General features: G+C 40.6%; 1 protein-coding gene and 1 long non-coding RNA gene across 2 annotated transcripts; one reads left to right on the forward strand and one right to left on the reverse strand.

Moving 5' to 3' along the window:
• Positions 1 to 1,725: 1,725 nt before the first annotated feature.
• Col1a2 (collagen type I alpha 2 chain) lies at positions 1,726 to 37,265 on the forward strand. Its single transcript, XM_052173205.1, has 52 exons — positions 1,726 to 2,035; positions 4,441 to 4,451; positions 5,032 to 5,046; positions 5,692 to 5,727; positions 6,762 to 6,863; positions 8,124 to 8,177; positions 10,893 to 10,937; positions 11,109 to 11,162; positions 11,309 to 11,362; positions 11,642 to 11,695; positions 12,085 to 12,138; positions 12,656 to 12,709; positions 14,269 to 14,313; positions 14,585 to 14,638; positions 14,742 to 14,786; positions 15,127 to 15,180; positions 15,640 to 15,738; positions 15,841 to 15,885; positions 15,996 to 16,094; positions 16,469 to 16,522; positions 16,640 to 16,747; positions 17,097 to 17,150; positions 17,262 to 17,360; positions 18,320 to 18,373; positions 18,838 to 18,936; positions 19,508 to 19,561; positions 20,028 to 20,081; positions 20,490 to 20,543; positions 20,906 to 20,959; positions 21,912 to 21,956; positions 23,090 to 23,188; positions 24,339 to 24,446; positions 25,108 to 25,161; positions 26,320 to 26,373; positions 27,085 to 27,138; positions 27,232 to 27,285; positions 27,364 to 27,471; positions 28,009 to 28,062; positions 28,895 to 28,948; positions 29,896 to 30,057; positions 30,724 to 30,831; positions 31,514 to 31,621; positions 31,986 to 32,039; positions 32,127 to 32,234; positions 32,359 to 32,412; positions 32,751 to 32,858; positions 33,338 to 33,391; positions 33,515 to 33,622; positions 33,940 to 34,198; positions 34,794 to 34,978; positions 35,650 to 35,892; positions 36,772 to 37,265. The coding sequence occupies exons 1-52, from the start codon at positions 1,966 to 1,968 to the stop codon at positions 36,916 to 36,918; spliced, it is 4,110 nt and encodes a 1,369-aa protein (XP_052029165.1). The 5' UTR covers positions 1,726 to 1,965; the 3' UTR covers positions 36,919 to 37,265.
• LOC127678337 (uncharacterized) lies at positions 11,690 to 27,137 on the reverse strand. The gene is made up of 3 exons (XR_007976552.1): positions 27,061 to 27,137; positions 12,063 to 12,155; positions 11,690 to 11,796 (listed from the first exon to the last, which is right to left on the reverse strand). It is a non-coding gene; the product is annotated as an uncharacterized LOC127678337 (long non-coding RNA).
• Positions 37,266 to 72,089: the final 34,824 nt, after the last annotated feature.

Below are 72,089 nucleotides of genomic sequence, written 5' to 3' on the forward strand. Positions count from 1 at the left end.
GAAGGAGAAGGAGAAGGAGAAGGAGAAGGAGAAGGAGAAGGAGAAGGAGAAATCAAATGTGTAGTCTTGAAATATTTTCTTTGCTCAGAACGTTCTCAAAAAAAAAGTTCCCTTTTCTTCCACATTATTTCAAAAAAAAAAAAACAACAACAACAACAAACAACAACAAAAAAAAGAACCACTTTTTCATCTAGCCTTGAAGAGATGTGAACAGCCAGGGTAGGAAGAATACCAAGAAGGTCACCCACCGGCTCAAAAGAGAAAGGGAGGAGGGGGAAGGTTGTGGGAGGGGTGATCAGAAGGGAGATAGTGAGTAGGATTCAAAGTGAAGAAGTAAAAACATAAATAAATAAAATTAAATTTTAAAAATGTTTCTTAACTTGTCTCTCAAATCAGTGTTTTTAATAGGATTAAACAACTTTATTGAAATGTTTATACTCTTGTACTTCTAGAATTCTTTTTTTTTTTTTAATTTAGAAAGAGAAGCCAGCTAGCAATAGTCCCTCTGGCTTCCAGCAGCTGCTGATGGAACTAACTACTTAGACAGAAATTCTTCCTCACCAGGAAGCAGAAGGGGGAGGAGGAAAGAAAGGAAAAGATTGCCAAGGAGTTCACCCATGCCTGCTTCACGAACATAAAATTGGCCTAAAGATGTTGTTTTTGCTGTGACTTTGGGGACAGAATGAGACTCTGAATAGGTCTCTCCAGCCTCATGTTGGATGCTTGACAGGCCAAAAGGATCCAGGTGCTCCCCCACCCCCACCCCCACCCAGCCACCCCCCTCCCCCGGGAATTTGGAAGACATTCCAAGAAGCTTTGGGAAGGAGCACTCAGTATGTCTCTGCCATCATCCTGGACAGCCAAAGTCTCCTACTCCAGTGCTTCAGAGTCAAAGTCTCATCCCAAGGTGTGGGGGAGGGGAGCGTGGGGAGAGGTTGCATCCCTTCAAGAGGGAACAGCTTGGGATGTTAAGGAAGAGGTTGTGTATTCCCTAGGGATGATGGAGTGTGAGACTGAAGGCAGAGATGCTTGGTGCTCTGGGTTAGGCAGCAAGGCCAAGAAGGCTGGGTGTTCACTGATCTGTTATCTGCTGCAGGCTCAGCGTCTGGGTCTGGCTGGTAATCCTTCAGGGGGTCTGCGCATGGGGCTGGAAATAGTGCTTAACCAAAGTAAATATAACAATGCAAAGTTTATTTCTTGGTGCCTGCTCCCCTCCTCAAGGAGAGAGAGAAAAAGAGAGGGGAGGGGAGATTGTGGGCACACAGGCCCCAAAGATGGAGAAATTAGGGGGGCAGGGTGGAGCCGTCCAGAGAGGCCAGCTGTAGGGCTTGCCACGCTGTCACCCTCCACCTCTCCTACCCCAGCCCCCTCGGCCCTGCAGATGGCCCGCAGGGCACAAAACGAAGCGAAGCAGGACTGGACAGCTCCTGCCGTTTGGCCTCCAGGTCCCTCAACACCTGCCCCGCTGCTGCCCGGAGATCTGTAAAGTGCCCACGTAGGTGTCCTAAAGTGGTTCCAAACTTGGCAAGGGCGAGAGAGGGCGGGTGGCTGGGGAGGGCGGAGGTATGCAGACAGGGAGTCAGAGTTTCCCCCTCGAAAGCCTCAAAAGTGTCCACGTCCTCAAAAAGAATGGAACCAATTTAAGAAGCCCTGTAGCCACGTCCCTCCCCCGTCGGCTCCCTCCCCTGCGCCCCCGCAGTCTCCTCCCAGCACTGAGGCCCGGGCCCCTGGCCCCAGCCCGCCCATTGGTGGAGACGTTTTTGGAGGCACCCTCCGGCTGGGGAAACTTTTCCCATATAAATAGAGCAGGTCTGGGCTTTATTATTTTAGCACCACGGCAGCGGGAGGTTTCGACTAAGTTGGAGGGAACGGTCACGACTGCATGCCTGCGCCCGCCAGGTGATACCTCCGCTGGTGACCCAGGGGCTCTGCGACACAAGGAGTCTGCATGTCTAAGTGGTAGACATGCTCAGCTTTGTGGATACGCGGACTCTGTTGCTGCTTGCAGTAACTTCGTGCCTAGCAACATGTCAATGTAAGTGTCTTCTGCTTGTTTGGGGGAGATGAAGGAGAAAGACTGGATAGGTGGGCACCCTGACCTCAAGAGAGGGGACCTTCACCCTTCATTCCACATACAGCTTGTGAGGTCGCCCTCTGTTCTGTGGGGAAAACACTCGGGTTCATGAGATACAAGGGAAATACTTAAAAAGAATGGAAATATGGGAGGCTTGACTGTTGCCAAGAGTTGGGAAAGTTTTCTCTTAAAACTAGACTGTTAGTCTGGCTCTCCAGGTTGGTGAAGCTCACAAGGAGGCAAAGAAGGTTGCCTCAAGATATAAACCCGACTGACAGGATGACCGGCTCAGAGGGTTCCACTCTTCAATCCCCAGAATTATGCTTGTAGTCACCTTGTGAAACTTGAGGCCTAGTTTAGAAAGCCCCTTAATAGAACAATACAAAACTCACAGGACTCCATTTTCTTGTGGGCGGCAGAGTTGGTGTCGATGACGTTGATGAAGATGATGAAAATGCGCCCCCTGGAGGGGGTAAAATGCAAGAACAGGGACTAGGCCTTAAGCTCAAGGAATTCCGGTTAAAGACTTTCCAGATCTGTAGAGTAACTCGCATTTCTGGGCCTTATGTAAAGAACCCCAGTCGATGTATGTAAGCGGGCTGCTTGGCCTGAGCTTTTATCTTCTCAATAGTTAAAGTAGCGTCCCAATCCATTACCCGGTCATGGAAAAGGTAACGTTTTACTAAAATACCCTCTGTGCACTTACACTTCAGCATGTTCCTACCTGTAATCAGACTCAAAAACAGCAGATGTTAGAAATATCAACTTTGTACGGAGATTCGAGATCCTGGAATTCTTCCCATGAGTCTCTGACTCAATTGCCATGTGGCTTCAAATTAATCAGTTGAGCCTTCTTTTTCTAAAATATGGGATGTAAACTTAATGTGCCAACTTCAAGGCCATTTTCCATTTCTAGGTTGTATAACTAATTAGAATTTCCCGACAAAAGAATGAAGAAAACAAATTGGGATTCATCTTTAAAAAAAAAATGGCTGCCTAAATTAACTAGACAAAGATGTTGGCTTGATGAGGGTTCAGGAGGGCGTGGCCATACCCAGTCCTTCAAAAGCTATCCCCAGCCCCATGTCCCACGTCTACCACATCCTAATTTCTAATGTGTACATGTTCCCTTCATCTACTTTATATACCCCCGCCCCCGAGGACACTAAGAAGTAATTGCATTGTACAAATTAATGTTACAAGTTAATTTTATATGAAATCAGAGTGCAAGAGTGGACCCCCACAGACGTAGGGAAGTAGAGATTTGAAGGTCAACATACATTCTATTCAACCTCCAACCACCGTGAAGAATAAAGGTTATCCAGCACACATTGTTCAAAATGGCTCACAAACTGAGTAATTAAAAGGCAAATTTCCAAAGCCTGTAAGGCTTACAGACTTCTCTTAATTCAGGCAAACTGTTCTTCCTCCAATGGACACAATAAACTAAACATACCATTTATCTAATTTAACAGTGATTCTCATCAATTGCCCTTAAATGTGAATGCAGGATGTGGCCCACTCTTCTGAGTGGTAACCAGTTCAACAGATGTTCTCGTTCCAAATGACACACTTCATGACCACCAAATCCAAGCAGTTTTTAGGGGTGAATCATCCTGGAGCAAATCTGACCGCAATTATATACCACATTATCCTATAATTATTATACTGTAGGAATGAAACTCAGTCTTTAAAGTCAGAGTAATTGTGACAAAGAAGTGGGTATTTATTTTTCTCATCATTTTTCAAGATGTTAACTCATGCTTTTTGCTTTATACAGAGCAGTACTTCTTAGGAAACAAATGGGATGCTGGTTAGTCAAATGACCTTTCCTAATTTAAATGAACTATTTATAGCAAAAATCAGAATCCTGAATCAATTTTCTTTCATGTATGTAAATTATACTTTTGGGGAAAAGGGCTAAGTCACTTAAATGTTTTATAAAAAACAAGATCTGCTATAGGGCGTAGGCTCTCCTAAATATTCTCAGATTCTTATGCATTATTTCCTCGTCAATCAATCTATGCCACTCCTCCATAATTGCTGAGCACTCGAGATGTCCTCCAGACACAGAAATCGTTCATGGCATTTTAAAAATAGTAAACAATTGCTTAATTAAAAAATTTATTTATGTATTAAGACTTTAAGCAAGTCACCCTGCTGATCTCTGCTATATTTTTTTTACCTGAATAATTTGGAAGATATTACAATATTCTGAAGGACAAAGAGAAGGGGTCTTTTAATCGGGTAAATCAACTATATAGACCTGAGTATCATTTGTTAATCACTGTTGGTGATCTATGGAATGATACCAATTGATGTAATGATACCAATAACTATTTCCTATTCTCTTCTTTCCTCAACAGATTTACAATCGGTGAGTAAAACTTCTTTTAGAAGAAATAAGATGCTTGCACTTTGCCTTGACCGCAGCGGTGTCAGTTCTGGGGAGGGAAGATGGCCAGTTTGGCTTCCCAAGGGGACTGTGAAGGAGATCAGTAGTAGTCCAAAGCTTTCTGGCTTCCACTGAAAGGACCTGCCCCATTTTCTGAAGTGGGCGGTGCTAAGTGAGGCTGGACTCAAAAAAACACCCATAGGAAGAGAGAGGAAATGGGTCAGTTGAAGTTTGGGTTTTAGCACCAGCTACTCCAAAGCACAAGAGCTTGCTGGGCTTGAGAGATTTGCAATTTCCTAGGATTCATTTGCAATGAATTATGAATAAATTCTTAGCTCATGGATTGAAATCACAACATAGTTTCAGATAAGTAGATACAATTGGTTTTGTAGATAACATTTTGTTTATTGGTAAAATTTTACATTTTGTTTCAAAATATTAGATTAAGATAATAGGAAAAGAACAATGCAGTTATAACTGCACGTAATATCAAAATAAAGCAATTTTAATACATAGATGTATATATAATTCTAACAACTATCATTTATCTTTTCTTTCCTAGGAATCTGTAAAAAAGGTAAGAGGCTATGTTTCTCCATAAATATCTGAAAATGTTAGAATAATTTCAGTTTGACAAAATTTAATGTGAGCTACAGAAAGAAAATACTTTGACAAGATTTTATCTATATGAACAGGTACTCAACAAACTATAAAACAGAATACTGATAATGCTTGATGTTACAAAGGTTTATTATCTTCCAGAAGCATCTCTAATTGCATTTATGTCATATGAGTTAATGATTTGCACACTAAAAGACTGTAAATATTTGTTTGTATTCTTATAAGGGATTATATTAGTTATAGACAGTAAATCAAAGCTTATTTTAGAGCACTGACTCTATGAATGTGCTGTGAAGGTATAATAAACAACCTTCATCTATAGCTATTATCTTATTAAAAGTACAATGGATAATATTAGTTTGACCACTACAAATTATAGCTTCGTCTAGTCCTCCGACTTGAGAAAAAATAATGTATAGTTTCAACAGAAACAATTCTTTGTCATCTATCGTTTTGTGCCAGGTCTTCTAGCTGCTGTTTTATAATATTGTAGTCAGATCAGTCTTAACAACTAATTATTTTCAAAATTGGCTTGCTTGTTCACTTCTTCAGCCTCAATTACTTAGACATGTGGCCCTTTCCCATTTTTGTCTTCTTTTAGGGCCCCACTGGAGAAAGAGGACCACGTGGACAAAGGGTATGTCATTTTTAAACCATTAAAGGGCTTTGGCCCATATTCGAATAAGTACATATTAGAAGCTACAGAAGACTGACAATGTGTAAGATTATTTTGTATCCAGATAATTATACCTTTTAAGTAGATAATGCCCTGCAGAAGAAGTAAATGAACATTATTATATATAATCAATATCCCCTTTCAGTCATGATTACTCTTTCATAAAAAGAAACACTATTACAGGCAGCTACATTCTTTGCCGGCCCTATTCTTTGTTTAGTTTGGCCTGCCCAACACAGGTGTAAGGGGAATGTATCCTTTACCACAGAATCCTCTTTGTATCATGTTTTGTTTCTTTTGGAAAAAAAATCTCTGTATAGATTGGAAATATTTGTGAAGCAGTAACATCTTCCTCTGTCTTCAGTCAGACATATACAGCCAGGCTGCCAGACTATTTGCTACATTCTTGCTACATTTTGTTAATATGTGTCATTAAACTGCTTTTGCTTGATTAGCATTCTATAATAGATAACTGCATGGTGTATCTGTCATGATACCTAGACTTATATGTGTTCTGCTCAATGTATTAGTTGTATAATTTTACTGGTTAGTTATCCTAACAATGTAGATAGTGTTAAAGCAGTCTTCCCAGCTCCGTAATAAAATGATCTAATGAGTTAGCCTGCTCTTTATGTGTCACTACCAAAGCAATCGGATACCTTTGCAAAAGGCAGATACCAGCTTCAACTACACAGTGTCCTATTCTAGAGCTCGAAACAGATGAAGTTCACAGAATCAGCTACACTCAGGGTCTACATTGGCTTGGCTGCCATTTGTTAACTTTACACATCAGGCCTTAAATGTCCTCCTAAATGAAACCTGTGTCATAGGCGCATATCCATCAGTGACAGATATAGCATCTTATTCTACCCTTTCACATCAAGAAGTCTAACAAACTGACCTTAGCATGCCTGTTCTTAGGTCTCTTTCTACATGCTATACAGGGTTCCACAAGGTTGCTCTAATCCTGTTCTAATCCCCTCTTTTTATAACAGGGCCCAGCAGGTCCCCAAGGCAGAGATGGTGTTGATGGTCCCGTTGGCCCTCCTGGTCCCCCTGGTCCCCCTGGACTCCCTGGGCCCCCTGGTCTTGGTGGGGTAAGATGTCTTACACATTCTTAACTTAGATCTGACTTTAGTGTTTTTGCTTTGTTGGAAAAAATACTGTGAAAATTTATTTTTAGCAGTTAAGGAAAAAAACCTTCTCTTTAGAAATTAGTATATTTTATTTCATTTCTTTGGTTTCTTCCTTTAAGGTTCTGCTTTGCCCATCTTCTTTGAGGCCTTGTCAATTACAGGCCTGATCTTTGTGTTCACTGAAGGTAGCTGCAGCCTTCTGCACCATTATTTAATTTGGGGATTTAATATCTTTTATCAGTATGGCACAAATAAGAGGTGTTGCATTATTAAAGAGTTTGATTAGATTGAATTACATAAGTGAAGCCCCTGGTCTTAAGCAATTTCACAAACATCCGACCCTCTCTATTCTCCTTGGCTTGGAGACTGCTGAACCAACATTCAAAGCAGTTTTAGGTTTAATTTGCTTGAAACTAAATTGAGAAAAGTACATTTCCCTTTTTCATTAATATCTTCTTTTAGCTTTATGTCTTTACAATGGTATGAGTGCCAAATGGCCTCACTGCAGGAAGAAAAACATATTTGCTTAATTGGTTAGCACTATGAATCAGATTCCTGATTCTAATACCCAACTCTATGCCAGTAAAATAAGACCTTTCTCTCCCAAAGATCTTATTATGATTGCTTATCTACTGAGTGCATTAAAAGCACCTTTTTTAATACAGCTTTAGAGATCTTTAACAGGGAAGTTATTACTGTGAACTATTTTTTAAAAGTTTAATCTTCTAAGGGGCATTTTAATTTTCCTGTAACTTGAAAACTCTTTATATCCCTTTTTGAAACTCCAGCCAGAAGAAAGAAGCATCGTAGTGACTTGTGGCCTAGGATAGCAGCTGCCAATACAGCATGTTTCCCTGAACTCTGTTTCACTTGTAAGGGTTCTGAGTGACTGTTAAGGTTTAGGAAGCCACCTTTCCTCAGTCTAGAGCTAGGTGATGAGTGCATAGGAACAGATTTCTCAAGGCAGATGAGTCTGAAGAATAAGAAAGGGAAGGTTCTCTGTTTCAGTCTAGGTGGGGGACTCAGCACTGAATTCTAAGTCATTTCTATTGAAACATGGCTCTCTTTTAACTAGTATCAGGGGAATAATTAATTAATTAAAGTATTAATCAGGAAATCGATTGATTGATTGATGATTGATTGATTGATTGATTGATTGAAAGAAGAATGAAAGATATAAGTGTATGACCTATATACTCATGTGTGTTTTCTTCCCTCCAGAACTTTGGTGCTCAGTATTCTGACAAAGGAGTTTCATCTGGCCCTGGACCAATGGTAGGCTTGTCTCCTTTATCCTAGAGGGGAAAAAAAGCAGCTTGCGTAAGAGAATTCATGTCAAGCCTCACAATACCAATTAAGGTTAGATCAAATGGAAACAACTCCTTTTTCTAAGTTTAAATATCAAAACTGAAGTCCAGCTTAGGAGTTTCAATTTTCTCTACCAACATGCCTCATAAAAAAAGGTTTGATGTCTATGTCTGAAAAGTAATCTTTGGAAATACAGACCATAGCTCAAGCAAATGAATTTAACTCAAAATATCAACATCTATACATTTTTCTGTATCTTTTCACATTCCTTAAAATATGAAGCAGCACTAAAAAACAGAAAGATTTACTGTGCTCCCTGAACCTGAAGAAAAGGACCAGGAAGTTTTACCTCAGTCCCTTTCTTCTTATGTAATGGGAGAGTCTGGGGATTTACTTTTGCCCCCACCCCAAAATCACACAGGTAGTTGAGAGAAAGCATATGGTTCATGTATTTAGTCCTTGAATAGAACACCTTCTTAGTCATAAGATTTTACCTGGTGCCCCCAACAGATTCAGAACTACACTGTGGATTTACTCAGCTAGCAGCAAATGACAGCAGGTCTGAATCACCTTCAGGGACTTGATATAAGGAATGTTTCCTTTGTCTCTGTTCTGATGAAAATTTCTTGTCTTGCCTATTTATTAAAAGCCACTATAGAGGAGAGTGTTTCAGATTTAGCATTTGTGTCACTCCACACACATCCCATCACTTATGTAACCATTTATAAAGCTTTCCTGTGTATCAAGATGATGACCTAGCTGACAAACGAAGCTTCTACCAAACATTAGTGAGATGTGATAAAGAGAAAATAGACATGATCATGAAAAATGTACAATAGTTTATAGGAAAGAATGAAAATATCCGAGAAGTAAAAACATTAGATTGATTAACTACCGCAGAATTTAATATACATGCACACAATTTGGTGATTCTAATTATCTGTTTTCTAAGGGCATTTATCTGTTAGTCATCATGGTCTTTAAACACAACTTTTACCTGGGCTCTGCATCAGTGCTCTATCTGCACAAGACATTATTCTGAAGCTAATGGGCCGAAGTAAACTAATATACTATAAAGGCAAGACAATATTTTCTGTAAATTAAAGCTCTCACTTGTAAAATAATGTAGCTTTAATTGATGATTTCCAATCTCCTGATTTTTCCTGGTAATTTAAAACGTTCATATCTGAAGTGAAAAATTGAAGCATTCTTTCGGCTTTGTTTATCTTAGACATTTGAAATGAGTTGTTTCTGCTAATGCCAGACATTACTCAAATATAAAATAGAATTCATTTCTCAAGAAGAGGCAAAGTGGGAAATAAAGCAGGAGTAGATGTCATTTTATTTTAAAAATTAAAATGGTGGGCCTGAGAAATTAATGTGGATTTCAGATTCCCCTGTCTTTGAAGCTACTTTCTGGGGAGTATCAAAAAGAGTATTCACTTTAAAATATCAGTGAAATCTAATTTAAGCTTATACATCTGTCCACATTTACAGACAAGTGTAACCAACAGATAAGTGTTTAACAAAGAGAGAAGATGAGCAGCAGTAAAGTGTTAAATAATTTCCCATGTTGGAAAATCAATAACTACAAAACCCCACAGGGTTCATCTCACAGCCTCCACAAAATAAAATATCCTTTATGTAAATGAAGTTGTTTCAAATACAGGGAATGATGAATAAATATAATTAAAAATTCATGATGTCAAAGAAAATTATACTTAATGGATACCTAAAAAATATTTTTATTGAAAAGTGACAGCTTCTTTTAACATTGAAGCCATTTCTAAAACAAAATAAATATTTCTTATAATTAAAATAATGTGCCTTTTAAATAAAATATGTAGTGTCTCACTACAGTCATTTAATAAAGTGGATAGGCTCAACTGCAGAGTCCTCATAGTTTGTATCTTATAAGCAAATTACCCAAGACTCATGCATTCTACAGATGAGCTTACACAAACGTTGTCTACTACAGAGGCAAAACAAAACTACATGTAGATCAAAACTGAGCATTTTGTTTTACTTTGCATTTGTGTTCCACTAAAAAGAAGAAGAAAGAAAAACGACTGTCGTTTGTGTTATGTTTTGAAAATCCTATGTTAGATTCCTCGAACAGGCTGCCTCCATACTAACTTATTTTTGCTTTGCCCCTCATTACATCTGCTTTTACTTGAGACTTTCATCAGTCATCAACAGGCCTGAAAAGAGCTTTGAGGTTATAATAAACCTCCCTTTAATCATTAAGAAGGACTTTTGATCCTTTTCAATTTATGGCCCGGTGGCAATAAAAAATGTCAATGTCTTAGCTATGTATGGCTTGGAGAGGTGACATATGACCAAAGGAATCTAACTGAAATTCTTTGTCAGCCATTCTGTGTTCTGTTCTTATGCAAAGATCTTCATTGCCTTCAAACAATCTCCAGATGACCAATTTTGCACAACTTATGACTTCCCCCATACAATTCTCATTGAGTTCGGAAGATCTGGTTGATTTAAAAAAGAAGAAGAAGGAAAACTGAAGGTCAGGAGACTATGAAGGAAATTTGGTTCATCTGTCCATTAAAAAATCTCCAGGGACTCAGTGATAGCTTTTCTAAATCCAGTGTGTCTAGTCCGACTTATGGGACTCCCAACAAGGACATGACTCCTTGGTGTTAATGATGTGTGTGTTCTTTACAGGGCTTAATGGGACCCAGAGGCCCTCCTGGTGCTGTTGGAGCCCCTGTAAGTATCAAAATCCTATAATCATTCTTCTATAAAAGGAGAACAGTAACCATGACTCTCATGCGCTGAGGATGTTGGTAGATGGCAAAGGACTTGTCTAATGTGCTTGACCTCAGCTTGACTCCAGATCTTCCAGATAAAGAAATAAATGTTCCTTCTCCTCTACCTTAGGGCCCTCAAGGATTCCAAGGACCTGCTGGTGAGCCTGGTGAGCCTGGTCAAACGGTGAGAACATTTTCCCTCTGTTGAGAGAGAGAAAGAGAGAGAGAGAGAGAGAGAGAGAGAGAGAGAGAGAGAGAGAGAGAGAGAGAGTCTCTGAAGTGTGGTTTGTGAAAACAGCGTTAAAGTCAATGTGTCTCCCATTCCCTTAGGGTCCTGCAGGTTCCCGTGGTCCAGCTGGCCCTCCTGGCAAGGCTGGTGAGGATGTAAGTGTTTGCTCCCAAGCCCTTCTGAAATGCCTTTTGCATACTCCCAGTCTCAATAGGAATATCTAGAGTCAAATTAAGTTCCACACTGAATGCTCAATATGCTTGAGTCTCCTCATAGGGGAAATATTACTTTAATGAAATATTAATTAACTTGCTTATGCTCAAGAGATTTAGTTGTTAATTAAACATGTATTCTAGCCCATATACTGATGCATAACTTTCTCTCATGATGGCTTACTAAGTGAAGGATGACCTTTGGCTGCTTTCGTGTTTTAGGGTCACCCTGGAAAACCCGGAAGACCTGGGGAGAGAGGCGTCGTTGGACCACAGGTGAGATTGGTGACAACAGGATGTGGTCCAGCATTAGTTATGAACATGCCTCTGATGGTGGCTTGGATGTCACACACACTGGTGGCATTGATTAAAGGCATCTGACAAGAGAAAGAACGAAGAAAATGATCAAGATATTTTATTCATGTCCATAATGTAATATTGGTGACAGCAAACAGACTATGATTAACTAAACTATTTTTTTTCTACAAATGCCACCATTTTAGTTATTCATATCATAGGTATTAGTTTGTGGCTCCATCCTTAAAAAACATAACACCCTTTGATCCCAAACTTGAGCTCTGTGGAGAATTGGTTTGGAAAGAGGGAGGCATTGTGTTTCACCTTTGAAAAAAACCTTACTCACCTGGTTCTGATTTTCCCCCAAGGGTGCTCGTGGATTCCCTGGGACTCCTGGACTTCCTGGCTTCAAAGGCATTAGAGTGAGTGACTTCTACCTCTAAATGAGAAAAAAAAAATGCTGATGGTGGGGGTGGTAAGAACTCAACTGTACTTAAATTCCTGGGTAAGGAATTCCTTCCATGTCTCTGAATTTTGAAAGTGCAAGAAACTAAAGTGAAGCCAAGATATGTGTCTGAGATCATTGAGAAAAAGTCTGTATAAATCATCAAAAACTGAGATTAATGCAGAAATACTATACAGATTATAGATTATATAGAGATTGTATATATTTTTAAGTACTTAGAACTCTCTAAAACCTGAAAATTGTTAGGGTGAGAGAGATGTAAGGAAGTTTGTTCAGCACCCTTCCTTCTTAGCTGTGTGCAGACCAAGTGACTCGCCTAGGGAAGTGGAACCAGCTCAGCTGAGCTGGAATGCTGGATTCTGCAACCGTAGGATCTTTCTAGAAGATGTAACCATTGCAAAGATGGGAGATTCTGGTCTGACTGAGACTGTGACATGATTACAGCATTTTAAAAGGTGTCTGTTGCCTTTCAGGGACACAACGGTCTGGATGGACTGAAGGGACAGCCTGGTGCTCAGGGTGTGAAGGTAAATACTGAATTCAGAGCACTATAAGCAAGTCATTTAGATCTTCCATTGCTACCAAAAAGGCTATTTGACTGAGGACAACCGTGTTTCAAAAAGTGTCTTGTCTCTTCATCTAGCTGTCAAATACCTCAGTGGTGGGACAGTGAGATTCTATGACAAAAGACCAATTGCTAATGTTTATTTAACTTAATCTTTATGTAAATAACCAAATGGAAAATAATGCTAAAATTTCTTCCTCCATATCCTTTCCTCCTCTTATAATGTCATTGATTCTCTGTAGCCAGAATAAAAGTAAATAAACATATAACCAAATATTAGAACAAAGTGTACTACTTTAAAGTGCACATTCTCCTTTGCCTTGCACTAATTAGATAGGTACATTCATGTCACAACACACTTTTCAGCCCCTTTCCTCTGATTTATCTGTGCACACTCAAAAAAAAATATTTTTTTAATTAGGTAATTAATGTCTTAGAAGTGTATTATCTCTTGGCTAGCCTCTTCTCTGACAATGTTTCGAACCATAAAATGTTCTCTTTCCTATTAAGGAGATAATGTGATATTAAAGTGAATACCAATGTAATTAAAAATTAATGAGTAACAAATGCAGGCATGACCAGAGATGAACATGAATATGGAGAATCTGGCCTAACTTCCCAGCTGCTACACAAATGAATAAGATCAAGTCCATTCTCCCTTGAGCCCCAGTACTCAGATTACTAATCACAATATCTTAAAATTTTAGAGCTAAAAGGCACTTTGTAGATGCCTTCATTTAGGAAAAACTGAGGTGAACAAATGCTCATGACTTGCCCAAAGTCATGCATCTAGTGGTTAAAAGGCAAACTCAGAAATCTCACTTATTCTTAAAGTGTATTCTTCACATAGAGCCTTAGACCTAGAGCTGGAGAACCGCTCAGTGGTAGAGCACTTGCTAAGGAAGCATGTGACAAGCCTTTGATTCATTCCTCGGTATCTCTCTCTAAACTAAAATACCCTGAAGTGTTTTTACAACCCCCAAAATAGAAAGCGACCCATCAATACCTAGCTCTCAGAATAAGAAACAAATCTGATGGCCCTAAAAATCTCTTATGATGTCTTCCTTGACTTTCCATTTATCTTAATAAAAAACGATAACACTGGGTATTCAGATACCTCTGAAGATGGTAAATTTCATTGCACTGTAGAAAATGTAACATTTGTTTCTCTTTTAAATTAATACTCCTAATCTATGGAGTTGGTCCCAAATGTCTAGAATATAAAGAGAAAATTGGAGAGGCATACATTTAAGTAATCACATCTTTTTAGTACCTTAGCCTTTGGTGTATTTAAATAAAACCCTCATCATATTTTTAAAATATGTGTCTGAGATCATTGAGAAATAGTCTATAAGTATTAAAAACATGTTTAAAATCTTACAAAAGGCTCAAACTGATACAATAGAGTAAAATTTGTACAATCAGAAAAATTATATATATATATATATATATATATATATATATATATATATATATATATATATATAATGAACAAAGACTCAATTTCTCTTCTGCATATAGGGTGAACCCGGCGCCCCTGGAGAGAATGGAACCCCAGGTCAAGCAGTGAGTATTGACTGATTCACTGGAAGCCCAAATGTGCACTCTTGGCCTTCTGACACTTCTTTAGAGTCTTTGATAATTGCCATTTCCCTTGGCATTGCATTCTTGGTATTTTTCGTATATCTTTGCATATTCAGCTTTTACCTGGTGTTAGAACAAGACCCGCCTTCTTAGTGAACTCTTACATGGGTTAGAAATTAGACAAAGTAAGCTCTGTGTGTGATTCTATTAAGATCCACATTCTGGACTTTATTAACAATGTTTCTTCTTCTAGGGAGCCCGAGGGCTTCCTGGTGAGAGAGGGCGTGTCGGAGCTCCTGGTCCAGCTGTAAGTGGCCCAGTGTTTTACTTTCCTTTTAATCTTTTTAAAACACTGTCGAACGGGAGTTGTTTGATGTCCATCTTACTGTCCATCTTTCCTTCCTTCATAGGGTGCCCGTGGCAGTGATGGAAGTGTTGGCCCCGTTGGCCCTGCTGTAAGTTCTAACACTGGGGAGTAGAAAGGGGTTAAAACTGTGGGGCAGTAGCTATCTCCATTAGCTTTTATGAAATGACAACATTTCGAACATTTTTGCCAAATGTTTTCCTGGGGTCTTTGGAAGTTTCTCTTTCTAAGTAGCATAGGCTATTCCAAAGGCCTACAGTGTGCTCGCTTCGGCAGCACATATACCAAAGGCCTAGAGCTACTAACTGATGTATAGGGTAAAACTCCTCCTAAATTGGAAACCTTGAACATGTTTTTCCTTGACAGAACTTTGTGATCATTTCCCTAATCTGCTTCAAGGAAATTTCTTACGCCTTCTGTTTTGATTCCAGGGTCCCATTGGGTCTGCTGGACCTCCTGGTTTCCCAGGTGCACCTGGTCCTAAGGTAAAAAGCATTGTTTGCTATCTATCACCACCTTGATAAATCCTTTAGAACTACCTGAAATATCAGTACTGCTTGCAAAGAGAGAGAGAATTGCAGAGCAACTCCCTTAATCAACCCCACCCTTTAAAATGCCTACAGAAGAGTTTCCTCACTCTGCATTTGCAGTAAACCTCTCTGTACAGTGTCTGTAGTTTGAGTCTCAGCCTAGAAACTGACTTCCTGGAGGTCCTATAGAATGTGCTTCCTAACCTAAGTGGGAGCAGACTATGGGGATAATGCCAGAATGTCAGATGTAGGCTTGCAAATTAGAAAGTCAAGTCCAAACTTTGGGATGATAAACCAGAGAAGCTAAATGGCTGCTGTTCCGATGAAATTCCCTAAAAGTTGGTGCTATGGTCAATAACAGAGTGTGTTGTGTTATTTACTGCTAATTCCCCGCCACGTTATTTCCATTCTCAGGGTGAACTTGGACCTGTTGGTAATCCCGGCCCTTCTGGTCCTGCTGGTCCCCGTGGTGAAGTGGGGCTTCCAGGTCTTTCTGGCCCCGTTGGACCTCCTGTAAGTAGTCATTGACATAAGACAGTTGATGAGAAAGACTGATAAGTGAGAGGAGGTAAGAAATATTCTCATTCAGTGAGTGTTTCCTTCTTTCCCTCATAGGGCAACCCTGGAACAAACGGGCTCACTGGTGCCAAGGGTGCAACTGTAAGTACAGCTAAGAAGCTAAGGAGTGCTGCTCTGGGTTAGGGGCGTATAAAGATGGCGGACTCTACAGCCTGCTTCCTCCTGAGGGACCTTTTTTTTTCTTCCCATAGGGACTCCCTGGTGTTGCTGGGGCTCCTGGTCTCCCTGGCCCCCGTGGTATTCCTGGCCCCGTTGGAGCCGCTGGAGCGACTGGCCCTAGAGGACTTGTCGTAAGTGGTCACCACTATAACACAGCTTATCTGTACCTAGTCTTTTCCCTGCAAAGTTGTTTTTTGTTGTTGTTGTTGTTTTGTTTGTTTGTTTGTTTGTTTTGGTCTTCCTTCTGTAGTGTTGTGCAAATGTTTATATTTCTTATATAGCTGCATTATGTGCCTGCATAGTCCCTCCTCTGTGCATGCGTATAAGCTTCTTCCTTAGCAGCTTGTGAAAAAAAAAAAACAGTGAGGTAAACTCGGTGTGTGACTCTTCTCTTTCCACCAATACCATTTTAGAGAGCTTGCGCTTTAACAACCCAAGAGACTTGTCTGCTGGAGAGTCTTGACCTGTTTTTTGTCATTTGACCCCTGTTTCCTTTGGATCTTAGGGTGAACCTGGTCCTGCTGGCTCCAAAGGAGAGACCGGTAACAAGGGGGAGCCTGTAAGTGGTTTTACAATCACAATTGTGTTAACTTTTCAATTTTCAATATAATTTCAGTCGCTAGATATGATATAAAAAAATTTTTTTAACTATTCTTAATCTTTTTTTTTTAAACAGGGCTCTGCTGGAGCCCAAGGTCCTCCTGGTCCTAGCGGTGAAGAAGGAAAGAGAGGGTCCCCCGGAGAACCTGGATCTGCTGGCCCTGCAGGGCCTCCAGGGCTCAGAGTAAGTTTTGAATACTTCAGAGACAGCACAGACCTTGATGACCACCCCTTGGCTGGTAACTGGTCAACATTTCTGAGTGTGTTTCCTAGATGAAAGAGCATCTGTTTTTATTATTATTAAATTAGCAATTCTCAATGTGGTACGTTATTAAATTGGTCTGGAAACAAAGTTGACCTGATTTTGCTGGGTGCTCGTCTGGGCATTCCCCTGGCCTGTGGGTAAAATGTTTTGACTGTGTGTACACCCATATTTTTCTCTTAGAAGAAACCATGCCCTGTCTTAGGAAACTCTACCCGATGGGATCTAATGGTTTCTCTAATCCCCTGCTGTCTCATGCCCTTTCCTACAGGGCAGCCCCGGTTCCCGAGGTCTTCCTGGAGCTGACGGCAGAGCAGGTGTGATGGTAAGTCGTGCCCGCCCGTCACTTACATCAGGACCCTGATAATGCTGGTGCTGGATGTGTCCTCAGCATTACACGAGCAGCCTCTTAATTCGGTCCCTCTCCTATCAACAGGGCCCTCCCGGCAATCGTGGTTCAAGTGGCCCTGCTGGAGTCCGAGGTCCTAATGGGGATGCTGGTCGCCCTGGGGAACCTGGTCTCATGGGACCCAGAGTAAGTTTCAGATAAATCTTTATTAAGTCCTATCTGGAACTGGTGCCTCCTTTAAAGGACTGCTTAACACTGAGGGGTACGACGAGAGCATCTCAACAAGTTTGTTAGACTTTCTGCTGTTTACCTCTTCAACCCAACTTTCTCAGAGCCTTGTAGAAGGTTCCATGCATCGGGCTAGTCCATAGGCTTCCTCTGTGTAGCTTGAATCAATGACTAGGAGGGTTTTGGAAAACTATATCTATTTTAAAATATCCAAATCAGTTTGGTTCTCCCCTCAGCACATATCGCTCATCTTAAGTTATGCATTTTATATAAGGTATTCATGATATGTAATAAGGCTGTACATTATTAGTTTATTAGATTCATCAGTAAAGGCATTTTTCCAGCAATCACAAAGTGCTATAATGCATTCAGGATCACCCTGGCTATAGTGACCTTTTGATCCAGAGATACTCAAATCCATAGCAATGGATTTATTTTTCCCTCCATTATCTCTTATGGGTGAATATCAGCTGTAATTTTATGCCATAAACAAATAATAGGGAACAACAAATATCACAATAAAAAAAAATCCACCTTGGAAATTGCTTACCAAATTTTTTTTCTTCCTATCATGGAGTAAATAGGGTAATACATTTTGCTCATACAATAGGTTGCTTAACAGTTTCTTCTGATACCTATAAATGAATCCATTGCAAAAAAATTAAATACAAAAGTTCACACACGCACACATACACACACACACAGAGAGAGAGAGAGAGAGAGAGAGAGAGAGAGAGAGAGAGAGAGAGATTTCAGAGTTCTTTTCATACTTTCCAGCAAGGCTGCTAGCTCTAATGAATCCCCCTCAGCAACAAACAAAAAGTAAGAAAAGAAGTCTGGGTGAGATTTCAGTTAATTTGAGCCTCGAGTGCAGGAGCTAACGCACCCGTCTGAAAGGACCCTCGTTTGTTTGGCAGGGTCTTCCTGGGTCTCCTGGAAATGTTGGCCCATCTGGTAAAGAAGGCCCTGTGGTAAGTATTGCTCATTTCCCATTACGTTTTCAAGAACACTTCTTGCACCCTTCTCAAGTCTATTTTTGAGGCTTATTTATACATGAATACATTGAAAATAAATATCAGGCACCTCGACATCATCTGGGAACAGAAGGTAATAGATTGTAATTATAGAATCTAAATGGATGCGGGACTGAAAGCAGAGAAGGGGTAAGAAAACCATGACTGAGAAAATTGAAGCAGGTGACAAGGGGACAGAGAAGGAAGGGAGAGAGGGCAGATGTGTGCATGCGAGATTGCACTGTCTGGCTGCGTACTGACATCCTATTTAGAACAGGGGAATGGAGCCATAATTTATTGACATTTTATACAGGGCGCTTTGTGCATACAGAAAACTACCTTGTTTGATCATTTGACAAAATCCTCATCCTGATAGCTAGAAACCATAGGGACGGAGAATAAACTTGAAACTCTGGTTTCAGGGTCTCCCTGGCATTGATGGCAGACCTGGCCCAATCGGCCCAGCTGGACCAAGAGGTGAAGCTGGCAACATCGGATTCCCTGGACCCAAAGGCCCCTCTGTAAGGATCATGACTTCCTCTCTCTCTCTCTCTCTCTCTCTCTCTCTCTCTCTCTCTCTCTCTCTCTCTCTCTCTCTCCCTACCTACCTATTTGCTGTATCTCTGCCACAGTCAAGTATTTCTCTCCTGCTCCTCAGCACAGTTTGCCTCCAGGCAGGTCCTCTCACCACTGGAAAACTGTAGAGCGGCCATGCCATTAAAGCTTCACCTGCAGTGTGGCCTGGCATACTGTTGGAAACCTGAGTCACGCACCTCTGCATATAAAGTCCCTTTGTATAGAGCGTCATGGTATTGGGTTACGCCTTGATTAAGAAAGTCAAAGCAGAGAAATGGCAGTAAAATACACAAACAAGCAACAAAGTCAACATTTCAAAACTGTCCTAGAAAACTGGGCATACATAGAACCTTCTCTTCCGTAGTATTCCACTGCCCTGACCTCCCTCCATCACTCTGTTGTATCTGCACTTACTTTGTTACGTCTTTATATCATGGCCTCTTTTCCTTATACATGTTTCTTTATAGTTTTTAATATTTTTTAATTTTTATAATATACGTATTATTATTTTTATAGGGTGACCCTGGCAAAGCTGGTGAGAAAGGCCATCCTGGTCTTGCTGGTGCTCGGGTAGGTGTTCACTTCTACAGAGAACTTTCTCTAAAAATGCCACTTTTGTGAGGCTATCTGGCATCATCTTTAGTATCCAAAGTGGCATCCCCAAGGGTCCTTTAACCATGATGAAATGGATTTATTTTGAACTACACAGTTACAGTTGGGCTATAACAAATCAGAATGTGCTATTCAAAGATGCAGATGCATCTGGTTCTTATTTTATTCAGATAATGATTAAGAGGTTATAAATCTGTGTTAGTATTCTCTGTCCCCCATAAACTGCCTCCTATCTGTGAACTTCTCTTGAACTACATTGGAAGTTAATAGGCAGCATTTAGAACTTGGCGAAACTCACAGTGAGTTTCTTTAAGTCTAAAATGACAAGCTCATTTTGAAGAATTAGCTTGGGGGGGCTTTGAAGCCTTATAAGCTCTCTGACTTATGCATAACCGTGAGCCTTTCTATTCTATTAAACATTTAGGGAGCTCCAGGTCCCGATGGTAACAATGGTGCTCAAGGACCTCCTGGACCCCAGGTACGTATTTCTCCCTGCTCTTTTCCAAAGCAGAGTAAGCTTCCTCTTCAGAGCAGCCATCTTCCCATAGTTAAGGCAGCCAATTTTCATCAGTGCTGTTTCAATCCATCACTGGTATCAACGCTATCTCCCTTTCTTCTACGGGACCATTGTTTGTTTGTTTGTTTTTCAAATTAACCTCTGTCTTCCTACATAGGCAGTAACTAACAATGTAATGGAATGCTTTGATTTAAAAAAAACAAAACGCAATCTTTATAGCTAGGCTGAAATGCATAGACAAATAGCTAGTTTTTCCTTCACAAAACCGGATTCATGGATTTGGCTTTAGAGTCTCAACATCAATGCCTGATTTCACGATGTCCAAGGAGCAGTCACTAATATCCATGCTGTCTCTTCTGTCACTTCCAGGGTGTTCAAGGAGGCAAAGGTGAACAAGGCCCTGCTGGCCCTCCAGGTTTCCAGGTGAGCCCACAAGCATGCAAGACTCTGTCTCTCACTGCACTGTTCCTACCCGACTCATTGTAGCACTGCCAGGACCCCCCAGCACCACCAACAGCACCTATACCATGAGTTCCCCCAGTACTACCAGTATCCCCAGTACCACTAGAACCCCCCCCCAGCAACAGCAGTAGCAGCACCACCACCACCACTCAGAACATGGCTTCGGAACTCAATCAAAAGACACAGTAATCCGAAGCAGCCTTCTTCAGAGTTACTTAATAACACATAATAATGTCCCTAAGGCTATTCCCTCTGTGTGCCCCAATTATTAGCAGCTCCCTGAATACAGCCGTAAGACTGAATTCTCCTGTCTCTTCATGTAGGGTCTCCCTGGTCCCTCAGGTACCACTGGAGAAGTCGGCAAGCCAGGAGAGAGGGTGAGTAGGGTGACCTGACTAAATCTAATAATTTCTTTCGTTATAAATGCCCTATTGCCATGTAATTACAACACAAAAAACGTCATATCTCACTCACTAATGATAGCAGTCTATCTTGTTGGCATTGAACAAAATAATGAAACATCTTATTTATATTTTGTTCAAATTGCCTTATTTTGTGGATTGACAGAAACATCACAATAGAAAGCAAAACCTATTGACTGTTTCACGTAATAGCCTTACTTTTTGTTTTGTTCTTTGCTATATTAAAATACAAATTATTTCCTTCTCCATAGTGAAAAACGTAAATGCACCGATTTTCAATCAAACCAGAGGCTGGAAAAAAATTGCTTTTAATGTTTTTCTTGGCATTCAGACATGACACTGCTATCCACAATCAGAGTCTGAGTTCTGAGTCATTTTCTCTAATTGTGATGAATGCGCCTCAATTTAGTTACATTCTGTAGCCTCGCCTCCTTTGTCAACAGTGGGCCACATTAAAGAGACAGCTGGTCAGTAATAAAAGAAATACACATGGGTATACAATTAACTAGGTAATGTACAGGATATGATAATTTCTATTAAGAAGGCAGTGGTTATATAGCTAAGATGTGCAAGGCCTTGCTGTGTTTGGGACCCTCATCACATTATCGGAGAAGATAGGCTGCTTTGTCAGTTTTATAAAAGATAGTAAGCTAAATAATAGGTGATTTTCTGATACTGGGTCTGGCACAGACACATCTTTGATAGCAGCCATAGTCTCCTTTTGAAATCTTTCTATAAAGCCAAAGGTTTTGTTGTACCTTCTAGCCTGTATACCAAAGCATTTATGTGAGTAGAGTCCAGACAGATTTATTTTCTAAATCAGAATATTTTGGGTACCTTAAGCACAAGTAACTGTAGGGACTACACATAGATTCCATGATTTGTTTACTGTTGTGTTTTTACCTAGGGTCTTCCTGGTGAATTTGGTCTCCCTGGTCCTGCTGGTCCAAGAGTAAGTGCCACCTAGTTAAATTTCACTAACACTTGACATGTTTTTAAAAGAGGGGGTGCTTGCCCCTCATACCACTGGTCACCTTCCTTAAAAAATAGTTCCTAACCTCTTCCACAGACATCATCATATTTCTAAGTTAATAGTAAAAATTTCTGATTAGTTTATCATATTTCCTGTCCAGTAACCTTATGGTTCAAGAAACATAAATGAACAAATGTGTCATAGCAAGTAATTTATATAAACAAATGTGATAAACTTATTTTAGTTGCTGGTTTTGAGCCAAATAAATTAATACCTAATATCTAAGGTGAATATTTATAGAATGTGTTTCTATTGCGAATCTAAAGCTAAATTCATGAGTCTAGTTTTATGAAGGAATAACTACTGTTTTGTCTATGCACATTAGCATAGCTAGAAAGACTAAAGTGTTTTTTTTTTTAAATCAAAGTATTCCATCATGTTGTTAGTTACCACATACCTAGGAAGCCAGACGTTAATTTCAGAAACCAATAGTGCCATAGATCGAAGTTAGAGCAAGACCCTTTGATATAATTACATGTGGAACTATGATATAAACTCTGGGCCATAAAATGTACTGTTGTGGTGAGGTTTAGATGCAAATTCAGAGGCATTGAGCTAAACAGACACAAATGAACACACACACACACACATACACACATACACACAAAACCTCTGGTGAATATCCTGTTTCATCATTCCTACATGAGGTTGTAAAGATAGCAGTGATGTGACAATATAATCCTATCCTATCATGACATAGCTATTCAACTAAATCTCCATCATCTACCCTTTGACTACTAAGTGTATCTGGCATCTGACTTTGCCTGTGAATGTAGCACAGAAAAGTCCATCCCCTTGAATCTAAATGGATTCCAAAGGTTGTGTATAATGTTTCCAGAGCAACAAATTGTGGAATCGCGGTCCCAGCGCATTAGAAGCATATGATATCTTAGCAGTTATCTCAGGCCTTCCCTTCAGTACACCAGGAGGGAAATGAGAGATGAAAATAACATGCTAATTTTGCTGAACTGTGGTAGAACCCGATCTAAAACTCTAAGCAAGTAAGGCTGTGTGAGACCGAGTCTCAATGACTTCCAATTTCTGCCTTCTAGGGAGAACGTGGTCCCCCTGGAGAGAGCGGAGCTGCTGGCCCTTCTGGTCCTATTGGAAGCAGAGGTCCCTCTGGAGCCCCAGGGCCTGATGGAAACAAGGTAAAACTATGATTTATAGATTGATGGAATGGGCCCATGTGCTCCCAAATAAATAGATCCAATAGAAGAATGGCCATTTTTGAAAGATTTTACTTATTTCCAATTGTGCGATTTCTACCTCAGTTATAAACAATATGATTCTTATGACTATAATTATTTCAAAAGATAATTTGAAGAAGGAGAAAAATCTTCATCTAGAAGCCAAGAATGAATTTGTATGGTTTTGCCCCTTTCTGACTACACTGTTCATGCTTTTCTTGAAATCTAGGACTAGCCTTTACATTTCTAGAAAGTAGTTTTTGTTGTATCAACATCCAACCCCATACAGTCAAATTTCTAAAAGTAGTCTAGATTTTAATAATAGAATTTATAATGATTTAAATTAATTAAATGCCACATTTTCCCCAAAGGCACAAGTCTGAAAGTTTGTGTTCCAAAGTAGATTTCTAGTTTAGATTTTTTAAAAAAAATAGATAAGATTGCACAACTTATATGATTCCCAATTCTGGCTTTCAAAGGACATAAATGGAAAGACTAGATTCAAAAAGATATTTCATTCTGTGGAAGGTATTGGAGAGGAGAATGAAAACAACATAAGAGAGAAAAGAAGAATGGAATACAATGACATTCGGCGGAGCTTTTAAAGGGATCTATTCATCTCAGTGGCTAGCCAACAGGTTTTTCGTGTAGAGAATTATGAGGCTTAATATAAAAATGGAAGGTACATTCTCCACTCTTATGGAGACAATCATCTCCCAAGTTGATGAGGTCTCTTTCTGTGTCACTTGCCTGGGCTAAGTGACTTATCATTGAAAAGGTTTGTGGGCAAACATTTTTCAATCTCTCCTTTCCATTGTCCCGCCCTCTTCTTGTCCGTGCTTGTCTTCCTTAAGAGGACAAGATGCAGGTTGTAGAAGAATAGCAGACACCCACTCTCTGCCCTCTTCTCTTTAGCCATCATGTCATTAATAGTGTGTGTGGGGAGGGGGTGAGGTTACATCCTTCTGCCTTTCAATGATGCCCCTTTGTGTCTCCATGCCGCCAAGAATGCCATCTATTAAATGTTTAAATTGGAATTCTTCAAGAGTTTCAGTCTTGGCTTTCTTCTTTTGCTACTGAAATGATTGATTTCACGTGGTTTTGATTCCAGGGTGAAGCTGGTGCCGTCGGTGCTCCAGGCAATGCTGGCGCCTCTGGTCCTGGTGGGCTTCCAGGAGAGAGGGGTGCTGCAGGCATACCTGGAGGCAAAGGAGAAAAGGTACCTACCACTTGGTGATGGGCCTTGATACATAATACCCATGAACTCCAGGCCAAGAAGCTTGTGTAGGGATGCACAGTTGTTTACAATCCTTAGCAGGTGGTCTGGTAGCACTTTGACATCCCTATGTTCCTCCCTCTGCCACCAGCACCTACGCATGTCTAAACTCACTAATCTGGCAAAATTCCTTGCTACCATGGAATTTCATGCAAGCAGATGGTGTTGAGCAATACATGAGGCTCATTTTAATGCCACTAATAATAATGCCTCATCCTGCCCTAATTAATGGAAGAAGCTATATCGAACAGCTGTCAGCCGTGGTATGGCATTCGTTATGTTGTAAGAGTGACCAGGCGCCACTGCCGCCCGTCACCATGTTGCCTTGTGATTCCAACCTCATCAATTTGAAACTTGCTTCATGATGAATCAAAGGATGTTTATTTTTTAGTATCCAGTGATCATCTGAGAGGGGCCAGAAAAGATGAGCTTCCTACTGTTTTTCTTATTCAACATCCTATAACCGTGGTGGGAAATTGAAAAACATGGAAATTCTCAAAGGGTGGCCAGCATTATAGAAATTTGTGTCAGGGCACTTTGCAGTTCATTTCCACTCAGAAGTTTAGCCAGAAAGCAAAACATGGCTCTTGCTTTGTCCTTACAGGGTGAAACTGGTCTCAGAGGTGAACCTGGCAACACTGGTCGAGATGGTGCTCGTGTGAGTGGAATCTTGTTTTTAGTATTTGTTTGTTCTTGAATTCTGTTTTTGTTCTTTGTATCTTATCCCATTTGAATTCAGCAAATTTACAAAGGAGGCCTACAAAGGAATTCAATTTGAGTAAAATCGCAATCCATTATTTCCCAGATCACGAATAATATCATGTCACATGCTCCAAAAGAAAGTGAAAGCATGACACACCTTTGAAAAATCACATCTCGACTTTGTCTACCTTCTCTAGCGATGAGTACAGCAGCACTGAGCTGCACACCGAGAGCTGCGGGTTCTGAAGACCACTCACTGACAACAGAGCTTTCAGAAAAACAATTCTCTCCTTTAAAAAAAGCCACAGCCTCCAATAGCATCTTACTAGTCATTTATCCACCTCAAGATCTAAGGGCAGTCTCAGAAATTAGCTGTGACTACCATGGTGTCACAGATGACCCCCTCAGGAAGCCGAATTACCTTCCTGAGCTGTCCTCGCACTGGCGTTTCCTTGGACCGCTCTGTCACCTCTCCCTCCAAGCTGATAGCTCACTGTAACGCATTCCTGGTGTTCTTTGCCTTGAGTCACCTCCTCCTTCTCACAGTTCCAAATAAGGTTGTGCATTTGCTTCCCTCCAGGGAATCTTGCAAGGGTGAAGGAGTAGAGATCACCCAAGTCCTTCTCCTGCTCTGGGCTTTTCACATTTCCAGAACCCAGTTCTTTCTTCCTGAAGTGACCTCTGAGAACCTTGATAACAAGTACCAACATGGATTAGGGACTTTCTTTTTCTCATTATGATTACAAGTGTGTCTGTGTGTGTGTGTGTGTGTGTGCGCGCGCGCGCGCATGCGTGCGTACGCGCGCGCGTTCTCTCACATTCATTTGCACCCATTGAGTGGATATGTGACTGTACCATGAGTAAATGTGGAGGTCAAAGGGCAGGTGCTGAGTGTTCCTTCTCTCCTTCTCCGGATCCATACAGACCCCACGGGTCGAACTGGGGTCACCAGCCTTAGCGGCATCTTCACCTGCTGAATCATCTTGCCAGCCCTCGGGAACTTTCTTGATGTCCTCCCGCCATGTGCAATGCAAGTGTCCTGAACAGCAGGACAGAGTTCAGCTAGGATGCTGTGTATTATTTTCAGTAAGGCCTATTTCCTTTCGGGTCCTAGGGTGCTCCTGGTGCTGTAGGTGCCCCTGGTCCCGCCGGAGCCTCAGGTGACCGGGTAAGTATGCATTTGAAATGAGTCATATATGTGTTCATTGAGTGGTAACTCTCTGAGCTGATAGCACTATGTAAAATTCCTTGCTCACTTTAGTCCCAAAGACCATTGGAAATTCATTTTTATGGCTGGGTCTAAAAAAAAAAAATAACCTAGCTGTTGCAGGAAACAAATGCTGCTTGTTTGATGTTTTCCCCTTCCCCGTCTATGGATGTGCCAGCTGCCTGATCTATACCTTAATCCCTATCATTTGTTTTAAAGACTTTCCCTGTTGCCCATTAACAATATCCTAATGTTCTAAGCCTTCACAAAGCCTTCAATTGTAAAAAGGGAAAAAAATCAATAAAATACATAGTGTGCCCATTTCACATCGAACAGTCCATTTAAAATAGACCTTATTTATGTATTGCAAAGATTGCAGCAAATAGAACAGTCCGGCATCCATCTAAAAATTAAAATGTCCTCCTCCTGGTATTATGGGGACTGATTTGTAGTATTTCTGCATGTAAAGAACCAATGCCACTCCACCTTTTAAAATGAAGCCAGCCTTAAGGAGAGGAAGAATTCGCCTCATTTTATTCTCTGAAATTTCCATTAGTTTCTTCCAAGGTAACTGTAAAGTGTATAAACCCTCTTTCTACTGTTCTCTCTTCCTCCACCCATCTATGTGAGGCACATTAAAGGACTCACCACTGGTCTTTGGTGCCATTACAGGGTGAAGCTGGTTCTGCCGGTCCTTCAGGCCCAGCTGGTCCTCGGGGTAGCCCTGTAAGTAGAAACCCAAGCATTTGGCACAGTCCTATTTCATGGTTTGCAGACCTCTGAGAAGCTGTGAATGTGACATCTTTATCTCCCACCTAGGGTGAACGTGGTGAAGTTGGCCCTGCTGGTCCCAATGGATTTGCTGGTCCTGCTGTGAGTATCACATAAGGAGATCACTCTGACATTACAGTGAGTCAGAAGGCCAGTGCTCACTGCTGTTCCTCCCAACAGGGTGCTGCTGGCCAACCTGGTGCTAAAGGAGAAAAGGGAACCAAAGGGCCTAAGGGTGAAAACGGCATCGTTGGTCCAGCTGGACCTGTTGGAGCTGCTGGCCCATCTGTAAGTTGAACTCACTATTGACCAACATACCCAAGCATTTTTATAATCCAATATGTGCCCATTAAGTGCCTACTGTCTACTAAGCATTCCAGATAAAAGATTACACACACACACACACACACACATACACACACATATGGTAGTTTTCTAGACAGGATTTCTCTGTGTAGGCCTAGCTGTCCTAGAACTTACTCTGTAGACCAGGATGGCCTCAAACTTAAGAGATCTGCCTGTCTCTGCCTCCCAAGTGCTGGGATAAAAGGCATGGGCCACCACACCCTACAAGACTATTTTTTTAATCACATTTAAACACCATGTAAAAGTTTTGTAAATATCTTGTTTTCATTCTTCAGTGATCCATGGGGTGTTACTAGTTGGAATGGAACATTTATTTCATGTGACATAGATGACTGTGTTTCATTTCTACATTTTCTTCGAGGGTAGAAGGGCTAGAGAATGAGCCACGGGAAAACAAGCGTGACATGTATGAGAGTTATAGTTTTGTGATCTGAAGCCACCTTTTTTGCTTGCATTTAGGGTCCTAATGGCCCACCTGGTCCTGTTGGAAGTCGTGGTGACGGAGGGCCCCCTGTGAGTATTTACAATTGACTTTTCTTTCTTAGCTTACTTATTTGTGACAGTTGGAAAGTTTAAGAATGCTGGTAAATTTGAACTGTGAAAAAGGAGGGTCTTGAGAGTCCTGTTCATTCCAATCTAATCAGAAAAATTACGAAGTTCACCAGTAGTGAGCTTAAAGTCCGCTACACAGGCATTAACTCAACCCCAGCATCAACTCAGGGTAGCAGAGGCTGCTACTCCCTCACAGGGGAATAAGCAGGGTCAAACTCAGGCAGTTTAATTGGGAAAAAGAACAAGGATTCCTCTGGTACCTCATATCCTTTTGTTAATGTCTCAATTCTTCTGACTGGCATGAGCCTCCTTGTCATGCCAGGTTTTCACCCCAACTCCCTAGAGACTCAGAGGTCCCCAGGAAAGAGTCCCTCTCCCGTTTTTCCTACTTAGGCAATACTTAATACTCTGGCTCAATTTCATACTTCCTTCTATAAACAACACTCCCTTTTCTAGTTTCCCCTCCCTCTCACCCAGCCCAGGTGGTCAATAAACATTCATATATCCTAATGAAAATAGCTTATATTCTCCCATCTCACCATCAGATAACCTGCTAGCATTTCAGAAAGTACCAACCATCTTAGTGTAAAATGTAGACATTACATCTACTAGCATACTGATAAGATGTATAGACTCTTAAAGCCTTCAGGACCCTAGCTAAGTGCCCCCTACCTGAAGCTGAGGGATTCTTCTGTGGATCATCTTTAGTCCCATGATAATTTTCCAAAGGGAAAAGACCTTTTCTTATCATAATTCCTAGAGTTGACTGAGTTTGAATGTGCTTGCTTCTTAGGGTATGACTGGCTTCCCTGGTGCTGCTGGACGGACTGGTCCCCCTGGACCCAGTGTGAGTGCATCATTCCCAATGTATCTCCATTTACTCTCACCAGAAGACCAGGCCACTGGTAGGAAATTAGGGGAGAAAATATTTATTAAAACAAATTATTAATATTTGCTAATACTGTCCTGATTTAAAATTCTCTTTCATGAATGATTAAAATCATTGCAAATTATATTTTAAAATATCAATCTAAGTACTGTTATTCATTTAAATACCAGAACCCTTTGGAATGCTCAATCTCTTTTTACAAAGAAAAATGCAACAAGAGCTTTGGTCACATATCTGATATTTCTCTGCCTAATTACCCTTTATAGCTAACATTCTGCCTCCATTCTAAAGCTATAATTGTTCCTGAATTTAAAGGTAGTGTGGTCTCTAACTTAATTCTCATTCAGACCCTCCTGTCAGGACTCAAGAGAATTTAATTAATTATCAAGGATTAAGTATTCCAGTTGAGGTTTCAGGGGGAAAGAAATAGCAAAGATGTTGATTTCTTGGAATCTTTTACACATTCATAACAGAAAAAAAAGTCTTCATTCCTTGGAGGCATTTAATTAAACCTAGTCGGAAGCACACGAGTTCCTTAGTTATGAACAGAATGCCAGGGTTGGCTGTGCTTAAGAAGAAATGGGCAGAGTCTGCAAGAATCCAAAGTCCCCTTCAACTAAGACTTAATCAGCAGACTTAAATCTCTTCCTCATTCTGATCCCAATGTGCCAGGGTACCAGTGACATAACATGTCTTTTCTTTATCACTAAAATGTCCTACTTATTCTGCCTCATCAATTAGCTTTGTTACAGGCAGGAAGAAGAATATTAACAGTTCCAAAAATGGCTGAGATAACATATTTCAGAGTGACATTGTTCAAATCCTAGTATCTACGAGCAAGACAACTCCCCTCCAGGTCTGTAACAACTCACAGAAAACAAATGACCTTATACATATGATCACAGGGTATTACTGGCCCCCCTGGTCCCCCTGGTGCTGCTGGTAAAGAAGGAATTCGTGGTCCCCGAGGTGACCAAGGTCCAGTTGGCCGAACAGGAGAAACAGGTGCATCTGGTCCCCCTGGATTTGCTGGTGAAAAGGGTCCCTCTGGAGAACCTGGTTCTGCAGTAAGTGATTTCAAACTCCTTTCTCTCAATACTTAAGTTGAGTTAGAATAAAGCCCCTTTACAAATCCTCAAGTGGTATATATCTATTAGTGAGTAATGCGGGCTCTCCAGTTGAGCTCGGTTGAGCCAAGAAATCTGTCCAACACGCAATAAGGTGTTGTGGTTGGTAGCAGATGCACCAAAAGCACATGATAAGAATGACAGAGGATGAGGGAGTGCAACAGCCCTTTGTGCTCTCTAGGGACCCAAGAATTAGCACAGAATCCTACCGCTGTAGCCAGCCTTCTGTAAACTAATCAAGCTTCATAAACTGCTGATTCCTTAAATATTCCTGGTTCAGAGTTACAGCAGTTCTGCAAAATGCCTGCATTAGACCTTCAAAGTCAAGGTCAAAATTTTCTTCCCTGAATAGAGTCTATAAAGATTAAATCCACTCCCCCAATGACTCTATTAATCTCAACTACATATATACATATATACATACCAAAATGTAAATTTACTGTTATCCTCAGAAAGAAAAAGACATTCAAGGATGTGTCCCACCAAATAGAAGTCACTGGCCTGTTCCTAAACCCAGGAGCCCCCGTTTTCACAATCCTTGAGCTAATCTGTATTATGAGATAAGGTCTTACCAGTAATAATCAGTCATTTTTTTCTTTCATCTAGGGACCCCCTGGTACTGCAGGTCCTCAGGGCCTTCTTGGTGCTCCCGGTATTCTGGGTCTCCCTGGTTCTAGAGGTGAACGTGGCCTGCCGGGTATTGCTGGTGCTCTGGTGAGTTTGATGCCATTCTGATTCCCATTAACATAATAAAAGATTTTAAAAGCTGCCACTTCAAACGTGACAGATTGATCGCTGAATAACTCCACTTAAGATTTTTCTACTCATGGCATTTTCTTTATACAGATTACATGTCACCTATCTGGGAAGCTTTAATACTACCTTACTTAGACACACACTATAAAGGCACAGCTTAACATTATGCAGAATGATTTTTTGTTCTTTCTGCACACTTAAGAATGATATAAGCTCTAATTGCATTTACTTCTCTGTGATGTGAATTCCTGGCATCATTATCCCCGCAAGAAGGATGGGATTGTTCGCGGGAAGTTCATGAATCATTTCATTTAACCCTATACATGACAGCAGCTTGAAACCATCTTTGATCCAGAAACTATCAACGTTATGAATTAATTTTATTTGTGATGCATTTCATGCCATCAGACCCTCCTCTCACTCCCATACAGAGCCACATCCACACAACTGATCCTCTAACTGTAGGGAAGACAGAGCAAGGCTATCTTGCTACAGTGATCCCTACAATGTTGTACCCGATCTACATTCAACTTGCCTTTTCTCTTTTAAACTAGAAATTTGGGGGAGTTATTTTGGCCAGGGAAGATCAGCATTCTGTCTGATGATAGTGATGTTATTTTTCTCTTCTCTGTCACTCTAGGGTGAACCTGGTCCTCTGGGCATCGCAGGCCCTCCTGGGGCCCGTGGTCCCCCTGGTGCTGTAGGCAGCCCTGGAGTTAACGGTGCCCCTGGTGAAGCTGGTCGTGATGTGAGTGCAATACTTGGTTTGTTAAAATAAAACCAAGCAGGATTTCACTGTGTGTCAACTTCCAGTGTTGAAATGAGGCTTCACACCCTGAGTTTCTAAACTTGAAAATGTACTTCTCCATATAATGATCTTTCTTCGCAGTAAAACTGTGAGGATTGCTTGGGGTTGAAAATGGTCTTTAATTGGCAGACTGTACATTGCGGCTCCAATGTTCAAAATATCTCTAAAAAATAAATTAGGAGGGTCTTGCTCCCTTTTTTTAAACGGAACACTGGGAATAATGAGGGCAGAGTATCAGAGACAGCAAAACTAATGGATCACAGAACCTCACCAAAGCACCTTAATTTGCATGGTTTTCTCATAGGGTAACCCTGGCAGTGATGGTCCCCCAGGTCGTGATGGTCAACCTGGACACAAGGTCAGTATATTTTTTCACCTTTCTCTGATTTAAGAGTGATCAAGATACCGACAGATTAGTGCTAAGCTTCACTTTTGCCTCTGGTAGGGAGAGCGTGGTTACCCTGGCAACATTGGTCCGGCTGGTGCTGCAGGTGCTCCTGGTCCTCACGGTTCTGTGGGTCCTGCTGGGAAACATGGAAACCGCGGTGAACCTGTAAGTATGCAAATGTTGTCACCCTTGTGAACTTTACTGTGGCCTCACACCTGAGCACTGAGGACAGCAAGAGGATGATCTTGAACTTGGCTGATGAGTTCTGCTTTTCTTTTCTAATTCACAGGGTCCTGCTGGTTCTGTTGGTCCCGTTGGTGCTGTTGGTCCAAGAGGTCCTAGTGTATGTACATGGTGATAATTAACACTTAAGAATTAAGAAGAATGATTCTAAACCATCTACTTAGACAATAGATAATATAAGAGGCTAGACTTTGGCACTTTAGTCCATGGTGAGGAATGATTCAGATGACTTCATCGATTTTAAGTCTATTCTGCTTGTTCGTATTAGTTAGTCATAAGTAACTGCTCAGTTAAAGGAGATGGCAGAGAAGATGGTAGCCCAGTTAGACTTTTGCATGCCTCAAGTTTTCTTTGTAAATGGATTAAACATCCTTTGAAGAGAAATAAGTGATATTGCTCTAAAAGAGTAGAAACACATCTCTTTCTCTTTCTTTATAGGGTCCTCAAGGTATCCGAGGTGACAAAGGAGAGCCTGGTGACAAAGGGCCCAGAGGTCTTCCTGGCTTAAAAGGACACAATGGATTGCAGGGTCTTCCTGGTCTTGCTGTAGGTGAAAAGTGACCATCTTTCATGAGTTCTAACCTGATTGGTCTTTAGGACCCTCCTCTGACGCCCACTGTCACTTTGTAAAACACCCTGCCTTCTTTCCACTCATTCCACTTCTCCAGCTAACACCTCCTCTCTGAGAGAATCTGATTTCATAGTCTAACACACAGAGGTAAGGGTTAAAGGAGCCAGAAACGTCCGTGTATTAACATCTCCTGGCAACGGCGTCCTTCAACTGTACTTAAAATAAATATAATTAGAAGGATGACTAATATGGCACTGTTCAAATAGCTTGTAGAAAAAAATAATTGAGCATAATAGATATAATGGAAGAAAAGAGCCCCACTTTGCATTCTCAATTTTCTCAATCTAGAGTCCATTGAAATGAAAGTTTTCCATTCAATTTGGGAAGAAAAAAAAAACTATCTACTGACTCATGTTCTGAAAGTATAATTTTTTTCTCTGTGCTCTCTTTAAAGGGCCTACATGGTGACCAAGGAGCTCCTGGCCCAGTGGGTCCTGCTGGTCCCAGGGTAAGTGAATCAAAACTGAAGTTCTTCTCGTGAACTAAAGAATTATGCGGGCAGTAAGCCCTAGGCTACTGTTACCTGTGGGGTTTCACTCATTTATAAGCACTCAGTATCCTTTCTCTTTAGGGTCCTGCTGGTCCTTCTGGCCCTGTTGGCAAAGATGGTAGATCAGGACATCCTGGACCAGTTGGGCCGGCTGGTGTTCGTGGCTCTCAGGGCAGCCAAGGTCCCGCCGTAAGTATGACTTGGAGGGATAGCTCAGGGCCTCTCTGACCAGAGGCATGCTTCCTTCAGACTAAACTGACAAGATTTTGATAGCACTCAGGAGTAGATTCAGTAACTCTCTGAAAAGTCTGTCAACTGTTTGTATAGGTGGCTTTTTCAAACCTTCACTTTGTGACTGAGATCAAGTAGTCTGTTTACATAAGCATGTTCCTTTTTCTCATATTAGAACATGTACTGATACGAAACACACCTGAAACTTTCCTGTCCTAGCTGCCTCTTCCACCATGAGCCAATGTAAAGCCGTCTCTCTGACTCTTACTTCACAGGGTCCCCCTGGTCCCCCTGGGCCTCCTGGGCCTCCTGGTATCAGCGGAGGTGGCTATGACTTTGGTTTTGAAGGAGACTTCTACAGGGCTGACCAGCCTCGCTCACAGCCTTCACTCAGACCCAAGGACTATGAAGTTGATGCAACTCTGAAATCCCTCAATAACCAGATTGAGACCCTTCTCACTCCTGAAGGCTCTAGAAAGAACCCTGCTCGCACATGCCGGGACTTAAGACTCAGCCACCCAGAGTGGAACAGCGGTGGGTTGAACAGTCAAACCACACTGGTCCCTCATATGCTGACCTTTCCAAAATCAATGTCTATTGATGCTTAGAACAAACACGTATTTGGGCCCCAAAAGTCTACACTGTCAAAATTCATACCCAGCTAATGAAATATCATTGGCTTCTTCTGCCCACTTCCACCCTTAAGTCTGTTGAGTTGTTTATTCCTTTACTCCCAGGACTAGGGATTAAATATCAGGCCTTAGACATGCTAGCCAAATGTCCAACACAGAGTTCCACCCCCGTAAAAAGGATACGTTTTTTTTACACTTTGTTTTAAGACCAGGTCTCACTAAACTGGCCTTGGATTCGCTCTAGTCTTAGTGGGCCTTTTAAGCTTTGATTCTCCTGCCTGGGGGGGGGGGGGGGTCTAAACACTCTGATTGGATGTTTCACGAAGACAAGGGGACTCTTAAAAATAGTCAACCCCTTCCCACAAACTGTGGAATAGGTGATGTAACAGCACCATCAAAACGTTTTCTTATGGGAATCAATATTATTGACAAATTATTATTATTAGAACCAACATTTTTTCAGTAAGCTTACCAGCTGGATTTTCTTTCCTAAAAAGATTACTACTGGATTGACCCTAACCAAGGATGTACTATGGATGCCATCAAAGTGTACTGTGATTTCTCAACTGGTGAAACCTGCATCCAAGCCCAACCTGTAAACACCCCAGCCAAGAACGCGTACAGCCGAGCCCAGGCCAACAAGCATGTCTGGTTAGGAGAGACTATCAATGGTGGAAGCCAGGTACAGAATTCTCCAAGTATTCCTCATTCTCCTAAATATGATTTTCTTAGCATCATTTGCTTTTTAATTGTTTGGACTTTCATCCTTTACCTTCATGAACTTATTAAAAGAAACCACTCTTTTCGTAAATTCCAAGTCTGTCATAGACCGTGTATTAAAAGATTGGACACATTCATCTAATTCAACGTTATTATTCAAATTTGACCTAATGGGTAATCATTGGAGAACTAGCTAATGCGATTCCATGTAAAGGTGCATCAGCCAGTCGATAGCCCCCCAGCTATGGATGTATATTTCAGGATGTGGGCATCGTCTCTGAATTTTTAATCAAACCTTCCCACCGATGTTACCGAATGACACTAGAATCCAGTACATTCCAGAAAACAGAATGAGGTCTGACTCCATCTCACAGTCACAAATTCTAACGAGGAGAAACATTTGCAGTGATGCATAACTGAGTCAGATGCTCTTTTTTGATGACCCTGCCCTCAGCAGGTAGATTTTATGGTCCTCAAAGCAACTTAAGCTTTAACAAGCACGCCAAGTTTCCTTTGAAAGCACCCTTTTCCTAAGCCCGGATTGACTCCATGATGTCTCCGTTACGTATTTGACTGTTTTATTTGAGTGTTAGTCTGAGGCGTCTATCTAAGAGTCCTCACTTTCTCCTCCAGTTTGAATACAACGTAGAAGGGGTGTCCTCCAAGGAAATGGCCACTCAGCTCGCCTTCATGCGCTTGCTGGCCAACCGTGCCTCTCAGAACATCACCTACCACTGTAAGAACAGCATCGCCTACCTGGATGAGGAGACCGGCAGCTTGAACAAAGCAGTGCTTCTGCAGGGTTCCAACGATGTCGAACTTGTTGCTGAGGGCAACAGCAGGTTCACCTACTCCGTGCTTGTCGATGGCTGCTCCGTAAGTAATGGGAAAATGGCGGGAGGACAATTTATTTTAGGGAATGAGGTGAGCGGTTCTAACTTAGGCTATCAAATGAAAAGATGAATGAGAGGCCTAGCTTAATTGATCTTTCTTTTTAAAATGCACTTAAGTGCATCCAACAGTTCTCTGATAACCTCAGGAATTCATATTAGATACCGCCTTCTATGTGACTCACACACTGAACTAACTCCTATGCCCACAGTCCTTGATTTCCCCTCAGCATTAGAAGTTCCTTGGTATTAGCATCTACCAAAAATTTAAAACTCATTGATGTTTAAAATGCTTCAGTTGCACCTAATACTATGGTCTACATCCAATTTTTTTGTAGACTTTTTTCATGTATAAAAGTATGTAATATGTTTTATATGATATGCTCTAAGTAGAACAAAATGTTAAGTGTAAAATTAAAGCATATCTACCCAATTCTCTACACACATACACACACACACACACACACACACACAAGATACACAAACACACCACACACATACAAGATACACAAACACACCACATATATAAATACACACACACACACACACGCGCGCGCGCGCGCGCACGCACGCACACACACACACGTGTACACACACACACACACACACACACACCATATACTCACCTTTAAAAGAATATTTATTCAAATGTATTTGAAACTTATCCTAAGTGAGAATCATTCCCTGAGAGACAACCTTGACACTGTATGTCAACAATGAACCTCTTAAACAGAAACACCTATCTTCAGAAAAGTATGGATGGCCGAGAAATGGCTTTCCTAGACTCTGACACATAGTTGTGAGTCAGATGCAACTGTAGTGCCCTTATGTATTCTCCTTCTTTCCCATTTCTTTTATTATACAGAAAAAGACAAATGAATGGGGCAAGACAATCATTGAATACAAAACAAACAAGCCATCTCGCCTGCCGTTCCTCGACATTGCACCTCTGGACATCGGTGGTGCTGACCAAGAATTCCGTGTGGAGGTTGGCCCTGTCTGTTTCAAATGAGTGAACTCAACCTAAATTAAAAACCAAAAGCCCCTGAAAAAACTCTCTCTTTGCCATCTCTTCCTTTAAAAAAAAAAAAACCTGAAAGCTGAATCCTTCCATGTCTTCTATACACCTACATCTTAAACTGTGGGCAAAAAAGAAGGATTGGTCAGAGCAGTGTGCAATATGATCCAACTAAGTCTCCTCCCTTGGCCCCTCCCCAAAATGTCTGCAGTGTTATTTTTGTGGTTTTTCTTTTTTTGTTTTTTTTAACACTCTGACACCTGTTGTGGACATTGTCAACCTTTGTAAGAAAACCCAAATAAAAATTGAAAAATAAAATAAAAAGAAACCCGTGAACATTCGCACCACTTGTGGCTTCTGACTGTCTTCCACAGAGGGAAGTTTAAGACCCAAACTTCCAAAGGTTTGAACTACCTCAAGACACTTTTCCTGTGAGTGTAGACCACCCCAGTGGGAGTTGACCCAGACATGAACTGAGGTACTTGTTTTGTTTTGCTTGCGACACAAAGGTGCTAATTAGTAGTATTTCAGATACTTGAAGAATATGGATGGTGCTGGAAGAATTACAGAAGAAACCATCCTCCACATTGACGTGCATTGTGTGGGATTTTTAATTTGACTTAGTGGTCCCCTTTCTCATCTTATCCCCAACTCAAGGAACGCCCAGACTCTTTCTTCTTCAGATTCAGCATTCATTCTCTGCCAGCCTGTTTCCTTCTTCCCCATGGTTCCAAAGAGCTCTTGTTTCTTGGACAAGCAGAAAATTGAATTGTACCTATTTTGTATATGTGAGATGTTTAAATAAATTGTGAAAAATAAAATAAAGCATGTTTGGTTTTCCAAAAGAAAATATTGAGTAAAATTTCCTTGCTTCGATGCTCTTTGCCATGTGAATCTAAATTTTTACCATCCATTAGAACAAGTGAACCTCATTGGAAATAAATTATTTAAAAAAAAGAAAAAGAAAGAGCTCAGAACAAGGAAGAAACTAAGCTCCAGTTTCTGCCACATTCCTTGGAGCTAAGTGACCTTTAGCCTCTATACCTGGGTTTCCGCTTCCAAGCTGATAACACAGGGAGGAATTCTGTTCTGCACTGTGATGCATCTGTGACTCAGAATACCTGGTACCTAAGCAACATGATACTGTTGATCTCTGTTTTTCATAAGCAAAGGTCCATAGAAACTTACCCATCAAGCACTTTGTAACTATGGCTGAAGGGTGGTCTATGCACAATTAATATTATCAACTAAAACAGTTTCAAATAGTCAGTGAAAATGCCACACACTTAACTATGCTGCAACTGAGTACAATGCCTGTTAAGAAGTAATGTGTGTGCTGCCAATCAGCACAGACAGTTGTGGATAATAGTACCAAGAACACCCACCTGCCAAATCAAGTTCATTTGCCTCCCCTGCACCTTTCAATGACATCTTTAAGAGACTTAAACATAGTAATGTGTCAAGTAAAATGTTAAGATTCATTTAGAACTTATTCCCTGATGCAGAACGTAATTGTTATTGTAATATTTGCCTCCTGTTATAAGTCATCTCAAGATTCAATTAGTTTAAAAGCAAAAGACCGAACATGAGGAAAATTTTAAGATTAACTCTAAAAAGTTAGCAAGGTCTACTAACCAAATGGTAATATCAAGTGGAGACCATCCTCCCACTGGAATCTGAGTACTGTGATACTTGCTAAGATACAAATGCACAGTCATCATCCCCTAAGTCCAGACCCCCTACAGAGTCGTTGTTTGTGCTACCTGTGAAATTTTGATTCCTAGGCCAAGTAGGTAACTCAAGTCTCTGCATACCCTTGATATATCTAACATCCAATGTCTGACAGGCATGAGTCTATCACCCAATCACACAATATCAAGAAAACTAAAACCCTGTCATCAAAATCCTATAACTCCCTCAAATTAATCTTTGGAATAGCAAAGGCAAAGGCGTGTGATAAAATTGTTAGAAGTCTCTGGGTTGAATATAAGTGTGGCTTGTGGCTAGTGATATGAGGAAAAGAACCAGAATTTCATGAGTACCAACTGTGGCCCAAATATGCATTAGAATAGTTACACCTGAGCCTCTTCTGCCAACAGATTTCCAAGCTAACAGTCTTCATAATCACTATCTCCAATGCATCACTACATAAAAAGGAAATAAATAACATTTAATAGCTAACAACGAGGAAATATGTTATATTCAAGATACTAATAGAACAAAAATTTAAAGTTTTGATACCCTAATAACCATTATGAGGATGACTAAACAAAAGAAAGCCTGCTTTTAAATGCCTGTCTTTACAGGTTTATTAAATATGCTTGTAAAAATACCAAGAGTGGGTGCTCAGGACAACCATGTCCTACATTTTCAAAATTTGCTATAATATAGTTTTATGACCTGTATCATTTCCAACAAATTATTTCAAAAGAAATTAGTCATAATCTTCACGAAAGAGTGATCACCTCTAAGAATGAGATGTCTGTCATCCCACTCAGCTTCTTCCTCAGACAGTGAGGAAAAGCTTACCAAGTCTCTAGCATGTACCAGTTCCCCCTGAGCAATACTAGGAATGATGCCCAAATCTACCTGCACCTTATCTGAGAGCAGTGAGTGCCCTTAAAGTTTATGCAGCTCACTTGCTAGGACAGAATAATTCTATGTATGAATAGTCTTTTAGTCCAAGTTCTATGCAAGGATAACAGGACACAATCAATTAGAGGATCTCTGGGGAGACTAATCTCAGTCTCATACAAAACATTGATATTTGGCCAACCAGCTTCTATTGCAGATTTCACTCCCCCTTACAATCCCTCTCTGGCTATATGCTTCTGTCTAGAAACCACATATCAGAATAATCCAGTGCTTATGGACTCAGTTGGTCCATAGTGACTATTCCTAGAGTCTGGGCTAAGAATACGGCTGCAGAGTTATGTCCAAAGATTTGACCCTCCCATAATCAGTCATCTCTTCGAGGCTAATCCACAGCTCCGACGGATTCTTCACGGGACTTTCTCTGATCCTAATGTAATTTAGCCACTGACACCTTGAATGTGAGAGAGAAGAAAGTGGCACTTGAGAGAAGGATCCTGGGAGGACATTAATCAAGTCATTCAAAATTCTAAATCAACATCGTTAACACACAGGCCTAGAGTAGACACCCAAGCAATGCTAGGTGCATTTATTTTCTTTCAGACCAAAAAAAAAAAAAAAACTTTTTAAAAATGCTATTCTCCCTAATATCATCGACAAGGAAGCTCAGAGATTGGATGATAGATACGAAAAGTTGGAATGCCATTCTGTGTCAGAACAACGATCCATCCAGATCAGTAGTTCTTAGCCTTCCTAATGTTTTGACCCTTTTATAAAGTTCCTCACGGTGTGGTGACCCCAAACCATAAAATTGTTTAAACTCCACAAAAGGAGAACCGTTGACCTAGATAAAGATTTTTTTTCCCTGACAGTGTAATTAGGGAAATTTTGGAAGAAAGTGGTTGGCACGTCTCATTAAGCTAGCCTTAGAACTTCCATTTAATGACCTAATTGTACATCTTCTTTGTACATAAACATATCGAAACGATTCCAGAACCCTCTATTGGTATTACAGTACCAATAGACAAACAAAGGCTGACTCGTGAGCTCTATTCCCTGGCCCCCGGAACCCTTTAGCTGAACTGGCCCGGTATTCAACAGCTCGGTACCGTTAGGGGGCGCCAGTAACTGCAGGAGTGGTACTGTCTTAGCCCGTAAAGACTGACTTATCCCTGCAGCTCAAGAAAATGAGCAAGCACTTTGTGGTCAGGAACATGGGTTTACTAGCCTGGAGGTCTTGGGCAAATCTCCGAAATTAGAGGAAGGTAGAGTTTACATTCTGGCTTTTGCATACTTCTTTACCAATTCACAGAACCCTGGGTAGCCCAGTAGGCATGCGCAGAGGGACCGTGTAAAGTGACCCCCGCTTCTCTTCCAGTCACTCACAATAGCTTTTTCATTTAACTTCGAACTCCTGGCTCTCCAATTTAGGGAGAGTCTTGAATTTTAAATTTAATTAGCATTGCTATCTCACAATGTCTCACGTAGAACGTGATCTGAGGCAGTCAACCAGCATCATCCAAACAAGTAGACATTTCTCTTTCATCCTTCCACTTCCCTGGCGTGAGACCTTTCTCTTGTCCCCAGTCAGGCTTAATCAAACCAGCCTTGGATTCGGTCACGTCAAAATGAACCTATCCCTAGAACCTCTATAAAGAAGAGCAAATGAAGTAAACAATGGTCAGTCGTTGAATTGCTATAACCCCTTTAGATAAAGGAAGAGTTTGTTAGTTATTTAACTGTAAACAAACATTTAATCTACAAAAGACTACAAGATTTTAAGAAACATGCTGGTAGTACATGACTAACCTTCTAAAAAAGAGAAAATGGTGGGAGTGGGGGTACAAGGTACCAAGAGCATCCTATGCTACATAGCAAGATCCTGTTTTTAAAAAGACAATAATTGCTTCCCCCAAACTTTCAAATGTCTTATAACCTAGTTTCCTCACCTGAATTCTCCTAAGCAAAACTATTATTCTAAGTCCAAGCTATAGAGCCAATTCGGGCCAGAATTAATGATCCTGCTGGAATCTAGAAATGACAAACTATAAACTTGTATTAAAATAAATGTATCAATGCAAAAATGGGTTTTATCGTTAAAGTGGGGGCTGTTTTGGAGTGTAGGGTTTAACCAGCGCCTCTATTAACCATTAAAAGGTAAGAAGAAAACAGAAGCAATCTTTTTCGAATGGAATGTGTTGACTGAGAGGCAAGATAAGATCCCGACAAAGAAAAACACTATCTACTGAGTCGATGGACTTTACCCACAGGACGGCACTCCAGGTCCACTGCTCCCCCTTCTGGCTGTATCGTAGAATACCCCCAATGCAGACCATTTGAATGGAAACACAGTTCCTACAAGAGAAACAAAAGCTTTCCTCTTCCTTACCTGACCCAGATGTACTCCTTTGTCCAGTTCCTTTCTGGTCTACTTCCACACACTCACTCCCCGCCCCCAATTCTTGCCTACTCTCTCCTTTGATAGCCTTCTCTATCTATCGCTAATCTCCCACCGGAATTGATAAGCAGTCGAACAGCGGCAGATATTAAGTCCCACGGACAACAACCGTCTGGGTATAGAGACCCAGATTCTGCAGAAGTTGTCCCAAATTGTGGTGAGTTGAAGTAAGCAACCAACCTCCGAGGATTTAAACAAGGGGAAGGAATTGGAGATGGGAGGGAGGGTAAGTTGGAAAGGCTATTTTTGAAGAGAGTCAAGAGAACATTGGAAAAAGAAAAAGAAAAGAAAGCAAGACAAATCCAAGGGCTTCGGACTTGGAGCCATCTGCATTTTTATCCTCTTCATGATCTCCACCTGTAAAATCTGGTGTGCTCAGTGATGACAGGCGAGTTGTGAGTATAAGACAGGGCACCACAGAACTGCTCTGTAATGTTGGTAAGACTAGACACTCATCCATCAGGACCACCTGTGTTCTCTGCCCCGAAAGAGCCAAATCTCCACCATCAAAACTAGAAGTCACCTTCCGTGGGCACCATCCTCTCAAGGCACAGGGAGATTAAATGATAACGAATCCGGATTTCAATTACACATCAATTTCTCCTACTATAGCGAGATCTACTAATCCCTAAACCCTCCCAAGTCTGTTGAGTTCTATTACTCTACCTAATAAAAACATACCTGGGTTTTATTAACAGTTTCAAATGTTTAATATATAAATTCATACTAACCTTCCCATCTTCACAATTTTAAAAAAATTGTAAAGTAAAATTGCCGGCAGAAATAAAGACTTGCTGTAACCTGCAGCGGCTGCCATTAGATACAGGAGGTTTTGAAATGAAGACTCCATGACTTAGACCTGGCCTTTGTGCTGACTGGGGACTTCTATACAATGCACTGTAACTCACACGTCTGCAGAATGACTGACACTCGAGTTTTTCAATTTGATTTTTCTGAAAACTCTGGCAGTGGAAATACTAACTCAAGTATTATCAGCCCAAGAAATGATCATAATTATTAAATTCTTGCCATCAGGGACTCTCTTGGCTTATATGAATTTACTCAAGGGCTTTAAACATCATTAAATCACCTATTATCGCTGGTGCTTTGCACGGCTATATGAGTGATGTTATAATATATCCACTTCAAAGAAACATAGATGATTTGATTATAATTGTTTCCATCATGGTTTTTCTATCACTGATTATAGATCTACTTTCCCTTATAATACAGAGGTCTGGAATAATTTCTAAACTGTTATCAATGTAACTAAATTAAAATTTCCATTTACTATTTTGCTCATCACCATAAGATTTGTTCCTAATCAAATGAATCTTTAAAGAAGACAAAGAAGAAGAAGAAGAAGAAGAAGAAGAAGAAGAAGAAGAAGAAGAAGAAGAAGAAGAAGAAGAAGAAGAAGAAGAAGAAGAAAATTGCTTCAGATACAACGTCTAGAAATTTCTCCTTTTACAAGTTTCTCCAGATTGCTTGCAATGAATATTTGCTCTCAGTTACTGCTCAAGGTGATATATTAAAATTTTAAGGTCCACACATTTTCTAAGATTTTTCCTTCAGCTAAGCTATCACAAGAACAATCACTCGAACACTATAAATTACAAGAAAGAACCTCAATTTTCCTGGCTCTACAGGAGAGGGCTATCTATCACAAACGCTGCTAACTCCACTAAATCCTTTGAAGCTTTGAAGAGAGAAAGGCAAATTGATGCCCAAAAGGTGTGTTTTCTCACCAATGCACAAATCAAACAGTGTATTTTGTAAGATTTGCAGGGTTACCAGACCTTTCTTCATTCTCACCTTTGTGAGGAATTCGTAACTTGAGACTAATTCAATAAAACAGATTGATTTGGGGATGGTTAAAAAAAAATAACCAAAAAAAAACAAAACAAAACAACAACAACAACAACAAAAAAAAAAAAAAAAAAAACACCTCTAGCTTCTTTTTCAAGCTAGAAAAAAAAAGTGCGAATGGTTTAGCTGCCCCATATCACAGATATTATGATGGAATTGGTCCAAAATATTGTTTTTAAAAGCCCCCTTGTAAATTATAATTTGCAAGCTATCTTAGCAGAATTAGTCTAAAGCCACAGGGCTCTAAAAGCCTCCTTCATCTCACTGGCTAAGCTGGATGTTTGTATATATGCCTTCTCCCCAGCAGTATGGAGTATTCTGCAAGGCTTTCCCAAACCCTACCAAATACTGTCCAAACCAGAGTTTCTGGAGTGAGCCCAGGATACCCACATTGTTAATCAGAGTACCGAGGTAATTCTCATGTACTCTGAAAATCTAGGCATACTGTTGTCCCCACATTCAAAGATGATCCTGCACCACTCTCCACAGTGTTGAGGACGGTAGCTCTCGGGTTGTGGATGCTCTAAGCGGCTTTAAAAGAGAACATGTAACAGCTCATTGAACATGTGAGTGATTAATTTTGGAACAGTTGCAGTATTACAAATGTGATTACTTATTGCAAACCCAATTAATCCAGTCAGGAGGAATGTTAATTACCAAGGAGTGTGAAAATTAGCATGAGTGCATGACTAAGTGCCCAAATTTTAGCTTATTACATTGTCTGTCTGCTAATTTACTTTCAGGGCCCTTCTTGGGGGAAGTCTCATGTATGTTCGTGCGTGTGAACGATAAGGTAACATTAGTCCTCACTCCAGGGTTGATTAAGTCATCTTGGGACTTTCCCAATTAGCAAAACTCACAGCTTTAGAAATGGCCACCCTGGCATATTAAATAGAGTTACTGAAATTTACATCCAAGGATGTGCTAATCGAATCAAATAGGTAGAAGTAACATTTTTATTACTTAAGCAATGGCCCTGAAGCTACATGGTTAGCTAATAGTTACTTGGAGTTCACAAAATCTTCCCTATCTTCCACTTGCCCCACGCAAGACCTTCAGGGAAAGCTACAACTCCTGTCTTCCTCCCATCTCCAGGGGGCGCTTCAATTCACCCAAAACTCCCTTCACCCAAAACTCCCGAAATGGCTGGCACTCACTCACAACATGATTCCAAAAATTAGGAAAAAGCAAGGCACGAGATATAGACAGAAAAATGAAAAGCAAATCAAGTCAGAGTGTAATTGATTTTAAGAAATGAAATGAAACAAAACTCAAAACAGTCATCTCATTTCCAGTACCAGCAATGCAACATGAATCAAAATGAACCCTGATATAATAGAGAGCAATTAGGAAGGCCGCCAAGTTCCCATGAAACCAGCCCTCCAAAGGAAACAGACACAAGTTACTAGGGCTGTGTGTGGGTGACCAACCCGGGTCCTCTAGGTCTGAGGGTAAATCAAGGGGGAAAGGTTAGCTAAGCTGATGCACTTGGCTTCTCCCTTGTGAGAATTTAAGCCTGGGAAGAGAGACCAGCAGAGAATAGTGGAGCTCTTGATGAGAAGGCAAACCAAAGGGAGACAGTAGACAATGGCTATCAGCCCCACCCCAAGGGTCCCAGGCTAGGCTTGTGTTGTTCCTCAAACTAGAATCATTCGGAATCCTCCAACTTCCCTTTGTGCTTAAGTGAGAAAAAATTTCTTGATGTCGAATAAAACGAAAGTATTTTAATATAAACAGAATATAGACTACAAGGAAATATTCAAGTAAGCAGAAGCAAAAACCGACCTTTGAAATGTCTGCAGTGATAAAGCACCCAGGGAAGGGGCATTTTTTTGGGGGGAGGGGGTAGATAATGGATATTTGTCATTTGTTCATTTACTGCAAGCCAGGGAGGCACTGATGACATTTGTCCCTCGCTATCTGCTCAAGGATGTTTATATAATGATAGCAAACAGCCTTGGAAGACAGAGATAGTGTTTGTCTCCAGAGCAAGGAGCAAGTGACTGTCCAGTATATCAAAGATAATGTCTGTCTCCAGGACACATCAGACAGGTTGGCTCAGAGCACATTGTAAAAGACTCAGCTTCCAGATGAGGTGTTACTCAACTGTGACACGACCGCTTGGGTTACTCAATGTGGTCCCCACGGGACATGGGGGCAAAGAACCTGAAAGCAAGCAGAGAGCTCACATTCCTTGCCTTCTTGGAATAAAGTCCTTCATCTCTATGACCCCAGGAGTCACATGTCCGTGTCAGCATTTATTAAACTGTGGCAGGCTAATATCTTAGTGTTAGAAATCTAGAAAATGTTCAGGCCCTTCACGGTTTTTTTTTTAACAAACATTTCAAATAATTCATCTCAGAATGAAGCCTCTTCCACTCTGTATTGCTGCCTTCCAAGTTGCCTAGCAACTCCCTGGTCACCATTGATCTGACAGTCTGCAGTCACCACGCTATTTAGAAAAGTGTGTCTCAACCGTATGCCTATGGAGATGACTTGCTTTCTCTTCTCTGCCTGACAAATACCGTGGACATTAGTGAGCTTGGATAATTTTATGTTGAGCGATCGTTGAGTGAAAGAAGCAGTCATGAAAATGACCATATAGTGCTGTGTTCACACAGTTATGTTCAAACCCGTAGCCAACTTTTGTCTGTTCCAACTGTTTTCTTGAATAGTAGATAGCGCAGATCCACTTTGGGGGGGGGGGGGGTCCAAGCCGTAGGGAACTGAGCACGGGACATCCTGCTCTGATTAGCTCTCTCCTCCAGGCACACAATGTAGCTTCAGGGAGCTCCTCCACGACAGGAACTTGTGACTTTCAGCCCTTTCTTCCACAAGCTCCATCTTTTATCTGGTTCATCTGCCTCCTGTGTATCTGTTCTTTAAAATGTGCAGTTATAAAATTGTATCCCTCTTCTAGTTCTGTGGAAAGGACTCAGTCTCAGCTCACACAGCCCCAGCAGCCTCTAGATTGATGTCTTTTTAGTTAGATATCCCTTCCTAAACATTCACAGGTTACTAAACATGGCTGTCTGGACAATGGATGCCATAGTAAGGCAGTCTCTAAGGAGATGAAGCTACGAAAGCAACAGCACAAGCACCAGCTAGAGTACTAGTCCCTCACTGCGTTCTAGATAAAATAGAAACAGCGCCGGATTCAGATATGTGAAATGTCAACACCTCTGTGCCCTTCTCCCATTCTTCCCATGTTCTGTCTCTTCTGAAATATATATATATACATTTGTCTTCATAAATGTGAACATTCTGTCTTCTCATTAAGTGTCAAAATACAAACAGATCTTAGACGGACGTTTTAAAAAGTCTGGCAGTAACAGGTCCAAAGAACATGGCACAGCACAGGGGAGCAGGATGCTGAAATATGAAAAAAGCAAGGTGCCACTGCTTCAGTAAGTAGGAGGACAAGCCGGGATATCAGGGAACGCTTGCAATTGCAGCACCTTGTATACCGAGGCAGGAGGGTGGCAAGTTCAAGGTCAGCCATGGCTAATAAAGACATCATCTCAAAAAGAAGATGAAAAGAAAACAGACAGAAGAGAAGGATACAAGGAAAAGACGGAGAAATGAAAGGGGAAGAGGAAGGGCAGGAGGGGAGGAAGAGATGAAAGGGCAGAAAATGCAGGACAAAGGCCACATGGCTACACTTCTTTCAAAAAAGGATAGTTCTGACAAGAATTTAGGCCAAAGGTGCTTTCATATACAATTAAAGTAAAAATTGCTTCAAATTTCTTGGAAAGGAACTTAAAGTAAAGGGCCAAAGGCTTAATGGTGTTTATCCTTCTAACACATTTTATTTCACACCTACATCTTGGTAAGTGGCAAATGTTTGATTGTTCTAAAGTGTTTTGCTAACCGGGCTGGGAAGAAAGTTTTGGCCCAAAGGAGTGTGATTCCAGCTTTCTCTCCACTGCTTGGTCCAGAGCAGCTCCCAACTGTCCAGATCGTCCTCCACCACAGAGGGCCAGCACAGCTGTCCAGAACATTCTACATCTGAAGGTAAGCCATGCATGCCCACATAAACACCACAGGAAACTTTGGGGGGTGCCATGACTACTTGCAACACAAAACTGAGAGACAGAACAAGAGAGCCCCAGCTCTCAAAAAAGAAAAAAAATACACTCTGAGCTGTGACCACTACCCATGTAACCATCTGAACAGCAGCAAATGATCTGACAATAAAGATTGTGTGTGTGTGTGTGTGTGTGTGTGTGTGTGTGTGTGTGTGTGTGTGTGTGTTTTACGTTTTCTTGCATTTGCTTCCATCAAGGACAAGCCCTAACCGGTTGACATAAGATCACCACTTGTCCTCCCTTCGTGTTCTCAGCAACAGAGGAGTAAATGAGTCTCAGGGACTGACTCTCAACAGCCGTAAGTGCATGTGCAAAAATAAGGGCTGACCCTAACATCATGTCTCAGGCCAGTTGTCTTGGTGTTATTTATACCAACCTTGGAAATTAACCAAATGCCTAAGAATAGTGGACTGGTTAACACAGACATGCAGCGGCCATATGATGGATGGCAGGACAGTTATTTTGAATGTTCTCAAAGTATAGCTAATGATGTGGAAAAAATTAATAACCTTGCTTTAAAATAAACAAGTAAGGCACAATGGAATTACTTCTAGTGTAGACGTTACCCTTTTGAAACTAGCACGTAATGAGGAAAAAAAAATCATCTTACCCAGTCAGTCAAGATTACACTTGAAAGTCTCAGACCAGATCCCAAATGCCATGGGTGCTACATAAATCGCTTTTGTATACTGGATAGCTGTCTCTATAAATGGGCATCAGAAACTACTTGGTTTGAAATTAAGCCATATTGCAAAGGAAATATATATATATAATATATATTATATGTTATATATTATTTACATTGTAAATATACTTGCAAAATTATTAAATTTTATATATTTATAAAATTTCTAAAGCATATACACTTACATTATATAAATTTCTAAAACATACATTTATATTATATAATGTATTTATTTTATTATTTATAAAATATATAAATTTATATAACTATATAATATATTTATGAGATTAGTATAAGTAATATGTGTTTATATATTATATATTCTATCTATATATTAGATATATAGATAGAATATATATTCTATCAAAATAATAGTCACTGGAACAAAAATACCCATAATATGACAGATCCATACAGTGGAATTGATTTAAAAATACTAAATTTTAATGATCTTCTCTTCTTATTCCATAGTATACATTCATTAGGTAAAGAAAGAAAGAAATTTAAAATAAAGGTTCTACTTTTATTGACATTTAAAAATGTGTTTAAATCATCTCTTGTACTCAGCACATGTGTAAATGGTGTGTAGTGATTATCTGTATACCTCATTATATGCGACATAAGTTCAAACATTATGTTTGATGCAGATATGCATAAAAACCAAGAAAGCATATGTACAAAAACATTTATATCCATCATCACTAATGACACAATAGATACTGCCAGACAATGAGTTCTTTTATCTTTCTGTAGCCTTCAGAAGTATTAAATGAATATATATTACTTTCATTATAAAGAAAAATGATTATTTTTAAATGGCATTCACAAAAAATTGGTGTCTTTAACATTAAGCTTTTCTTTATTATAAATGCTTAATACATAGTTTTTAGTGGACCAATTCTGTATCAAAAGACAAATGATGTAGTTAAAATTTTACTGCTCAATAAAGAATAAGAATACATCTGTGGTCAAGGATGTTTCAGTCTGCAGGATGACATTATTCTACCTTAGCAAAACAGAACTTTAAAGAAAACTGAACAGGAGACAGGAAAATCTCCGTACATGGAACTGAACATTAAGTTGCTCTTGTTAAGGCTAAAAAAATTCTGTCTAGGTGTGGATTATGTAAATAGACCTGTGGAGTCTATAAAGAATTGCTTCAGGGAGACTTTCGAGGCTTCCATAAATCCCTACTGTTTAGCTGCCTCCCTGAAATGCCATTAAGACACACATCACCCCGGTACCTTCTCTCCCATTCATAAAGGGTGCATAGATGCATTCACATAAGTGGACATTTCTTACTGAAATACAAATGTCACTCTAGTAGGTCCGGTTCCATGATGGGAAAGAATAAATGCCTCATACCAGAAGGATTTAAATGAGGTCAGTTAAAATTCCTCCTTGATTATGCAAAATTACTAGTGGCTGAGCCATTGTGTCAGATGTGCAATGAAGATTAAATTGTAAGAGTGCATTTTAAATTATCGGCATTAAACTGAATTAATAAATCGAGCAAAGACGCAGTTCAAGTAGGATTGAAAGCTTCTGCAGAAACTAGGCTGTTTGGAGCCATTAGCAACACAGCTACAAAGAAAGAATATCTTATCAGAAAGCTGTGGAGGTTGCGGAAAATTAATAGAGACTCTTAGACCCAATCTTGGTGTAGAATTACATGGAAAGGATTAGGAAGTGAGGGGAAGGTAATTAAATAGAAAGAACAGCCGGAAAGAACCAAAAAGCAAAAGATCCCCTCACCATCTGTTGGCAATCATCAAAATTTATTTGATCTTATTGCATATTTACTCTGTAATGGGGAAAAAATAAACCTTATTCTAATGAACGAATAAGTGGGGTGAACGAAGAATTTCATTATAGCAGAGCTCATCAGTGCAGCAAGGAAAATCTCTCCCATTGCAAAATTACACATACAATTAATGCAACCTAATTGTTTCCATCTTTGTCCTGGCCCCTGATATCTGTGCCACTAAAAGATTCCTCTGTTTTCTTTGCCTTTTGTGATGATGTCGGACATAGCCTTTCGCTATCTCTGTCATTTCAGTGTCAGTGCTTATTATGTGTTTGTCTATACAATCTGTTCTTATGAAATTTCTGGGGGACAATGTGTATCCATCACGAAAGTAGGTCAATGTGCCACTTAGGTCTCCCCCATCTAATTGACATCAGCACCTGTGATTTTGTTATCAGTTAAGGGGTTGCTGGCTGCACTATGTAATTCTATGAAGCAGAAAATTCATTATTTTCCTTTCCTTCTGGCTCTTATATCTTATCAAATACAAAATTTTCCTGTTTCTCCTACCTGCTTTGTGGTAAATATTTGGTAGTTTCTTTTCTTGCCCCCAGCCCTCAGCTCTTGTTCAACTTGCCTTTCAGGATTTGATGTAAGGACTTTAGGTTTTTTTCATTCCTGAAAAATCCATCTTCTATTATCCATCCAGAGAAAACACAAAAACACGAATCTGGTCTTTAAAACCCACTTTAGAATATTTATTTCCGGGGCATAGACAGAGTCATCTCAAAGGCTTCCAAATGACGAAACAAAACAAAACAAACAAAAATTAACCTTCAGTACAAACAAATCCCCTACCTATTAACCCCCCCCACAACAAAGTCTTCTTCCTCAGCTCAGAGTTTACCCCCTCCAGCCAAACCAGAGTAATTTATAAAACAACCACTAATAAATAATTAAGCAATTTTTATCATAATCAACTCCTGACATGCCTCAGGGGTGAATATTCCCATGTGTTCTTGAGTTCTGTGCTGTGCATTAGTATTTAAAAATTAGCTGCTTTGGTTAGAGGCAGAGAGAAGGCCTCTCAGGGAAGGCAGGGCAGGCCATGTAGGCAGCTGTCACTTGGTTCATCTGTGCAGAGGTCTTCGTGTCGTGCAGCCGCATCTTCGTATCTCTGAATACATATTAGTGTTGCCCACCAGTCAAGCTGAGCAGGGTGCAGCTGCACAGAGAGCTGTAGGTTTTCCTTTATTAAAAAATGATTGAAACGATGTCATTCTTTGTCTAACATCATCTTTCACGTCCCTGGCATCACTTTTAACACGCCGGATATTTGAAAGCTTTTATCAGAAAACGCTGGCTCCCTCAAGTCCAAGGCGTTATTTAATTTCGTTCTGGAGTTGCTTGAGGAAAATTAATTTTTGCTTCTATTAATTCTACAGTTATATTTTGGTCTGGCGGATGGACTATTTAACAGCTCACATAATCAGTAAAGTTACTGCGAAAGCATGGGGTGTGTTAATCAGAGACTCTCGCATACAAGGTTGTTTCCTTCTTGTTTATTTTCTCAAGCCTTTCCTTTGCAGGAAACGGCCATCTGCTGATGGCAACGCAGTGGGATGTCACACAAAGCAGTGGCTCCTTGGACATGGTGCTCATTCCTCATTGGACACTCACATATCTTGACAAATACTGATACTCAAATCTCTCCATCACCGCCCATCACTCTACTTGCATGTGTGAAGTGGTCTGCAGTTCCTATTGGTTACTGTGCTAAATGCCACTTAGAAAGGTGCTCAAATGTCTGGAGACATTTGTATTCTACAAAAGAGATGAATGGACTGTTAACTTGAAGATAACAAACCGCACTTTCCAACATTTTCCTTTGTAGAGAAAGTGGACAAGAGTTATCCATATGCTATCTGGTAGTCTTAAAAGCTGAACTAAGATACACAATCTTGCTATATCTGTGAATGTTATTGTTTTGAAATAGAAGGAAACTGCTCTATTTTTACACTACAGAAATCACAATTAAAATCTTTGACCGTGCCCCTCGAATCTTTAAAACTACATATACACATAAGGTAGATGAGGGATTCTTTATCAAAATGTAAGCCAACTGTATATATATTGTGGTGTAGTTTGCAGACATTTTTGCTAGTGTCGTGGAAATTTTTCATGTCATTAGATATCACCCAGAAGATGATTATCAATATATATCATACATTTTTGTTTATCAATTGCAAAACAATTACAAAATGAACATGAAGAAAATAATCATTAAGGGAAAATTTAAATCGCAACAACATTCTAAAATATGGAAGTTTTTTTTCACAACCTTTAGGGTAAGGAACCATTTAAGGCCTTGGCACATTTATAGAGTGTGTGTGTGTGTGTGTGTGTGTGTGTGTAAAGTCATACACCCTAATTGGGCTGTGAGGTCAGATGCGTTTTTCAAATGCTAGCAGGCCTTTTGCAGAGGTCTGTTTTTCTGCTAGACCATTGGGCCTGCAAAGGGAATTTTCTCATTTATTTCATGGGTGATGTTCACCCAAGGAAGTTTTCTTTTATATTTTCCTTGGCATTTTTTGCTTTGCTTACACATTCGTGTGTACGTGTCTATTTGTATAACGTGCAACTCGTCACATCTGGAAAGTGTTTGAATGTGTCGTGAGGTAAGCAGGTATCCTTGCACCCAGGCCGAGACAAGGTCTCTATCACATCATAAATTCTCGTGCATGCATTCGAATTTTGATTTGTGCCAGTGGAGTGACGAAAACTGCGGCTCACTCACTGAGCTTTCTTCCTTTCCTACCTGTCTCTTTTAATGTGGCTATGATTTAAAGTGATGGGCTTTTTTCTTACACACCATAAAGCATCATTATTAAAGGCCTACATTTTGATTTCCATACACACATGCGGCTCTGTTCCCGGTGAGGTGGTGCAAGCTTTCTAGAGCAGGCATATACAAAAGACAGAGGCAGAAAGGAAGTAATAATTGCTTTCATCTTGAACTCAGTAGCAAACAATGATAAAACACTGTGGCCCTTTTAATTCTGCAACTATTTTTCACTTTCTGGGTTTGTAGAGGTTGGGGGAGTGCTAGGGGACTATGGGGGGGGGGTGTAAACACAACTCTTTAAAAGGTTTCCTAAAGAGTGACTGCTTTCTTTTTCCAGTCAAGATACCAACTGTGAAATTCCTTATTCTTCCAGTAGAGTTTGAAACCAGTCTTTGAAAGAATTTCAACATGCAAATTCACAATCTGAAAACAGAAGCCCCACCCTTGACTCCCACCCCCCACCCTTGACTCCCACCCCCCACCCCTGACCGCCTTCACCCAACCCCAGCTACTCATTAAAATGAAGAAGCTCCGCTTCCACCAGCGGGTGGCAACCTCAACATGCACACACACCCCCCTTGTCAATGGAACCACTTCACACAAAGAAATTGACTCCCAGTGTCTGACACCCTAGCCCCAGCAGCAGCCACTGCCTTTTAGTTGAGATAACAAAAAACAAAAAGGCCAGACCTGAAGAACTAATCACAACCAGAAACGCTCTGCAACATGCAACCAAATTACCCCCATTAAATGTGGTCCCGGAAAAAAAAAATCAACCATCTTTTTCTGGTTGTAAGTCTAGCCTTTAACATCTAAGCTATCTCTACAGACAGACAGGCAGGCACATACACACACACACACACACTAAGGTAAAAATCTATGTGTGTGTGTGCTCACATGTGCACATGTGTGTGTGTGTGTGTGTGTGTGTGTGTGTGTGTGTGATGCAATAACAGTTAATGAGAAATGGTGCCCTGAATTTGAAAGAGAGAAAGGAAGATGAAAAAAAGTATGTGGAATGGTTTAAAGAGAAGAGAGGGATAGGAGAAATGCTGCAATTATATTGAGAGAGAGAGAGAGAGAGAGAGAGAGAGAGAGACTGCATCCCTAAACTCATTCTTACATATTTTCAGATAGGACTGAAAAGAAAGTTCACAAGAAATCAAGTGTAATTTTAACTGCTGCTTGAAGCTGAGACAGACAGTGACGAGGGAGATCCCTGCGGCCAGCAAAGCGCACATTTTAATTGTGGGGGAACTGTGTGAGGCCTCAGGTAGCCAGCTTTGTAGTCCAAGGCAGCAGGGGTAAAGGAGAGCTCACAGGGACAGTAGCAACCTCCTGGGCAAGACTTAAGAAAGACTGTGTGAATTAGCACTTTTCATACATTTCAGAAGCAAAAACAAAGATCAAATCAAACTTACTGTTTCTTTTTCTTTCTTTCTTTCTTTTTTTTTTAAGAGCACAAGTCTATTGTACCAAACATCAGATCATGAAAAGATAGCACCACCGTTGGACACGTTCAGGGACAATTTGATCTATATATTTATATGCTCAGCCTCTGAGACAAATATAATAGACACAGGGTATTAGTTGGGGTGGGATGGGGTGGAAAAATCACCCCCTTTCTTGCTCTGGTCATTTGAAATGAACTAAATGGCTATCGTTTGACTAATCTAAAACCTCAAAGCCAAGGTAGACTAAAGGGCAGAGAGCAGGACCAAAATGGACTTTCTCCTCAAATCTCCCATTAGGTTCTGGGGTTTGTGTTCATTCATTACATAGGCTCTACAGCTAGCCCTGGGTTAAATGGCCTATTGGCCTCTCTTATTTCTATTGAGGCCAAAAGAGCAGAACAACAACAAAAAAATTGATAGAACATTTGGCAAAATGGTAAGCACACCTTTCCAGCTGAGTTAAGTCATGGCTCAGTAAAAGAAAGAAAGATACAAACAAACAAACAAAACAACAACAAAAAATAACAACAACAACAAAAAACCCTGAAAATTAAAAAAACTCCTTAGGCAAATAACAATGCCAAAGACAATAAAATTGAAAAAAAAAAAAGAAAAGAAAAGAAACTGAAAAAGTTATCCTAGCTACAAGAGTAAGGGCCACTGGAGCAGGAAGTCCCTCGGTTCAGCCAGCAGGTCTCTGATGCCCAACATCAAACAGAAATCTAAAGGCTCAAAGAAAGACTCGCTCACACAACATCCATTGGGGCTCCAGAGGGACGTTGTCTTTATCCCAACCATTCTCCACATGTCACCGTGTATCTAAACTCTCCCATTAGAACCAAGCTCTTCTGCCAACAGTGCAGTTATAAAAATGAAAAGTTCCAGGATGGCATCCAACATCCAAAGTCCAAACAAAGGACTTCCATAAATTGAATATTTTTCTTCATTTGTAGAACACCTAGGCAGGCGTGGTGCCGCATGCCTTTAATAAGCACTTGGAAGACAAAGGCAGGCAGTTCTCTATGTTTGCCTCTAGTCTACACAATCAGCTCCAAAACATCCGGGGCGATATAGACAGAGACTGTCTCCAAAAAGAAATAATAATAATTATAAAACACCTAGTTCTTTGAGCTTTTAAAATATTGAACTGGAACTTGTGTAAATATTAGTTAGAAATCGATTTAGTTGGGAACTACGCTAACACTATCAGTCCAGTCTTTTAAGCGCCGTTTAAGGGACATTCAGCAATCTAAAGGCAAAAAGATTGCATGGGTGCACAGTGATGAAGGCCGCACCACGTGACTGAGCGTCAGTATGAGCTTTCCACATACCAAGAGCTTTAGTAGTTTAGAGTCGAAGACTTCGGTGCTTGTAGCCAACAGAAGGGCTTAACAGCTAACTTCCACCGTGTTCCCCTGGTGCCAGACCTGGCCGGAGCCCTCTAAAACATGAGCCAAGCCTGTCCTTACAGCCACCCTGTGAGCTAGACACTATTATTATCTCTGCTTTACACCTGAGGAAACTGAGGCTTAGAAATGGTAAGAAAACCTGTTCAAAAGAACACAGAGAGTTACTGGCGATGTGTGGGTCGTGAACTCAGACAGTGTAACTCCAGAACTCCACAGTTTTGAATCTCTGTTATGCGTGCGTTTGGGCACAGCTGCGGGGCCCATCCGTCTCAGTCATGCCCAAGAAATCAGAGGTGTCTCATTTAGCTCGGTTCATGTGGCTGCTTTCTGATCTGCAGGGACCGGCATTTCCCAGCTCCCTTTTTATGTGAAACCAGGCAAACTGGCCTTAATGAAACAGTCTGAAGGTTTGTCACATCTGAGTCCACTGCAATCATGAGTCTGGAGCTCATGGTGACAGGTTAGGGCTCTGTGAAACCCGGGCTGTGGAAATGTCAAAACAACCTATAATGGAAGGTTTTTGAGAGGGGGTGATAACTCGATGCATTTCTTAATTTGGGAAGAGTAAAGGGAAGCAGCCAAAGCTATTTGCATCTTTCTCATTTAAACAACAGGCAAAACAGGAAGCAGTCTATGCAGAAGAGGGTGTAGTACCAGGCTTTTCACAGTAGGGTCCTGGCAGATAATTCCTTAAGATTTTTTTTTTCTTAAATTGGGACTTAAATTTTGAATTCTAAGCACACGAGGTTAGAGTGAGAAGGAACAGAGTGTGGAAAGTTCCACAGATCACCAGAAGGAAATAAATAAACCCACGGGGAGGAAAAGGCTCACCCAGGTTAGTCTAGATCTTTATGCTAATCAAAGGCCTTAGACATATTAAAATAATGTTCATAATCTCAAAATAAAAGAAAGAAAGTTCTCTGAATAATGGAAAAGGAATTTCAGCTATGGAAACAAAATACCTAGTCCTTGTATATGGCTCACAATGGAGAAAATAAAACGAGATTTGTCCACAAACATGTGTCTAGCTCCAATTAGACTAATGAAAAGTGAACAAATCTGCCAGGACGACGTGACTTTATGTCCTTCAAGTAAACAATCTTAAACGTTTCTTTCGACAGTGCTATATTTAAGGGGCCAAATTCTGCCTCAAAGAGAACCAGCTGGCCCCGAAATACGATCTCCCGGTTGGATGAAGGATAAACAAAGTTGAGTCCTTCGTGCAGAGCATGGCAAGGAAGACAGAAAGCATTTTGGCCTGGAATTTGTCCTGAGCAGGTGTCAGCAGCCTCCTCCGGCTACTGCCAAGTCTCTATTTATCCCCCTCTAGCAGGACAGGGAGAAGAAGGATACTGATATCCTTAGGTCACCCGCACACATGTGCCCAGAAGTAGCTGTACTCTGAGGCAGCTAGATTACATCTATGAGCAGAAACATGGTAAAGAAATATCCCCTGATGGTTTATAGTGCTTCCCAAGAAAACAAGAATCTAGAACTTTCTCTCCAGAAACCTCTCTCCACCCATCCAAGAAACTGCCCTATGGGCTGATGGATACCCTTAAAAACACAGTGTAAATACCTTTATAGCAGATTATATATACCTTCCCTTTATTTTTGCAAAAGCTGACTCCCGGATAGCACACCAGCCTCCTTAGGATAATGTGCTCCAGCAGCAATCTATTCAGTTGTGCCTGTTTGTGCTGGAGCCTGGGGGTGGGGGGTGGGCAGGGGGGGTTGCTGGGCAAAGGCCATGATCGCTGCTGGTCAGAATAGCCAGCAGCTGCTTGTAATTATTCAATTATTCTATTTTTATTTGTGTAAGACCCCAGAGGAAAGGTGTCACAAATCCATGTGAAGGCTAGATTGTTATACTACAATCCTATTTTACATAACTTTATGTCACTGGGGCAAGACAGTAAAACAAGAGTAATTTAGATCTGATTAAAAAATAAAAATCAAGAAAACAGTCTTCTCTATGTAGGATTTATAGGAAAACTATGTCCTTTGGCTTATGCCTACTATGGTAGCAAATCAAATGTTTTAACTTCTGTTTCCCTTCCAATCAGTCAAGCAGAGCAATGTAGCTACAATTTTGCTAGTCATCATAGTAAATTAAAACACTTAGCTTGTATCAATTAAAGAAACAATTATGTGCTCTATTTTATTCCAAGTATTTCTTTTTTCTTTCTTTTTTTTTCTTTTTTTCTTTTTCTTTTTTCTTTTTGGTTCTTGCTTGACCCTAAGTAAAAATTCTTATAGAAATAAACAGAAAAAAAGTAATGGCAGAAAATGGGAAAGTTTCAAAAAATATCTTTCTAATTTGATGATTATTTTTGTAACAAAACAGATACTTTGAAATTTTACAGCTACAGGCTAACCCCTCCCTCCCCCCATACACACAAAAGCACGCTGCTCTCTGTGTCTTCAGAAGGCAGCCACGTCTGAGACATTTACTGCTCTTAGTTCCCACCATCTGTCTTCTGTTTATGAACTGAGTCTCATAAGATTCCCTGAGAGTTATCTCTCCTCCTGCTGCCCCAACCTAATCTATGTTTTGGGTGGCACCTCATTGTGTCTCTAACACCATGAGTCTGGGTCAAGAACCACATGGCCCAAGTTTCTTCCCAGGATTTGAGTGAAACTTCAGGAGAGAGACATTTTCTCTACTTTCCTCTGGATTTGAACCTTAGAGGAGTTATTTCTAGGTCTAGCCTGACTCTGGTGCCAGGTTCCACAGCCTGGAGAGAAGTAACCCAGTCTGACAGCTTCAGGACCTCTTCTGACTAGCTAGTTCTTTGTCAGCAAATTAGATGTCCGGTAGCACCATGCTTCCTTGCTGCTTTTAAAAGCGTTCCTCTCCTGGTTCATGCCCAAAAGTCTTTGAAGATTAAGTTGTGGTGTAACTGGCACTGCCTGCGCACACATGTATCCAAATAAAGAAAGGACCTTGCTATTAGGTTGTTACCTGCTACATGTCTTGCATTGCACAGTCTGTGGTTGCACAGGGACTTGAATGTAGAGTTCAGATTCTCACCTAAAAGGCTTTCAAAAGGGTTGCACCATGAAGGTGCGGTAAGATGAAATGTGCTTATTTTGATAGAATCAATGTACCATAACTATATTAAAAGTCAGTGTTCTAAGAAGTATGCATTCCACATAGTGTTGCATACGACTTTCTACGAATGAGAAGGATTTGGAATCGTTTATCAAATAAGATGAGTTAGATGTAAATACTTTGAAGTCACAGGCAAAAAATGTCATTGCTTCTTAAAGTCATTACCACAGAGATACTAGGTTTCATTTATACATCCTGGTTCTGAGATTCAGACTAAACAGATGTCTTCCACCATACCAAGTAAGAGACAGAAACCAGGTTGGGAAGGGGAACTGAGGAAGAAACTATAGATACAAAGCTATGAAACTGGGAGTTATCCCTAAAAGAAAGATTGGCAGCCTTTGGAATTAGTCAAGACTGTAGCAATAAACAGAGTCTCTGTACGAAGAGCCATCATAATTGAAAGTCATTATAAGCAGGAAGTCTCCGGGACCGTTTTATCTGGAGTATGTCACAGTCACGGCTACTATGTTAAGAAGTCAGCCCAGGCACTCTGAAAGGCGATACTGCTCATGTTACAGCTATGCCTTGTTGTATAAGAACTACATTTGACTCCACATGGAGTCAAATTGGTTTCGGGCATGAGACAGCCGCAGCCCAGTCAAATGCAGAGGAATTCTGTCATAGAGATAAATGTCCAAATTAGATTTTGCGAGCCATGGAAACAACATGAAAGACTGTCAATAAACTCAGCCCACCACCACACAAGGATGAGCTTACACCCATGAAGTAAGTTTGGAGAAAAGATTTCAAAGTATATTGGCTGCTAAGGGGAAAATAGAGCAAAGAATTTAATAAAGTACAAAAAGAAATAAGAACAAGAGGTGATACAAATGATCAGAGCTAAACTTCTCAGACATCCAAAATATGCTCACTCTGATATGCAATTTATAAGGAGACTGAGAGATATTAAATCAGCCGCCTGGGAAGCGCTTGAGTGGGGAATACAAGCCTGGTGAACTCTTGCAGAACTCAAACCAGTAATGAAGCATAAACTACAGAGAAACTTTAGAACACAGTCAGAATTCTAATACCCAACTCAAAGAATTTCTGTAAATGGACAGAGCTGAATATCTGTGTAGGAAAACTAGTAGCAAAGACTTTCCAAAAACAACAACAACAACAACAACAACAACAAAAATGGTGTCGTTCACTAGCAAAATAAGAGTCTATTCTAAAGTGTCTTTCCCAAACACGGAGACAATGTTTTTACTGCTTTTCTTCCTTTTACTATGGTTTTCTTAGAGAGAGCACCATGGGAAGCGCACAGGAGCAGGAGAGAACTTGGGACAAAATGTTGTGGAACCATGAAATCCTTGGTGGGCTTAAGAGGACAACAGGAAAGAGGGGTTTCAAATAGACATGGTAACAGAGAAGAGAGGAACCATGCACAAGGGGTGCACTTAGCCACAAAGAGAAAGCCACCATGGCAGTGACATTAGCGGATGAAGAACAGAACTAAGTTTGAGAACCGAATTTCCCTGTGTGTGAAGGGTGAGGGGCAATACCAAAAGCAAACTGTATTTTTGAATGCTTGTTGGACTTATCTGAACATCTTATTGTTAAATAGTTTGAATAAAATTTTATCATTTAACTACTTCTTTAAGATTCATAATTTTGTTTTTTTGAGAAGTTTGCTTTCAACACAAAATGCCTTTCCAGAATAAAGGAATAAATAAAAATAAATATGTATAAGGATGTCATTTCTAATAAAGTATCTACAAATAATAGCATAGCCCCACAGTGTCTCAGCTCAACACAAATGGTAAAGAAAATTTTAAGCTTTGCTTATTCCCTCTAAATTGCCAGGCGACTGATCAAATGTCCTTGGTAGCCCCTAAAATCATGTAACAAAGGACAGAAGGGGCTTTATGTTGTCTTATTTCCAGTTTAAGGGGAAAGGATTAACATTATAAAAAGTGGCAAAACCCCAGATTTTTAAACAATATAATTAATGAGAAGGGTTAAGAATCATAATAAATTGAAATCTTCACTGAGAAGACAGAAATAACTCTGAACACCAGCAATTACAATAAATATGAATGAGAAAACTTTTCAAGTTAAGCTTTAAATCAACAAACCTCTGTTTAAGGCAAAGAAATGCTGAGTGTTGTTAATTAAGGTAATGTGTGTTAAACCGAAGGACACACAGGTAGGTTTAAAAAGAGGAGTACAGTACAAACAACGTTCTCATATGTCACGTGAGGAAAAGCAGAGGCTGGGAAGGAAATGGAAGGAAAGAACAGGAATAGCAGTGAACGGGGAAAGAAAAGAAAGGAAAAGGAAAGGAAAGGAGAAAAGGAAAGGAAAGGAAAGGAAAGGAAAGGAAAGGAAAGGAAAGGAAAGGAAAGAGAAAAGGGGGAAAGAGGTGGGGGAAGGGGGAAGGGAGAGGAGAAGAGAGGGGAGAGAAGGGTGAAGAGAGGGAAGGAGAGGGACAATACAAGAAGGGAGGAGAAAAGGAGGACTATAGACTGGGCTGTAGGTAAATTGGTAGAGTGCTTACCTGTCAACCATGAGGTCCTGGTTTGCTCCCCATCCTGACATAAATCAGGTGTGATGGCCTATGCCTCTAATTCCATCCTGGAAAGGCAGAAGTCAAAACATCAGAAGGTCAAAGTTATCTTTGACTAAGTAATGAGTTAGAAATCAGACTGAACTGCAAGAGACTGATAAACAGTGAGGGAGGGAGGGGAGGGAGGGGAGGGAGGGAGGGAGGGAGGGAGGGGAGGGAGGGAGGGGGTAGGGAGGGGAGGGAAGTGGGGGAGGGAGGGAAGGATGGAGGGAGGGGAGGAAGGGAGGGAGGGACGGGAGGGAGGGGAGAAAGGGGAGGGAAGGAGGGGAGGGAAGGAGGGGAGGGAGGGAGGGAGGGAAGGAAGGGAGGGAGGGACGGGAGGGAGGGGAGAAAGGGGAGGGAAGGAGGGAGGGAGGGAGGGAGGGAGGGAGGAAGGGAGGGAAGGAGGGACAGAAGGGGGGGAGATGGAGGAAGAATAAAACAAGACTTAAAGAAAAAATTTCATTCTTCTTAAAGCCATGAAATGTCAAGTATTAATTATTAAAGAGAAAATAAACTTCCAAGAAGAAATTGACAGTTTAGAGAGGATTCTTCCTGGATACTTCTCTGACAGAAGCAGAGTAAGTGGATCTAAAATAAGGATAGACACTGTTTGAAAACATAAGAATGTGAATAGCACTGATAATGAATGGCTTACTAGAAATGAGAATTGGTGGGGTGTTTGTGTGTTTGCTGGGTTTGGTTTGGAGAAACGGGTTCTCTGTGTAGCCTTGGCTGTTCTGGAACTCACTCTGTATACCAGGCTGTCCTAGAACTCAGAGATCCACCTGCCTCTGCTTCCTGAGTGTTGAGATAAAAGGCGTGCACCACTGCTACCCAGGTTCAATAAGAATTTTGTCATAATGGACTATGTGCTACCCACCAGGAAGCTTCAACAACTTTTAAAGACCTGATATTACATACATCCTACTTACAGAACAATGATGATACACATACAACTTAAGATATAGCTAGAATTGTTAAATAAAAACAGGAGCAATAATTGCAGAATTCATGTTTTGAGTCTCTACCAAACTATTTATTAAACAGATGATGAATATTTTAACTGATTTTTTTAAAACTCAGGAAAAAGCCAACATGCTTTATTCAAAATTCAAAAATCCAGAAAACTCAAGGAATCTGAACTAATTTTTAATTACTTGATAGTAAAATAAAGTGTCGCCTGAAATCATTTAGTAAAAAAATCTCATCTTAATGAACAAGAGAACATTCAGTCTTTCTCCTGAAAAATGTGAATACTCATGTTTGTAATAATATGCATGCATGTGCATGTGCACTCTTACATAAACACATACTAACACACACACACACACACACACCACACATACGCACACACAGGCATACTTTGACTAAAGAGTATTGCCCAGACTCTCAAGAAGTCACATATGTTCTTACACATGTGAGTGTATGTTGCCAGTCTAACATCTACAAATGATTTAACTCCAAAATGCACATTAGACCTCAAGCTATTTGTGTAAGCCCTTCTAGACCAGAATATGTTTTCCTGTTTTCAGAACCTAAAAAATAAAATAAAATAAAAACGAGATAATTCAGGCAAGTTTTTAGTTCCAATATCAAAATTTCCACTGCCTCAAGCCCTTCCTAATCAAGAATATTTCTATGTCAAGACACCAATTTCGTAAGTACTGTAATAACACAAAATCCAACTGTTTCCCCTTTTCTTTGCCTTCTTCCTTGCAGAGCATAACGGGATAGACCTGTTTCTTTTCTCCTAGAGGCAGGGTTTGAATATTAAGGAAGAGAACTAGTAGTTTGGCTGGCAACGATTCAGTCTTTGAAGGGAATGATCCGTCAAGCTTTCTGGTGGGATGAACATAGCCGCACTGGAAAGGCAAGGCAGTGCCTGACTGGAAGAGCACTCTGAACAGAAGAGTAGCGGCTTTTCTTTCTTTTCCTCATCGTGGGCTAAAAGGAAATTAGGAAGAATCAACACATGTGAGGGGTCCCAAAATGCCTAGTGGGGCTTGCTGTGCACAAGAACACACGGGTGGGCCTAAGGACCACAGCCGAGGGCACCCGTAAACCACCCAGTATGCAGGCATTGAATGCATGCTGAGTAGGCCTCAGTACTGTGTGCCCTAGTTCATGCTGTCAGTGACAGGAAGACAGGCTTTAACGAAAATCCAGTGCTTGGCTGGAGATGTATGTAGCTCAGTGACAGAGAACTTGCCAAGTCAAGGCCCAGCCTTCTGATCCCTGGAACTATCAAACACCCCCAGTGTTTTACCTACTGGTTTGGGGCTGTGGTGATGTGTTTTGTATAGTCAGATTTTGATGTATTTTATTGTACGCATGCTTTTGTGGATTTGGGCTACATCTTGTCTGAATAGCATGTGAACCCGATCCTCGCCCCATTCCAACGATTCAGAGCCTCTAAACCTGAGCTAAGACTGAGGAGCTAGAGCTATGCTGAACAGCTAGAGTAAGCCACAGCCAAGGGGAAGCTGTATCCTATACTCGGCAACAGAACAAGGGGCAGAATTCACGCATTTCCTTTTTTAGTGTCCTAAAGGGGCGTCTTAAGTTCAGGAGACTTGCAAATAAAACTAAACCGAGCACAGCTGGTTTTAGACCCCTTTATAGATACAAAGTATCAGAAGTACTCACAGTTTCCGGTTGTGAGGTAACCAGCAGGCTTTCGGCTGAGCAGAATAAGAAACAATATCAAAAGGCAGCAGCACATGTAGCAGATTCAATACAAACATGACTTAGCCACATACCTACCCAATAATATCGAAATAAATCTGTTATCTCTTTTAGTGGTTTTATTTTTCTTCTCTTACGTTACATCCAAGCCTCCCCTCCCTCCTCTCCTCCCAGTCCCTACTCCCCTCTCCATCAGATCCACTTCTCTTCCATTTCCCTTCAGAAAAGAGCAGCCCTCCCAGGGATATTAGCCAAACATGGTGCAAGAACTTACAAAATGACCAGGCACATACCTCATATGTAATTTCAGTCTTTGGGAGCCCATATAAGCCCTGGTTAGTTGATATTATGAGTTGTGTTCTCCTGGTGTCTCTAACTCCTCTAGCCCCTAATATCTTTCCTCCTCCTTCTCTTTTGTGGGTTTCCCCAGCTCTGCCTAATGTCTGGCTGTGGTCTCTGCCTCTCTTCCTGTCAGTTGCTGGATGAAGCCTCTCTGATAACAATTATGCTAGGTTCCAGTCTGTGAGAATAACAGAATATCATTAGGGGGAGCCCATGCCTGACATTGCCTAGATGTCCACGAACCAGAGGCAACATAGCACAGAGACCTAGAAGAGAGCCAAGAACGACTGGAAAAAGACTCAATGAACTGACGATACCTGATGGTACTCTGGTACTCTCAGTTCCGTCATCTTACAGTGTGTTTTCTTTTGTTGAAGTATGCCTCAATGCTTCAAGCCTGGGAAAGAAAATGGCCCCCAGTTTGTCTCTAATGGTTCATCATTCCACCATTTGGATTGTTCTAAATTCCATCTCAACCTAACTCATTCTTTTTAAAATTTTTCCACAAAGGGCCCAGCCCAAGGAAGCACAAATTAAATGCTAATTCTCAAAAAAAAATCATAAATATAAGATTCTCATACAAACACAAGCTGGGAGCCTAGGGAATTGCACAGTAGGTAATCTACTTGCTGCTGAAACAGGAGTTTCCGAGTTTGATCCTCAGCCCAAACACAACAGCTGGGCGTGGTAACCCAGGCCTGGAGTCCAATTCTGGGGAATCTTAAACAAGAGGACCCCCTGGGACTCACAGACCAGTCAGTCAGTCAGTCAGACAACTGATAGACTACAAATTCACTGAGAAATCCTGTTTCAAAAAAATAAGGGGCAGAAAGAACAAGAAAGACGCATCACATTGCCCTAGCACAGCGGTTCTCAGCCTTCCTAATGCTGAGACCCTTTAAAACAGTTTCTCATGTTGTGGTGACCCCTCAACCTTAAAAGTATTTTGCTTGCTATGCCTTAACTGTAATTCTGCTGCTGCTGCTGTAAATCCTAATGTAAATATCTGATACACAGGATTTCTGATATTCAACCCCTGTGAAAGGGGGGAATTCTGCTTTCCCAAGGAGTAGCAACCCATAGGCTGAGAACTGCCGCCACACGACCTCCACACAGCACCTGCGCTGCACACATACATAAACAAACCGAATGCACATAGTCTTCCTCACTGTAAACTATTTTCTTTATGTTTTTATCCTTTACCTCTTTGTTAAGTAACGTTATGGTAACATATGTACATTTTATGGCAACACATACACATGGCAAAATATAAACATTTCATTCCTTCAGGAATTTGGATCCATTATTCAGCTCATTCTTATATTCTAATCGTTTGACAAAAGGGGTTCCTCTCCAACGTAACTGTCTTCCTAACTGTCCATGTTGCTTTGGTTTGCAATTTGCATTCCACAAACCAATGCTCTATTCACCATAGTTTTTGATGTGTGAAATGCTCTAGGGGTTTTCATACCATGGGTGGTGAGTATGGCCAGCAGGATCCTTATAGGTTCAAGCAGGAGCTTGCTAATGGACATTTCACTGGTTTCCAGAATCAAAGTTCTTTCTTGCTTCGTAGCTACCTTATAGGACACACATCTTGCAGATTCAATGAAAGAACACACCGAGCCTAAACGAAGAGGACCTTGACAATCATGCCAACAAGATCCTGAGGTAGATTTAGAATGGTACCTGGGGACGCCTATCACTAGTTTCCTAGTGTTAAGGTCGATTTAGAGGTAGTCTATATTTAATTGCTGTCTGGTGATGGGAAATGTTGGCTGCTACAACACATTCTAACTCAATCTGACTTTGTTCGTCACAAGACATCAAGAAGAAAAAGTCACAGACACCTGCAATCCCAGTACCATTCATAGCACCCTTTGTCTATGCTCTTTGGAGACCAAATGACATCAAAGGTTACCTGTGATCCCTTTGTCTCAAGATGAACGGGAGTCTGTGATTCTTTGACCAAATCTGTCAATGCTTCATTCAGATGATAAATAACAATCATCTTTTTCAATATCTATACTAACTCCATCTATATATAGTGTTCTAGTCAAACGAACTCTTAGCTACCCAAACACTCTGACAACAGGATACCTTTTAGAGAGACATCTCCTTTAACACTGCTCTGGTTCCTTTTGCATGAGCACAGTACATACATCCTAAATCTTAGTTTCTAAAAGATACAAAAATCATAACATTTTGAATTTTTCTTTCCAGCATGAGATACAGGATGATTTCAGGAGTTTAAAATTCATAATGGTGGGGAAAACGTGGTCACAGGTGGCAGAAGCAGAAAGCTGGCTAATGTTTCATCAGCTCACCATGAATAATGATGCCTGTGCTGGTGTAAGCCTTTAAGCCCAGCACTTGGGAAGCTTCTCTGTGTGTTCCAGGTGGATCCCTGTGTTCACCAAGTCATGTCAGTCTCCATGTGGAGTTGGAGCCCAGCCAGGGATTCATGATGAGACCCTGTCTGAAACAAAAGTAAACTAAATAAAGGCTACACCATGTTTTTGTTTCCTGTTTTTTTACAAGTCGACTCTATAGAGTTGTAAATGGCTTGCAGACAAATCTGCATGAGCCTAAAGCTTCAATAATCTACCCAAAGTCAAGTGCTTCTCTGAATATATGTGGTAATCTTCTTTGCTTATTCTAAAGTCTTACATTTCCCTTTACAAATATCATTTATGTACAGTCTTTAAACTGTCAAAGCTATCTCCACAATTCTAAGTCTAGCTGACGGTCTTTACTAAAGACGATATTCATCCTTCATGTGGATTGTCATAAAATGTCAAGGTTTTTGATAATTGTCAAAGTATCGATGACAACGAGTAGGCAGAAATGATTATTTTCTGTTCTAATACTTAGTAGCTATATTCCCAGTTTGCAAAACACAGGGAAATATTAAGACAGCAAAAATATTTTTTGTCAATCATTACTTTGAAGATAATGTTCATCAGAAGAAACATCTCAATAGTTATGACTAGTAATATCAGTAAGTATTTTATGTATGTCATATGCATAGTCTTTGAGCTACAGGCAACGGAAACAGTCTATCAAATATCAAAATAGATGCATGGAGAAGCATGGTAAGTATTGAACAGCTGAGTAAGAGGGTTTTTAAAAGAACAAGGTCACCTAAACTGTCCGTCTTTAACTCTGAGGTGATGGTGTAATAGGCACTGATGGCAGCTGGCATATTAACTTCAAGTCAATCAATTAGCCCAGGACAGCTTTGTCTTTAATCCACAAAACATCACGTGTATTGCTTTTCCCTATATACAGCAAAAAGAGCAAAGACATCCTACCCTTATATAAAATGTACATCTACTTATTATTGAAGAAAATAAGATTCATTTGTTTCCAAGTGTTTTAGTCAAAATTAAACTCTAAATTACAGTACCGTAAACAGATATGACTTCTGCTGTGTGCAGTGGTACGTGCCTTTAATCTCAGCACTCCAGAGGCAGAGGCAGGTGGAGTTCTGTGAGTTCAAGGCTAGCCTGGTCTACACTGTAAGTTCCAGGCCAGACAGAGCTGCATAATGAGATCTTTCCTCAATTTTTTTTCTTTTTTTTCATGTGTGTGTGTGTGTGTGTGTGTGTGTGTGTGATATGAATACTGTCATATGTATATGCATATCCACATGTATGTGGGCACAAACATTAGATGGAAGTTTAAAGAGGCTATCTGGACTCTACCTCATTGGCTGGCAGTCTTATTCTTGGAGGCATGATCTCACAGTAAAACTCAGAGCTCACGAATCAGACTTGCTACACGGATCCCTTGTCTCTACTTTCTGAAGCTGGAATTACAAGCAGGCTGGCTCCCAAGCCCATCGGGTATGGGTTTTGGGGATCCAAATTCCATGTCTCTCCCATTTGTGGCGAGCACTTAAATCAAAGAGTCCACACTTGTGTTATTGTTGTTGTTCTGCTTTCTGAGGCAGGGTTTCAGATAGTCCAGGCTAACACTCAACTTGCTACGTAGCCAAAGAAGACACTGATTTTTTTTTCATTCTCGTCTTTTCACTTCCCTCAGTGTTGACATTAGTGGTTTAGAGTACTGTGCTCTGTTTCATTTGGTGCTGGGAACTGAACCCAGGGACTTGTGCATGTTAGATAAGCAACTGAGATACACCCCTGGCCAGTGTGTGTGTATGTGTGTGTGTGTGTGTGTGTATGTGTGTGTGTGTGTGTGTGTGTGTGTGTACTAGGGATTGAACCTACATCCTAGAATATGTTATGCAAGTGCTATACCCCTGTGACATCTCTCTTAGTGTCAATGAAGTCTGTAATTTTCCTTCTGTGATTATGAGAAAACCATGAGAAGAGAGTAAGTTACATTGGTCACATATTCGTGTGCCTTGGGCACGGTTTGTTGCTATTTTAACCATTTACTTATTTAAGGTACAATTATCTCACCATGTAGATCAAGTTGTTCTCAAACCTACAGAAATCCTCCTGCCTCTTCCTAGGTCTCTGCTTGAATACTGGGATTAAAGGGGTATTACCTCTAGGCCCAGTTATCTTAACTTCCTTATTTGAAATATTTCTTTATGAAAGAAATAATAGCTCTATGTAGGCAACATTTAGGGCTAATTTGCTAACTGGGCTGGAATTCTTGGTTCTCAGTGGGTAAGAAACTTCAGTCAGACCTATAGTGAAAGCCTCATTTCCTTCCCAAGTCACCAAGCTTGCTTTCCAAACACCTAGAATCGGGACCAGCACTTGCCTAGAGACCCAAATATTCACAGAGAATGGGTCACTACTGGGGTGATGTAACATTTTGAAGTAGAGTTGCAGGACTAATATGTAAGTACACAGAATTACTAAGATCAATGAATCTGTACATTTACACCGAGATGATGCATGCTTGTACAACCGAAAATTGTATCGCAAGATATTTTATAAATCTGGATGATTTATAAAATGCCATAAAAATCCAAATAATGATAAAAAAGAAGTTAAAGTATGATTTGAGTTTCATATAAGACACGGAACTTGAAACTGGACGCCAACCAAGTCTATTCTTTGATCTGCTGTGGCCAGGGAACAAAGACTGGAGGGACACTTAAGTATGTTCCTGGCTCGCATGGGCTCCACGTGCAGTTCCTAGCACCATAAAATTAGTAAAAATTTGAAAAATAAAAACAAAAAAACATAACTGACTACAACAGAACATACAACACAACATGGACAATGTCCAAGATGCATTACATAAATTATTGAATATGAAGATTTCTATTTCAATTACATAAATGAAAAATTGTGCAATTTATTCATAGGTATAAAAACCATCCATATTGAAGGGGGCGAAATCTTACAAGAGGGAAAGAAAGAAAGCATGTGGACATATGTAAACACTTGAAACTGTGGAGGACAGAATTCCATCAAATAAGTTGGTACTACTGATGACATATGAAATTTTAAAGTAGCTCTTTGATGGTTTGAATATACTTAGCTCAGAGAGTGGCACTCTTTGAAGGTGTGGCCTTGTTGGAGGGAGTGTGTCACTGTGGGGATGAGCAACCACCCTCCTCCTATCTGCCAGGAAGCCAGACTTCTCCTGTCTGCCTTCAGAAACAGATATAGAACTCTCAGTACCTCCAGCACCATGATAGTGGGCTGAACCTCAGAACCAGTAAGCCAGCCCCAGTTAAATGCTGTCCTTTATAAAAGTTGCCTTGGCCTGGTGTCTCTTCATAGCACTGGAAACCCTAACTAAATCACTATTATAACCGCTCGGTGACATAAAGGTAAATATGTCAGTAATCAAGAAAAATGACAAGAAGTCTAAGTAGAGATGCAGAAATTATTAAAGAGAAACCAAAATTTCTAAAACTTGGACAGGGTAGATAGTTCAGTGGGTAAGGAAGTTGAGTTCTGATTTCTAGAACCTATGCAAAAAGCCAGGTATTCTGACATACACCAGTGTTGTGTGCAGGAGGCCGAAGATCCCTGGGCTCTTTGGCCAACCAGTGAGGCCAACTGGTATACTCTAAGTTTAATGTGAGACTCTGTCTGAAAATGTAAGGTCAAAGGCATTTGACTGATTGTGGCTTCACCTGCATATACACATGTGTGCATGTACACACTGTGAACAAAAAAAAATCTCTGAATCTGAAGAAAGGCATTGGGTTGGTGTCATGATAAACAGAACTGAATATGAAAAATAGTCAATGAACTTGATGGTAAAACAAAAGAAACAGTAGGCTCCTGACAGCAGAACCACCCATAATGGCAGAACTGGGGAGGTTGAGGCAGGAGGGACACAGGTTTGAGACTAGTGTAAGCTCTATAGCAAGACCATAAATAAAGGAAATTGATGGGAGGGTTAGAGGGATGGAGAATGTGCCCAAACTGCTGATCAAAAATGCACCCCATCAAAAAAATACAAATAAACCAAAGACAGCTTTTGGAGCAGAGAGAAGTCAGCCATGGTATCACAGGATTGAGGATGTGTATAATTGGAATCCCAGGATGAGGTGAAAAAATGTGGGAAGAGAAATACTTGAAAACAAAGACCCAAATCCACAACAGTTGGCAAAGAAAAAAATATACACAGTCAATAGAGGTTTGTTACATCCCAAGCGCGATAAATACGAAAAAGCTACGGGCTGACACTTCATAGGCTGTCTGTTGAAAGCCAAAGTAGAAAAGCATAATCTTAAAAGCAGACAGAGAAGCTAGCAGGCTTCCAAACACGAGGATAAGGAACAATGATTCGAATAAATTGGATCTCACATTTGAAACTGTGGCAGACAGAACTTCATGAATGCAAATTGCTGAAAGAAAAGGCATCGGCAGCACACAGCTCCATACACAGTCAATGTGTCCGTACGTTTAAAGGAAGACAGAGAGAAAGATGGCGGCCTTTGTAAGTACAGCGACAAGAACTTGTTTTCTAATTGATTTGTTGAAATCATAAATGAATTTCTTCAGGCCAAAGAGAAAAGATTCCAGATGAAAACTGGAGTTCTTATAGAGTGAAGCTACTTAGAAATGTAGACATCTGGACGGATGTAAAATTTATTTAACCACCTAAACTTTTAAGTGCCTGTGTGTGTGTGTATGTGTGTGTGTGTGTGTGTGTGTGTATGTGTGTATACAAACATACAAGCTTAGCTAAACTAAAAAAGTAAGAAATTTTCAACTGGTCACAGTAACTCAGGCTAAGGCAGGAGAATTTCCAAGAGTTCAAGGTCATTCATTCTGAGCTTCATGGTGAGTTGCAGGAAACCGTAGACCACACGACAAGAGCATCCCAAACAGCAAGTCAATCATAGAATTACAAAATGCCTTGCAGACTTACAG

The sequence above is a fragment of the Apodemus sylvaticus genome, chromosome 2, assembly GCF_947179515.1.
Source record: "Apodemus sylvaticus chromosome 2, mApoSyl1.1, whole genome shotgun sequence".
Lineage (NCBI taxonomy): Eukaryota > Metazoa > Chordata > Mammalia > Rodentia > Muridae > Apodemus > Apodemus sylvaticus.

Bases quoted from the DNA above. Each gene is read 5' to 3' on its own strand.
- Col1a2 (XM_052173205.1), top strand. From the start codon at position 1,966: ATGCTCAGCTTTGTGGATACGCGGACTCTGTTGCTGCTTGCAGTAACT. The intron at 5,728-6,761 runs GTATGTCATTTT...TTTTTATAACAG, and splicing joins GAGGACCACGTGGACAAAGG to GGCCCAGCAGGTCCCCAAGG. The intron at 16,095-16,468 runs GTAAGTGGTCAC...TTTGGATCTTAG, and splicing joins CTGGCCCTAGAGGACTTGTC to GGTGAACCTGGTCCTGCTGG.